Raw genomic sequence first — 72,089 nt, forward strand, 5'->3', positions numbered from 1 at the left:
TGTGGTGATGGGCTTGTCATGCCCTTTGCAGTCTTTAGGCCAGGATGCCGGTTATCCACTACTGTTAACTATGAACACATCTACAAGTTTGTTTCCAAATATTTTTGATAAACGCTATTGCAGTGAAAAACTAGATAAATCTTTCCTATGATAATTATTTCACTGACTAAAATGTGCTTCCCCATAATGGTGCTAATGTGTGACATCATCTGACACTTTCTATATCGGCCGGTCCTTTTATAAAATTTTCAGTGAGATAGGGGATCTTTCGCGCTGTAATTTCAGTCGATCTGGAAGGTAAAGTGATAGTAATTCTCACATTCACTTTAAATTGGATTTACAGAAAAACATAAGTAACAAAATACCACCTAGAAGCTAAGGCCCTGTTCAGACTATAGGTGCGCCGTACCAGGGCTCTGTGCCCGGTCACCAAAAAGGACGTTGTCCAAGGAGCAATAGCCTTCGCCTTCGTCAATTTAGCGTCCGCCTTTTGTTTACTGTATCGTGGGGAGGCATGAACTGGGCAAGAACGCAACGATTGAAAAACCGAAGCGAATGACGGCTCAACCGTCTTCGATTTTACTCCTGAATTCTTCAGCTTCCAAAGTTATATTCACACACTCCACATCGAACATACCAAAAATGAAAATCCCCCTTAGTTCTATTTCCATCCGAATGAAACGATCATAACGCGCATCCTAATAATTAAACGATCGGATTTTTATTCAAACTGCATTGAATGGAAATCTAATTGATCTAAATTCAATTGATCAAGCGCTTTTGAAACAAACTTAACCAACGATGTCTGTTGTTCGTTAGCTCTTTAACGAAAAAGATTTTACATTTCATTTGCTAATTCAGAAAAAGATAAATGAATCGAATAGTGAAACGGAAACATTTTATTTTCACGTACAGTACTGTGGAGCTCGAAACATCACCTTCCGCTCATGTAGTTTTCCTTTCATTTCCTACGAATCTAACAGAGTTTTATGTTAGCAGAGTAAATGCTGATTCGTTTTTATTTCGATGGGATTACACATTACTCACATTAATCATTACCTTGTACTGAAAGTGGCCTGTTTTCTAGCTATGGATCGACATATCGCCGCTGTAATACACCGTATCAAAAAAGATGGTGGCTGGTACAAATACCCATAATTCTTAGCGAACGAAAACACTAACAACGCTCATAAAAATGCACAGAAAAGTGCTAAAAACTTCAAACCTAGCATACAAAATGTGTTTAGCCCGTACAGGGACAAATTTTGGCAATTAAATGGTTGTATATATGCCTATTGTCTGTGTTAGGTTTCGGCAAGATATTGTGGTAAAATGTAGAGCCTTTTTGCCGTTGGTGAATTGCTCAGTTTTCCAATCATGCTTGCAGGTATAACATTATCGCGTTCAGGAACAGTTCTGTAACATACAGCAATAAGTTCCTCTATGCTGAAGATCGTACGGGGTCGTAGGAAGTATAAGACCATTTCTTGGAGTGAAGATGATTTCCGTCCAGCTCTTGTACTTCATTTCGTGAAAGTAAGTGTCCCGTTTAAAAAATGTTCAATGTTACTAGCTTCAAATCTGCAGCAATACAAAGCGTTAAACGTGAAATGTCTTCTTATTAATTAGTAAATTATACAGTGGAAAGTGTAGTCTTGCGAACTAAAACACCGTTGTTATAAAACATGTTGTAAAAAAATATGAAAAGAATCTTCGTACCACCCACCGCCGAAAATAAGATCTTAAGATATGGTTTCTCTCATGAAACTATTTATAAAGTGTCCGAATTACCTTAATTTCCAAATCAAAAATGACATTGCAATAACAATGTTCCCATATAAGATTATCCACAACATTCTTGCAACCAAAGTAAGTCTGTTTAGAGCCAAAATTTGTGACAAAAATATATGCCCTCAATGCTTAACTGGTACGTATACACTCCTTAGATCACATGTTCTCAAACTCATTCATAATTCATCAAGAGAAAACAAAGAAAATCACTACCGTGGCCGTGGTTTGGATATGTGATCCTAATTACCATAAAATTTTGCCAACTTTAGCCTTGAATTTCTCCAAGAATTATTGATCATTTGAGAAGCCATATCGAACACTCGAAAGTGTGTTTCATCAGACATCCAAACACCTCGAAGTCGTTTAAAAAAAATCTCAGCTGCGCCTCGTTTTTTGAACCTACTTCTCACGACGTAATGCTCTCCTTTGATAGTTTTCTTACACTTTTACGGGAAAAACTGACAATTCAAAAACAAATAGCTATCGGAAATAAGACTTTTTCTACCTTCCAAAATACCTTTAAGCACCTCCTTTAATACGCTCTTGTCACGTTTTTTCTTTTTGTTTCGTTTGTCTAAGTTATTGGCGTTGTTTCTTTTTTTGTAATTGTCAAGTGCTAGTTCAATCTTTTACTGTTAAAACTAGAAAGAAAAAAAAAGCATATCTTGTAACCTAGCTAGTCACTAACTGAAGAAATTGAATAAGTATTCGTAAATCGTTTATAATAATCGGTTGACAATTATGGTGTTCTTTGTAAATGTTTGTACTTGCATTAAAAAATTAAAAGACAAAAAATATGAAAAGAGACTGACCATTATTCACAAACACTATTCTTCAGCTGTTACCTTTAATTACGCTTGGGCCAATCACATTTCTCTACACAGATAGTTAATGAAATGTGTATCGCGCAAAATAGATTGCCATGAATTTCCGCCCGATAATTTGATTTTTAAACATGTCTGTCAATTGTTTATTTTCGATCGACCTACACAATATCATTCATGAAGTAAAGCTACGCTGATGACCGGCAATGTAACAACCGAATGAAACGATAAGGACGCTACAATTTTAAGGTAAATTTTAATAAATGCGCGTGAAGACGGGTATGTTTTAAGTCATTTTCTCAATTTTGTCGGTTAATTCTTGATTTTTTGAGACGAAAAAGATACCGGTGTACTTGACATCAAAACGACCGCGAAAACGTTGTCACCTATACTTTAAATTACTTTTTTTGAAAGAAGGAAAAATTTTGTTTGCGCAGATTTAAATTTGGATAAATGATTTCACTTAATGAAGACTGAAATGCGTTGGAAACAACCAGCATACGTCGTCTTCACAGCTTTCAGTTAATTCTTTTCTTTCTTCGCCGAAGGTGAGTGAATTATATTGTCCAAATTTGCAATTGAATGATCTTGAAACAGATAGGTCAATGGAAACCCTGAGCGTTTTAATATAATTTTCTTTTGATAAAAACAAAATGAATAAAGTTCATTCCAGTTGAGTAGTATTTGTATATTCAATGAACGTTTTCATTATTTCCAAGCTATGTAAATACTCAAAGGAAATAATCATCTTTGCCTTCAAAATTTCGTCCGCCGTTTCCATCTGTTTGAGAATATACTAAATTGAAGATTTAAGGGTCGAAGGCCTTTCGATTAAGCGCTTAATTCCGTATGTAAGCACTTAATGGATAGAAAATGTCATCAACAATCATTTTCAAAAGAATGGCATCACTGTATTGCCTAATATTGGACAATAGAAGTTTCTATGAACGATACAACTTACCAGTGACCCATTTGAGTTTAAGGATATAGGTTCTATTCAAAGAAAAAAATCAACAATCAAGTTGCTTTCATTGTATTTTTCTCTTGAGTTTTTCTTCGTCTTTTATTCTAACCGTTTCCTCTAAAAGATTAAACTGACGAGCTCAAAATTCAAAATGGCAGATTCAGATATTTTTGTACGGAAAACAGCTTATTGGCGAAAAGGCTCTTATAGTTCACCACTAAATTTTCCCTGAGTCTGATTGGTTTAAATTGCATGGCTATCATGTGATATGATAGTGTTCATTCCCGGTGATCTAGACTATCAGTGCATATCATGAAACCCGTCTGGCGAAAATGAACGGATGGATATTACTCGTCTTCTAATTCATTGTTTTAATTATGTTTTTATCATCTGCGTTATTCATTTGTCTTTTTCATTTAACCGTGTGCCTTTTAGTGGCTTTTGTGTGGAGGAAACATTAGTGGTGAACAATAAAAACAATAGTGTTTCTGTGTCGACAATATCGGTCTGATATTTGCCTCTTTGAAATTTGATGTTTTTAACTGAAAACTTGTAAACAAGTACTCGAGATTTCGCTTCTCAGATCAATATTTGTTTTAAAATACTATTTTACAAAGCTAAAAAGTAAAAAAAAAAAAGCCTAACATTTCTTTTAAGCAGTAAAAGCTTCACAGCGCATGTGAATCAATTAATTGACGCCTAGCGTTGTTAGTTTGCTCATGAATTAAACCTGTATTTTTTCTAAGTTAATTGCATGTATATAACAATCAACTGTTCTCGTTTTTTACGCTAAGAAACAGGTAAAATTGTCTGGTTTTTTTTTTATTCCTGGTGAGTGTTTTTTCTCAGGGCCGACGGCTGTTTTTCGAAGTGCCTCGATGAATTTTGGAAAATTTTGCCCTCTTTGTTTTAAACAATTAATCGCAATGAGTCCTCTTAGAATTAACTGTGACTAATTTTCACTTGAAAATACACGTGAAAATTAATACTTAATTGTACTCGGCCTTGAGAGATTACATACACATTAGTATGCATTCAAATTTATTTGTTATTAAAACGCAAATATAATTGGTCCAATCATATCTGCAACTCACTGGAATAGCATAAATAACTTTGATGTCATTCAGTTGTCAAGTAAAACAGTTAGGTTCCTCCGGCGCCAGGATTTAAATGTCGATGGCAAATTATGGAATAAATGTGATGGTATATTTTAAATCCTGGTAAATACTGATGAGGATGATGTTTTATTCAGTCAGCGACACAGGAGTTGAACCTGCGACCTTCTTATTACTAGTCCCGATGCTCTGCCACTGAGACTCGTGGTAGCTAGACTGTTAAACCAGGTTCATGTGACAAACATCCTGCCATGATACTGCTAGCGCTGGGATGTGATGTCGACGAGTTACACATGCGCAATGGAAGACTCCCAAGGGGTCCCTACAGCTGTTTGTACAGTTTGAATCCTGCCGGGAGAACTCGGACTTCCTTTTTCCGTGTATGAAATGAAATACCTCTATCATTTATTAACTAGAATTTTTAAAAACACATAACATGGCATTTCTTTTCAAATTTCATTATAGGACGCCTCGACTTCTTACTGTTTCTGATTCTTTAGAACATTTCAAATGTTTCTGTAACTAAATGGAAACCAAAGAAACCAAACACCTTTTCCATTTGTCAAATGTTGACCTTGAGATTAACATCTCCGTACCAAGGACATTCCTTTCTAACCCTGCACGTTATAAGTGGATCTCTTACCGTTTCAGCGGCTGACGTGTTTTTGTTAAACACACTGAGGAAAATTTAGCGTCTTTACGGATATTTAACTCTTTTCATACCAGGAGAACGTTCTCAACATACGGTGTATTTTAAAGTACCACCAAGTGACAGTGATCAGTCTAAGCCAGGTAATTACATAAGTAAGTATTAAAAACTAAAAGCAATTGAGATCGTCGTAAGCGACCAAACCTAAATACCAAGAAAGATGATGTACGCTTGAGAAACATCTCACATTTGGTGATTTGATAGGCAAGAGAAGCACGCGATCATAGATGAATGTTTTAGTGATTGAGAACAAAGACCATAGCATTTGGCCGGCATGCATTTGACTAATGCTAACATGTAGTTTCATTGGTTACCTGTCTTGTTGAATGTCATGGTTTCCTCAGTTCACTCATATGCGAAGACCGAACTCACAGCAGGAGAATTTTATAAAACTTAATTTTCATAAATTGAAAATGATAACGAACCGTACCACATAATCGAAAAGTGATGCTCAGCAACTTTTATTTAAGTGGTCAAATAAGCAATTTATATACATTCCAAAGTTACAAAAATGTCGCCGTAAACTCACTAAGATTAACTTATCTTAGAGAATGGAAGTGTAGTTACAAGAACTGATATCAGCCCAAGAGAGTAGTATATCCCCGGTACATGTCCTATTCCATGTCGTCGAATGCAATTGAGTTATTTCTGTATCATACACAGCATGCAGTTAATACTTAAGTTCAGCCATGAATATGTGCGTTGTTTATCAAAGGTGATCGCATGCGGTTTTGGCTAACAATTCAGTTTTAGCCATTAATAATTCCAGCCTTTTTTTAGGAAGGTCTAAAGAGTTTAAAGTGGAGCAGATTTCTGTCGTAAGAATTCAACATATTTAAAACAAATAGCAAAACCCAAACATAACTCAAAGTGTCTACAATTGTTTTAAAACGCACTCAACTTTTACGCGGTTGGTATTGTCAATCAATACCGCCTTGTACATTCTAAAGCTAAATATCTGAAGGTATGGTTCATGCAAATGTTAACTTGAGAGGAATTACTGCGGTAGACAAATTGCAAAATAATCTTCATCTTCATCTTCATTTTGTAATGATATATAATCTTGAATCATTTATTTGCTTTTTGTTTTGTTGTTGTTGTTGTTGTTGTTATTACAACCCCTACTGTACGTTTAAATAATTGTAAGTTTGTCAGAATAATTAACATTGTACAAGTGAGTTTTTAATAAGTTGCATCAGTGACAACGATTATCCTGGCTTAAGCTAAACTAACCTACGAGCACGAAGCTCTGGGCTAAAGCAAAGCTTGAAAGTTAAAATATACACGCCAATTTTCAGTAATTAAGAATTAGTGCAAAATCATTTTAACTGAAGTTCGCTGCTTTAGTGTTTACGAAACCAGTCGTTGAGTGTCACACTCCTTATGCCGACTGAACAAGTCTTCATTGGCTTTCAATTAATTTCTCGTTGCTTCCTTTGCGATGTTGATGATCTCTTTTGTAGCGAAGATACAGCTATCGCAAAAAGGCCTCGGGGCATTTTAAAGACATTAAAATGGTCTCAATTCAGTGCTACTATCGTAGGCAGAATTGCATTTTTGTAGATGTTAATCGCCCTGTATTTTCTTCCTATTTGCAAAGGAATAAAATTTTGTTTATCATATGCCTACAATAAACTCTGATTGAATGGAGATCGTGACATCACAAATCATTTCTTTCTAAACTTCAGTTTCATTTCAACAGCCCGATGTAAACGAAGAACTCGAAACTACTTAGCGCGTATAGCGCCCAGAGTAAGCGCTTTCAACTACCCCAGTTAAATGTTTATCCACATACCAGCTTAATAAACATTTTTGCCACACAGTTTCAATCTCATTTAACGGCGATTTTCACGGTTATTATACCAGGTCTAGAAATTATATCAGCAAATCCACTGCCAATAGAAAACGGGGCCACTGGTCGTCAATTAATTTTAGTTCAGAAATCTAGAACAAATTAGATCCCGCGATAAGGGAAGCAGAGTCACTGACTACTTTTAAACGTGGACTGTCAAAAGCCACGCATTTTATGATCCTTTTATAGTTCTACTTTTAACTCTTGTATATATATTTTTTTAATTTCGTGTTTCTATAATCAAGTAAGTAAGTAAGTAAGTAAAACCTTTATTTTGACACGATGAGTATTTAAGCTATGCAGCTTGTGGGGTCGTGATTAAGTTTTTATTTGTTCTTGATAATTTTTTAGAGGACCCTTCTATAATCCACTTTTGTGATGTTGGCATCATTAAAGATTACCCTCATCCTCATCACCCACTTCACCGTAAAACTGAAATTAGTCCGATAGACATGGACATATGTAATTACCGAACTCATAAGATAGGTTACTTAAATTAAAGGTATTATTGTACCAGATGCTCTAATACACACAATCCTTGATTGCCATGCAGGTTTGTCTTCTCGTTAATAAATTATAAACATTGACTTTAGGTTTCTCAAGGCTTGCATGCTTACATGACGGCCATATAATTTGTACCTGTGTCTACATTTTTGCAAGTTGTACTTCGTAGCGGAAGGAAAAATAAGGTTAGTACCTTTTTAGCACACGCAAGTGTTTTAGAAATATGCATTTCGAGGCGCGGTGCAAGGATGGTTTCGTCGATAAACCTATTAGGAGGGTCTTCTTATCTTCACTTGACAATCGAACTAATGAATCAGACAGTGTTTGTTTACATAAATATTCTTTTAAAAGGCCCTGTAACGATCGAAAAAACATGAAAAACCTTTTTCTGTTTTTTGTAATTAGCTGGACTTTTCGTCCTCGTGGAATCATTCAATCTGTATTCCTTTTACAGTTACCGTGCTTAATCTTTACAAAGCAGTTCGGCAGTTTGTGAAAGCTCTAAATAATACTTCACAATTTTTTGCCTTAGTAAAAGAAAACCATTGTATAAACGACTTCTTTGGATCCTATAGGTGAGTCCAAATGAAACAAAAACTGTAAGAGAAGTATTTTTCCAATTCCTGTGGAAAATTTGCCTTCAACGCGGCTTGAAAAAAGGAATGAGCACATAAAAGCATCTCTAAAATTTTATTAAAACAAAATAAACGAAATACCAGCTTATGAAGACATGGTATCAGGTTCGATCGTCGATGTTCTAATAAATACTGAGCAGATTCAGTGTTGCAGTAAGGAAAATAGAAAATTAAAACAGCACCGGAGGCTGACTTGATTCTGTCTCAATGTTGTAATAATAAGCATAATATTTTTAATAGCCCTTTTCACGGTTAACTCTGCTCATTTGAATTACAATGAAATCTAGCATGTATGTGAGGCAATTTCGGGCTATTTTGCCGTTTTAGCCCGAAATTGCCTCGCATCCACGTTGGATAACATTGTAATGCAAATGAGAAAATTAACCGTGAAAAGGGCTATTGTGATCCTGCAAAGCGAAAGGGAATTTTTAACTTTATGGTGATATGAAACTTTCCTTTTTTGTAATACTTCTGCGAAAATAGTGGACTTTTTATTTCAATGATCACCAAATGTCTGTTCGAGATTTGGACAATTTCTTTTTTTCAAAATGAAAACAAGCGATAGTAATGTTGAATGACGCCTCGATGACTCCATGTCATCATTTTCAAATTCGTGTGAGTCCAATTATGTGGGTAGTTATACAGTGAAAAACGTGCGAACGTTAAGTTGCATGTGATTAAAAACACAATGTAACATGCAGAACGCGTTAATTATGAGGTAGATAGTTTTGCTTAAATAGAGTCAGATTGAGTATTCAGTTTGGGTTTCTTGTCTTTTATCATGAGCATTTCGTAGACTAGACAATCCAGCCTTTCGCGGCATTTCTTTAGAATCCTAAATTTGTGTATGTCACGTAAGAGTTTCCAGATAGCAGAATGCATATGTTCATCAAAGCCTGAAAAAATTTTTAGCGTGGGTACCCTACATAATCTGCATCACACAGATCACATTTAAACGCACAGAGCAACGCATTGTTGATTAATGAGAGGTGTCAGTCTTGGCTTCTGTTACCTTGATCTCATCAGAAATTTTCTCGCTTTTGAACGCTGGGCGTAGCTCACTGTTGATTTTCGTTCCAAGATAGGAGAGCTATCTTTGTCTAATCTACGAAGTGCTCTTCACCAAAGACAAGAAACCCAAACTAAATCTGACTCTATTGAAGCTAAACTATTTACCTCACAATTAACACCCTCTGCATGACACATTGTACTTTTAATCACATACAACTCGCAAGCTTTTCCCCATATAACCAACCCGCACAATCGAACTTACACGAATTTGAAAATGATGACATGGAGTCATCGAAACGTCATTCAACATTGCTATCGCTTTTTTAAATTCCTTTTTAGCTGATAAAAGTACCCGGGGGCAGTAACAGACAGCTTAATTTTCTGTAGGAACTGAACTAAATTTGATTAATGACGCCAGTTGGAAAGAAATACATATTATATATTGCTGGCTAGTATATACCACACAAGTGAATAGTGCTTTTCTCGCGCGCTGATTGGCTAAATCGGAGAATCGGAGATGATTAGCCAAGTACTATTCACCTCCACTGAGCAGCCTAAGTGAACTGAACAAGATGGCTTCCCGTTTCGCCACGGTCTTTCAAGAGGAAATTATTTCGATAAACGAGGCGGCTGTTACAAGAAAAGAATACAAATATTCTAAGGCGAAAAATCAAATTTACCGTAAACTGTCGAGCTCTTTAAAAGTAAAAGATGAAACATCTAATGTTTTGCAGCATTGTTTCAAGACAAGTAAAAACACCTATTGAAGAATGACACCCGGCCAGTTAAACAAGTGCCTCCAGAAGTTCTACTTATCCGCAGGAAAGCGATACGGGAATTCACGTTTAAAACAAGAAATCGCTTACCTCGAAATTTTGGGGAAACTCAAGAAATTATATTTCCTTTAATCTTGTATTTTTATATCTTATTAAGGTTTTTTTCATTACTACTATTATAATGAAGATTCTTTGTGAGTCTTTTTTTTAATTCTTTTTTATTAAACACTTTATTGACAAACACAAGAAGAATCGCAAGTACGAAAAGAAGAAACGCATTGTACGAAAAAGAAAGATTAAACTGGAAGTATTATTAACAAAAGTACAGTTACTGGCTTAAAATACATTGAGCACTAAAGTCAAGTCAATAAGTGGTGTATACGAGAGCATAATCCTCTCGTTGTGGTATTACAAAATTATACATGATACTGCTACAATAGCTTGCCCCACACAGAAAAAATTTTAAGTAATTGATTATTTGGTAAGAAACCTTTTACAATAGAAATTAGAAAGATTCTTACTTTATCGACAACACTCTGTGCAATATGTGTCCTACTCCAAGGAGGGTGGTCATTCGTACTTCCCAAATGTTGATGTTGCATTGTATGTATTAAAAGTGAGAAGTGAGCATCGCAGTGAATTTTCCAATTTATGCAACTGGAAATTCGAAGCCTGAAAAAAATTCAGGCTTCAACGGGATTTGAACTGGTGACCTCCGCGTTACCGGTGCGATGCTCTACCAACTGAGCTATGAAGCCACACATTGGGAGCATGGTCAATTGTGGAGTCCCATTTTCCCGTGAGAGGAGTGAAATGAGTTAAAGTATATGGAATGGTTCATATATGAACTGCCGATGTAGATGAAATTTCCAGTTGCATAAATTAGAAAATTCACTGCGATGATCACTTCTCACGTTCATCTACATCCGCAGTTCATATATGAATCATTTCATATACTTTACATCATTGTGTGTATTATTGACAAACTTCTCCAGGTCTCTCTTGACAAGCTCTAGATTACCACTGGTGTTGTTTCGGTCTTCCGTACCCTACATCCTACTTATTTGTATCATAAGATATTTTTAATTCGTACTTCTTTTCTTCGCTGTCCTTGATAACCATGTCAGACTCTACATCAGCTTAATCCAGCGAAACTTGTCCACAGTTATTGGTGTAATATTTTACCTCCTTTATCTACTTTGCAATTATTTACGTCAGTTACGAAAACAGTTGTGTTTTAGTGTTCATGGTAAAATGCTGACCTCCGGAAGTTGTTGCCAATATCAGTGGGTTAATTAGGACCGTAAAAGTTTTGTCACAATATTAATTGAGATACTTGCTTTGTTATTTAAATTATAATTGGATTAATTAAAGACAGAAGCGCCAAAGCGAAAACTTTATAGCTTAAACCGTACATGTGCATCAGTAGGATTTGATGCTATAAACGGGTTCACTCCACGTTTTCTGTTCTGAGCAGGTGATTATTCTGTAGCATGTACTTTTACAAAATTGTCAGTAAAATGGAAGCACTTTTGAGTGCTCTTCACACTAGATCTAGAAAGTAACACGATTGTAATTATCACATACACTTTAATCCTTTAAGTGATTTTTAATTGTATTCCGGAAAAACAGTGTTAAATCAGATAGCCCATAGACGATGCGTAGACTAAGAGACTGGACTTTCAATGACGAAGGATTATGTCGTTTGTTTTTAATCGAGAGAAGTTAATAGTTGAAAACTAAAGTAGCATTCACCCATGAGTAGTTTGTGCTTTTGTCATGAAGGTGGTATTGCATACAGGGAATCTCAGCTCTTTCTTAGTTTTAATTGATACGAGTAGGAGTGATAGGTTGATCAATCGGTACTTGGTACTGACCTGCTATCTACTGAGTGATCGATTATTCTGTAATTATCTTTTCCATCACCATTGCAGACATAACATTATCACAGCGAGGCACAACAGTACAACAGACGACCGCCCTCCTGTGTGTTAATACTCCTGAGCCTTCATACAACCAATAGGTAACTAATCAGACCACATGTCATTTCTTGGAGAGAAGCTGAAGTTCGTTTACCTGGTCTTAACAAGTATTTCTTTGTTTGGAGGTAAGTTACTCGTTTAAACAAAAGTTGATTGCGATTAGCTGTATCTATACAGTAGCAACTGGCACTATATTACAAAAAGTGTTTTCAACAGCTCCATCAAAAATTATATAAATAACAACTGCAAGGAATATTCGAACTAAGTGAATCGGTCATATTTTCACATAGGATCACCGTAATAATCTGTTCTATGAAAGGAACAAAGTGTAAACGTGTAAAAGCAATATATAACCGGCGTTCTATGTGAAAATATGGTTCGCCGGCGAGGACTCGAATCTTGGTCTCCTGCATTCAATAAAACCTGGTACGTATATTTCTTCCCCTATTCGTTGAACGTGAAAAGTATAAAGGATCCTCTTGGAAGAGCTTTTTTTTTTTGCTAACTGTGGTTAAGCCATATTGTTTGCAACTGAGCGATGTTTGGTCTAATGCCCTCCTCTGGGTAATCAGTATACTGCAGCTTAACTTGCAAAATGGCTACAATTGCGAAACTTAACTGATACAACCCCATTTGGTGATTAACAAGCAATGTGATTATGGCCCTAAAATCACTACTTTTAACCATAGGCGATAACTTTTCTCGTGCTTGGAAGTTAAGCTGATTTTAGCTCATGAGCCAAATGAGGAATTTGGGAGAGTTTGAGGTTGTCAATACTCTACGGCTTATATAGAAACAAAACACTTTATTCCATACAGGAACGACTTGATTAACTCAGGAAAAACGCACTTGAGATAATTAAGAAATTTCGATAGAACCGGAAAATTCTTAATTAAGTTATTAAATGTCATTGATAGATTAAGTTATCTTAAGTGGGACGTTTGGAAATAATTTATGAAAATATTTTTGATATATTTTCAATCACTAGTTTTATGACATAAGGAAATTTGTGCCTTGTTGCCTGTGAGTTCATAGACAACAAGACATTGTGGAATAACGGTTTTTATTGTAATACACTCAACGTCAGGATGGAATACGAATTGCCCCGAGGAAAAAAAACATAAAAGAAGCAAATAAATAATTTCCATTTTTTCTTTGGAAAACGGGCACTTGCCAAGTAAGGTAGCGATGATATATTGCGTCATACAGGTTGGGAAGGAACCAATCAGATTTCTGAAAACCATGCAACAGTGATCCCATGGAAAGCCTAATACAATACGAGCTGTCTTCGAATTCCAAGCATTTTTGAGTAAAAATATTCCTTTAGATTTCCTTTGTATTTACCGCTATAATTCTGTGATATTTCAAAGTTATTCAAACATTTCTTGCCTTTAAAATGAGTGATGTTTCGAATGCAACTTTTCAATGAAATATTGACTGAAAAATACTCTGTGAAAATAGGTAATTGATTTCATTTTTGACATGCATTTGAATCCACCGTCAAATAAGTAATGATCGGTAATTTGATTTGTGCGAAGCAGTTGAAAATGATTAAGGCAATAATACCGTTTGAAAAAAATCATTATAACCACGCAGGCCAAGTACCGTACTCAATCACCGCAAGAAAGTGACCGAAGATTACTCTGAATAAGCAGAGCTGCCTCTGGTTTCCAAGAACACTATAGCTATATATGTAGCCTTATTTCGCTACTTAAAACGACACATTTGACCTTCTGACGCAATAGAAATTAGTTTTTCAACATGACGAAAGTTGAGGGAAATTGCACTAAAGAAAACGAAAGTTTATCTTCACACTGACTTTAATTCGAATTTCTAAGGCAACGAGTGAAGGCCTTTGGAGCAGATATTCCATCAAATCGAACCATTGGGGCCCCCTGAAAATCAGAAGCTGTACATCAGTGATCAAGTATACGTGCACTGCATGGTTTTCTATTGCTACTCAGTAGAACTTTCACCTTTATTTCAACAGTAGTTCGTTTTACTTTAACTAAATGAATGCTAATAACATATCATTCTCAAGGTTATTTTCGTTTTGACTCAAAATAAACTCTGAAATATACATCGTCCATTTTAAATATTTGTGTACATTAGTGTAGATACCGCTTTGAGATAAATATGAGATCTTTCTATCCAAATGAAGTAACAGAGGATATAGTACTGTATTTGCAACAACGAAAACCAAAGAATATTCAAAGATGGCACATTTTTTTTAGAAATTATCATTACAAGCGCTGCAATGTTGTAGATCAGGATAACCGTGGCTACTTAGGAAGTGGATTGTAACTTGAAAAAGTTGGGCCTGTGTTTTCAATTCAAGCTCTTGCCTTGTGGTCCCGCAAAACCATCGTTTTAGTGATCCGGAGGTATTGCTGGCACGAAGCAGATTAGTGAATTATAATTTTCACGATTAAATATTAACCAAACAAGGACTGAGCAAAATCCTTAAAAAAACCTTCAAGGTTGTCCAAAAGTGAGCTTAGTAATTGACACATAAAATAACGCATTGGTCAACACAGCTTTCTATTGACTTAGACCTTTCATTTAATTTTAAGCGACGTGAAATTAATGTGTTCAATTTATCTAAACCCAGGTTCTTTCAGGTGGTCTTCTTATTAACTCAATTTGTGTTTTTGTATTTTGTATTTTTTATTTACTCCACATGATCATATTAAAAAAGGTTGCAGTACGTAAGAAAGGAGTGGAGAAGGGCATTTTATAGTTAGCTAATTGTATGCCCTTTAACATTACGTTACAATATTTGTTAAGATAGAAAAGAAAAAAGAAAAAGGAAAACTAATTATAAGTAAAGGAGAAGAAAGACAGCCGGAAAACGTTTTACAAGGTCGTGTGGCAGTGAGTAATACAAAATAATACTGGAAGAGAGCTCGCTTGACTTTTCCTGTGTAACTGGTAGCTCTTCAAGTAGAGTAGCGAAAAAGAAATTCTTTCATCATTTATTGTTGTATTCAGTAAATTGCTTTACAGATAACGACGCCCAAACAAAACTAACCAATGTAATATTTCTAAAATTAGCCAACTTAAACGTTTTGTTGTCGACGCCAAGGTTATCTTTTTTTGTCCCTTACCGATACACGCTATCCGTTAGTTTAGATATTTGCCTCGTACTGTGTGATCAAGTATTGTGTTTATACTTGGTTTTTCCGTCAAAGTTGGGATTAATGAAATCAAGGAAGCGACCATCGTCATTCGAGGGCGTTTTTTTCAGTGAAAGATCTCATTCGGTTGTAATCTATGCCAATAAGACGGGTAGTCAGTGAAAACTCCCACGACCAGTTTTAAATGTCATTGTTACAAATATCATTAGTGCACCCTCTCTTGATGGGTGTTATTGGGTTTGGCGCCCGATTCTGAAATATTCAGTGATACTGACTGGTTTAGAACAAAAGGCTGCATGATATTTTATGGCAATAGGACTGAACGGAGTACAATTCAAGGAGTTATCAGGCGAGTAATTTTAATATTACAAGCACAATATGTCCTGAATTGTACGACACGAGGTCCGATTACCAATTCATCGTATCAAAAACAAAAGTCGAGGTTAGGAAGTCTGAGAGAACCTCTCTTTAGTGGAAATGTCGTCAATTTATTCAACCAGTCGTACAGTACGGAGAAAGCAAGAAAGAACCATTTAAATGCACTGGATTGGATACCTGTAATTGGGCAACCACGTGATCGTGCTCCAATTGCATAAAAAATAAGCGCGGGGAACCAATCAGAAACGAGAATTTAGTTACTGGTACGAAAAGTTGTAATAATGATGCCTAACAAGTAATGTAATGTCTGTCTAATGTTGTGTTTCTATAGGAACCCCTTAACAAACCCCAACTGTAACTACAACTAAACCGAACGTTTTATCTCTCCTTCCAACAAATGTTAAATACCAAACTGTAGACCTGGTGTTCCAACTAGTAATCCATGACGTCAAAAGATTTCACCCGATCATCACTCACTGAATATTTACAATTTTACAACTTCTAAATCCAAGGTAAATCAGGTAAATACCAGCTGAAACAATGTTAACACTTGTCACGACTTGTTCATGACTATGTCCCTCAAATAAGCCATTATTTTTTTTATACGGGAGACATATTAAACACCTGAAAGAATTTGGCCAAGCAAGGTTTCCCTCGGCTTATTTCACAGTTTGTCCGTATACCTTGAGAAAAGCTTGAGCTCAATTATGCGTCAATCAAAGCAATTCCGAGATGGACAAGATGGATTATATATATCGAGAAGAATGTTACCGCTATACTACCAAAATGGCCAGACATACTACCACGTGGATTTAAGTTTGTTTTCCCAAGTTTGTCCCAAATGGATACATGCAGGTGTGTCTCTGTATAAAAACAGCCATTTTTTTTTCCTTTTTTGACAGTGACTCTTACAAAAGCTGAAGCTACTTACTCAGCGGCTGGCAGCTTTCATCGATGGTCAGCTGCCAAAAGATACTGTAAGGACAAAGGGAAATTCCTGGCTGAAATAAAGGACGTGGATGAACTAAGGAAAGCAAGAGAAGCTTTTATACAGTACCAGGACCCTAAGTATTGGGTTGGCGTTAAATTCGACTCAAGCAAAAATGATTTCGTCTGGGCTGACGGAAGGCTGGCTCCTTCCAGTGACAATTTTAACTCGATTGTAAATAGAAATGAGCAACTATCCCATGGCTACACAAAACGGTGTATGTTTATAACTAATCAAGACACCCTGGTGGCTGATGACTGTAATCGACATTACAAGTACATGTGCCAATTTGGAGAAAATGACGATGTAGCTAAGATATCAAGTAAGCAGAACTGACTTTTATTATAATTGCAATATTTTTTAATAGGGGTGTGCCGGATTCTAAGTCAGATGCATTCGTTTGTTTTATTTTGTTTAATATGGACAATCTTAAAGCGAATGGTATACAACATTGTTTTCGTTTCAAGGTTTAATTCACTGGAGGAACTTTAGATTGTTTACCGTCCCCGGTCCCCCGTCGTCACCGTTTTTACGTGATCGTTGAGATCTAACGCTGTGATTGAATGACTTCCATCTTGCTTTGTTGCGTTCAGGGTAGAATGAGAGAGTGTCAAAACAACTAATACACCCCAACGGGGGCCCTTATGGTAGTCTTGCCACTCATCCCGGGTTGTTCCCAATATCAACAGCAAAGCAATATTGTTGGTCAGGTCTTTTGATCGAGGCGTATGATCTCGACTATCACACAGAAAAATGGGGTCTTGAGTACCTTTGAACAACTTCCTGCCCAGCGGCGAACGGTAATTGTCGCCAAAAGCTCTCCAAGAGAGTGGCATGGAGTGGTAAACTCAGCCTTACAGATTTTGGTTGAACTTCTTCAGAGGTACATAAAAGCACTATCAGAGTTTCTTCTCTCATTCAACTAATTTGTATCTTGTAAAACAACTAAAACGGGGCCGGGTTACATGTGAAGTGGCGCGTTGCCTGGCATCAAGCATGGATAGTTAAATGCAACAGATTAAGTGTCTTAGAAGTTGACGTACGTCAAGCTTGATGTGCTGACATACGTTTCTGGTTGCTGATGGTTTAAGAATTCCACTTCCAATTAACTATTATCTTTTAATCTGCACGTAGGTTCGTCGAAGTACTCTTCGCCGTCGTCGTTATCATCACCATTATCGCCATCACCATCATCATCGTTATTACTATCCACATCGTCATTTCCATCCACATTATCACCATCGCCATTGTCGTCGTCATCACCATTATCATCATCATCATCATCATCATCATCATCGTCATCTTTATCACTGTCATCAGTGTTATTGTCAACATCAACAAATGCAGCAAAATCCGAATCCTTAACAACAATGTTGATTACATCAACACATAGAAAATCCTCCTCATCAATTATAGCAACATCATCATCATCATCATTATCATCATCATCATCATTTTCGTACGTAGTGACCTCCACAACTGGTCTACATATTCCGCCGGAAGAAAATTTGGTAAGAGATTTTTTGACTAATTATCAGAAACTTAAAAATACCGCAAATAAAGATGATTCCCATTGGAATTGGAATACGAACAGGCAGTCTACGTTTGTGATATAGAATCAGATTTTTTGTTTCCTTTTTTTTTAGGTAAACGAGTACACGACTAAACTGAATGAGCTTAATGTTAGCGAGCCTTCATCTCTAAAGGTAACTTGTTAATTAAAATTTTGCTGTACTGCGGATACCATGCAAGTTAGCAAAAACAAACCTCAGTTTTTTCTTTCACCTACTTCAGTCCACACTTGCAACTTCGATAAATGGAAAATATTAATACAGATTCTAGCTATAGGTTACTGTTGTAACTAGTCTCCCACGCAGTCGTTTTTATGGGACTCGTATTACCTCCCTTAAACGACTGCGTGGGAGGTTATGTCGTCACCTGTCACAGCCGAAAATGCAAAAAAAATTGTAATTCTCTCACTTTAAAATGGACTAGCAAAGTGTGAAAAGAGCTATCATAAATCAACTCGATCACCAACCACTTTCAGTTTGGCATTGTTTTGCTTTTCCGACAGAATGCTGTAAATCTAACGTCATCATTGTTTCAAGACATGAATAAATTACAACACAGCCAATTGACCACCAACATACTTGTAAGCTGCTATAAGTTGGAGAAGTTCGCACTTCAATACGCTAAATATCACATGGCAAGCAAGAAGAACGACTCTCAGGCAGAAATATCCATTGAGGAGGAAGAAATAGGTGAGGTTTTATGATCTATAACTCACGTACGTACTGGCAAAGTTTCAAGAGAGATTGTTTCACCTCTTATTTTGAAGTGAAGCAACAAAATGAAATAAACAAATATTTCTAAATGAATAGTGACGTATACCTACCTCGAAGGCTAAGGTAATACTTAAAAACATAGGACGTGAAGATACATCAGCATTTCATTCGCTTCCATCATTTATCAACGAAGATGACTGTTTGTTTCAAAAATATTTTCCAAGCCTAGGAACTGTTTAACTTTCTCTGGCTAGCTAATTTACTTGAAAATATGACTTACCATTTCTTGGCGTTATATATCCTGGTAGTGACAGTTATTTGCCAACAGCTGTAAGTGAATCACCTAATCGGCGAATTTGCGACTTGTTCATTTCCAGCTCTCACTGCGATGAATATCCCTGCTGACCATAGCACAGATCTCATTTTCCCATCGGCAGCAGCATCTTTTGAACAAAGCTTTATTCAGGATGGGAAAAACGTCATTACTCTTCCCTCCAGTCTTTTTACCGCTCAAGGTAGCAGAGTTTGTTTGTTTGTTTGTTTGGTTTTTTTAATGTGTGTAATTGATTGAATTGATCCTGGTTTATTAATTGACCGAATCATTGCTAATCGACAGTCATAAGAACTGACTAACTCATTAACATTTGTATTCATTTGTCAGAAGTTGAGGCCAGGTTGAACAGACAATATACAGGAATTTGAATTTGTTCCTTGATTAATCTCGAAATTATATTTGAATTTATGACATGATGATTAAAGCAGGATTAAATTTTCGTAGAGTGTAAGTCCAGTACCACCTAATGTTTGCGAATTTCTCGTTTTACTCGTCAACGGTTTTGGTGCCATCTGTGTTTTGTATTATGTTTACAAAAGATGCTGAACTAAATTAAATTATTTGGCAAAACGTTTTGTGAGATTTTCATTCTGACGACCCTTCTCTGTACTTTGGAAGTTTCGTAAAGTTATATATTTTGGAATTCAGTGAGTGTCTAACTTCCACCCTCTTAGAAGACTAATAGAATCCTCTCTTGCCCCTAAGGTCACCTCAAGAGTGGATTCACTAAGGTCACCTTAGGAGCGGGTTCATACGCTGTGAAACTTACCAGAGCAGAGAATAAGAAACTTTATTTTTTTTTATTCCTTAACTTAATTTCTAATGGCCTATTTATTTAAGAACGCTACGGCGTGTGCATCCTGTACAATAACATCAAAGACCTGATGCCTGAAGAGACAAAGTCACCGGACAACAGGTTGGTAAATGAAAGTTCTCTGTTGTTGTTGTTGTTGTTGTTGTTGTTTGTTAGTTTTTAAAAGAGACCATGATTTGTAACATAATAAATTAGTGGCTTACCTTTAAAATATTTGGTCCAGACACTCGACAGTTGACTTTCTTGATCACTGTGCACTTCGTTTTCCTTGGTATGTTTCACTTCTATGTCAGTGGCATATCAGTGCCATATCAGTATTGATTCTTTGTTTTCACTGTTTTTCGTTGTAACTCCCCACCCTAAACATAGCCACACAGGACGAAAATTCCAACATGGGGGATGAATGCACGAGTTTAAGAAATTCACGTGACTTCAGCTGATACGTTTCTTGTTTTCCGATCCAGATTTTTCCTCGGTTTTGCTCAGATGTAACCATGATTTATCAAAAGTCACTCATAATTATGTTGGCATGATCGCAATAACCCGATGATAATCATCGGGTAAAGCATTGACAAGGGGGCGATTGGGACATGAAAAAGTCTGATTTGAAAGTAGAGTAAAATGTTACCGCCTTTAATATAAATGATTTAGCTGTATACACTGGCTTAGCTTATTTACATTCAACATCAACGAAGTGCTCCGAGGATCTGTAAAAGAGACATCTTATATTAGTTCCCTCCCCGTTCTCCGTAGTATAGTCAATAAAAAAAAAAAAATGAAAATATCGCGATTTATTTTTTTTTCTGCAGTGAGAATTAAATACAAAGGAGTTGATATTAAAGTCGTGTATGATTTCGATGTTATATATGCCCGAATTATGTTATAATTATACAGAATCTTAGAAAATGCTTTAACAAACTTGTCTTTCTTCCAATAATGTCTACACTAAAAGGAAGGACACAAGTGTTGGGTCTCGGATTATTTCCTGCTCTCTGTCACCAGAGGTCCAAGGTGTCTTTACTGAAAGAGTCACAATCAAACTTCAAGCTACGAAGGTACTACTGACGACTTAAACTATAAAATGTAATCTTGTACTAAAATAGGAAATATTTGAATTATAGTTTTTTTGTATGGACTTTCTCGACAAAGGAGAACCATTTAATGGCGAGAAAAATAGAAACGTCCTTTACGTCCACACTGAGCTCAGTTTTGGAAGACAACAAGAATAACAAGGTTATGTTTTCTATGTTTCCAAATGCCTCTCAGACGTTTCTGACTATTTCATGTACAAGTGATAGAACGGGTTCAGTTATCTCAAAGCCCACTTTAGCAGACATCTCCAGAGTGGCAACACAGGCAACAAAAAAGGTTCAACTTCAGCTTGAACTTTATATAAAAAAAGTATGATAAAAAAAGATAACATATTAGTACAGGACGGACCCACAAAGAGCTCTTACTAGCCTGGGTAGGTCAGTCTTAAATGGGCCAAAAAAATTAGTTGCCAAACAAAAAGGTGAATAAATTAACTAATTTATTAATGACAGAAGAAGCTAAATGCAAACGACAGTCACAGATACCAAGGAAAGGAGAGAAAGTAGAGCACATTACAAAGACTCCGAATGTTAAGTTTAAACGTTAGTAACTTCTTGACAGTTTTTAACCTTTGGATAATTTATTTTGGATAATTATATTTCCAGAGAGAAAGAAAAAATGCTTCCTCGAATATCATCCCTCAAACTCTTTATAGGGCGTTCAGACCTCTTCTGTGTGTTTCCGATAGCTGAGATGAGAACCACCAAAACGTATACCTCAAGTTGCTAGCCTGTTATTTCTGTTAAAGCTATTTGGAATTCCATGGAGGTGCTTATCAGTTGAGATCTAAATCCATTTACAATTTTATGTTTCATTTGAAGAGAAATGCTGCGGTTATGCCAAGCTGTGTATTCTGGGATTTTTCCCTCAGGTAACGCATTAATTTTGGTTGAAGTTGGTTGTCAACATTGTTGTGACGATTTTTGCGGTAAATAAAAACGAAGAGCTTTGCGTTAAGCAGCTTTCTACTTTATTGATTTTTTAACTCCCTTTTACCTTCAACATTAGGGTTATTTAATCCCATTCACCTTTAAAATTAAAGTGTATTTCTTATGTTTGTTTTGTCATTGGCTCATTCGATTCTTCTTTGGTCAGTTTTTCTACTTAATGAATGACATTTAACGCCGTCGCAATGACGTTTCGCCATATAACTGGCCCCAACTGATTCCGTCCATTGCTCCATGGCCCTAAAGAAATCCACTGCTAAAGAGAGCATTGTTAATACTGAAAATTTCCAAACGTCCCCAATAAAAGAACCGACTTTGTTTGACAGTTTAAAAGAAGAATATTTCAAAGATTTTAAATTATCCGTTTCATAACCCAATAAAACGAAACCCAGATTAGTGCTTGAACCATGCCAATTTTGTACCTTTCTAGCACGAAATTTAACGGAGCATGGTCTGCAGAGGGCTGTACTTTGGTTCAGTCAACAAAGGAACAGACCACGTGCAGCTGTAACCATTTGACAAATTTTGCTGTCTTAATGGAAGTAGGGGAGACAAAGGTAGAGCTTTTATTTTGGTGTTGATTTGCTGGATGCTAACTATTATAATACCCTCAGCTTATTTTTTGCTTGGTTGTTATTTCGATTATACCCATAAAAATACATCGACGGAAAGTGGGTAAAAGAAAGTAGGTATTTCTCATTTTCTACCATAACAAGTGCGCTGAATGATTCCAGCCGCCCGACATCTTTCAAAACTTCATTTTGTACTGCAAGTTTCAGTTTAGGTTTCTCTGGGTTTGTAGCGACGTTTCTTCAAATATGGAAAGCATTATGTTCTAGCAACCTATTCCTCTCGACTTTCGCGCATTCTCAATCCCACGGGTTAACGTTTTTGCACGGCTCTTAGAATGATTGCACCTTCATTTTCCGGAACTAACTTGTAACTCGAACTCTGTAGACTTTCGTCCACTGCAATTCGTATCTTTGCAGTTAGATACATTAGCTCATTGTTTATTTGCAGAAGCTACAGTACTGATGCATTGGAACCATTGCTGTAACTGATCTTTTTAGTTTGTCATGTCACTGAAGTTTTGTGTGGCTAATTTCGTGCTTTTGTTAGTATTTATTGAACTCGTCATAGTATTTAAGCTCCGAGTGGTTCAATTATGTGATAACTATGACTTATTCAAGTCGCAATTGTATTTTGCTAATTTTAGATTTCAGATAAGGACAAGTTTGCCATGGAGATAGTGACCTACATTGGAACTTCTCTTTCTCTCCTCGGCGAGATTATCACCATATTGGTTTATACCATTCTCATGTAAGTAGACACTGCCCTGTTGTTTATGGCGGCAGGTTACAGAATTGTCTCAATTTTTATTTTTATTTTCACCTTTTAAAAATTCCTAACCACTATAATTTCTGATTAAGATGAGACTCCCCTAGTTTGATTTGCGTCAGACTACGGCTGGTGAGATCGATGATGAGAAAAGCAGTCATAACCGCTGCAGTAGTCAGATCCCTCGATCATCAATGAATCGCTCGGAAGTGTACAGTTTTGCTTTGTTTCTTGGTTGTTTTTGTGTGGAGTACGTCATTTTCCCCAAATGAGAACATCGAAAGGAATCAGTGTTGATCAGTTATTATTGTAATTTTCTTAGTTTGTTAAAAGTACGGGTGCGACGTGGCCGAGTGGTTAGAGGCGCGGACTCGTAATCTGGAGGCCCCAAGTTCGAGTGCCATCTCTGATCACTAGCTGGATTTGTTTCGGGGTAGTCCCCTGTTCAAATCCTCGCTCGCGTTCTGTAAATAACTAGTAAGCCTCCCAAGCAGTTGAGATTTTCCAAGTTCGGAGTTTCTGTTCTGTTGAAAATATTTGTTTGATTACAAGGCCCCGCAAAAGCTTCTAGCTTTTAAAATCTAAACGGTGTGTATAAATAAATTTACCTTACTTTACTTTTTTACATTAGTTTTATTTTAAGGTTATTTGTTTGTTTATTTATTTTTTTTAATTATTACTTTTAAGGAATTTAAAATCTACTCAGTCTCATATTCGCTTGAATATGGTGGTCTGTCTTGCGGCTGCTCAGTTGGTGTTCATGACCGGCATCAGCGCAACTGAGGAAAAGGTAACTTTCAGTAAAGGTGTTTCCCCACGATTTTACACGTGCACATCCTCCTAAACTTGGGGGGAGAATACTTACTTCAGGGAAAAGTCGGCCAAGATACTTCAATCAAAGACTGAAAAATTGATTATACTTTGCCAAAAAGCGGGTTCGATTAAGATCGTTGTTACCAAAGTAACTCAGTGATGAAGTCTTGCATTTCATTTTCCGGCAAAAGTTTTTGCTGTATATTATGTCTCTGGCACAAAACTACGTCCAATGAAAATTTCGTCAAATTTGCTTCATTTCATTTCAGTTGGTCATTTTGTTCAAAGAGGTAGCATCTGCGTTCCGGTAGCCTTAACTAAAAGACTAGTTGATTAAAATTTCTTAATCCTTATATCTCAAGTTCAACTCATTCGTCACAAGCTCCGAAAAAAAAACATAACATAACATAACATAATTTTTTTTTTTATTCAGGAGGCTTCAACACAAATACAAAAACATTCTGAATAGGGAAATCGTGAGGTTATCCATGTAGAAAAACAATTTTTCTAACTAAAAACTCACAAAAATATTTTAAAATTTCTAGAACTAGAAAAAATCGATGGCTACTGATTCAATAAATATTCTAGTAAATTTTAATTCCACTCTTAAAAACAGACAATGATTCGGCATGTACAACATATCCTGGCAAGTCATTCCATTTACTTACAATGCGAATAAAGAAAGAACATTTGTAGCAATTACAAACCGCTCTTCTCAAGTAAGTTTTAAAAATGGCAATGGCATTCAACTATTTTAAGAGCGCAAAAAGAAATTAAAAATTTAGGGATTTTTCACATTCATCTATGAGAATCTTTTTCTTTATTGAAGCGGAGATTTCTAGTAAAGCTACCATGGAATTGATATTCAAATTTTGCAGGAATTATAAAAGTGCAACTAAAAATTATTGTGTCGCTTTGAAAATCCAAATGCTTCAGTTTATTTAGCACTTACTTTATTAGCGCAGAGTGTAGTGTACAGGAACTCATGGAGATTGTAACAATTGTCTCTGGCTGCAGATCGCCAAGATGAAAATGGATTGCAACTTCAGAAAAATCGGACGATATTTTCAATGAGTATTGGAAAAATCGCTAAAAAACTGATTATGGTTCAGTTGTTCCAACTTCGAGACCTGATAGCTGGATATTTTCCTGTTGTTGCGCTAAAAGCAATTTCACGTCACATGAACATCAAAACATAAACACAACTTTGTGTAGTTATCACCAAAACAAAGCAAAAGACCCGTGACGCTGCCCCCTTAATTAATAAATGTGGTCCGTTTTAGAAGTTTAGTCCCAGATGTTGAGAAAATTGGCGCTATGTGGAATATATGACTTCAATACTGTGTTGCCATGGTAACACAGAGTCAACCAAACCTACTTTTGGTAGTTAAATTAATCTTTGGAACATGAGTGAAATATCTTAACCTGCTTGTATCTCTCACAGTGAAGTATCATATGTTCAAATTCAGAATGGTGTGTGTGCCCATGAAAAATTGTGGTGCTATCTTAATTTCGTTGTCCTTTCTTGGTGAATTTTTTTTCCAAGACATTTGCCGATGAAGTTGGCTGAGAGAGCTTCTCTTTAAACAGGACTAAATTGATCTTACAAACATTTTGAAAACCTTGTAAGTTTATAGGCTTCACTGTTGGGGAAGGCACATCTTTTCTCTGTGTTACATAGGCAAACTTTTAACCGTCTGGACAATGTCCTTCAATTGACTAGTTTTGTGATTTCAACGTTTCTTTGTTCTAAACATAATTGGGTCCTTGAAGGAGGTATTACGGCCTTAGTCCGTCAACTTGAAATCGTTTCTTCAACATGTAACATTGCACACGAAAAACATTTTGCGCTGAATATGTCATGAACGAAAGTTCAAGAATTTGCAACATGCCATCTCAACATTATGCTGCGTAAATAATCAATATCATTAGCATTGTTAAATATAGGTTAATTACATAGCGTCTCGTTTCTTTTTATTTTTGCTTCCAGATATTATGCACAGCTGTTGCCATAACAATAAACTACTTTTATCTCGTTGCGTTTGGATGGATGGTCATGGAAGGAGTCATGTTATACTTAAAAGTCGTCAAAGTTTTCAACGTCACAACAACCACAAAATACTTCTATGGATTCGCATGGGGTAAGCAACGAAAAGCATTTTGTTAAAAGATTTATTTTTGTCATAGATAAATACACGCCATACTGTAAGTGCCAATGCAAGAGACAATTTCCATGGAACAATTTTTTTTCTCCTTCCTTAATCAATGGGTGTCTCTGAATCGTTTGAAGTTGGCATGGAGTTTATTCAAAAATTATACGACGATCTCACCGTTCACTCGTGAGCTATTTACAAATATAAACTGCTTCTCAATGTAATGATTTGATCTAGTGTTGGCATGAGATCACTGGGCAGGTGAGGCCAATCATATAAAATCCAACGTGGGAGCAAAGCGTTTCTTTTACATGACGAGCTCGAGCATTGACCAAGTTTGTCTTTAAAGCAAAGAACAATTTGGAAATATTCTGTAAGCAGTAAGCAGAAAAATAAATCCCCTCCCAGCGAGCACCCACCTGTTTTTAAAATTTGCCAAATTGCGTGGCTTTGTTAGGCGAAATGAATTACCTTAAGGAGCATGATGCCGTGAACAACTGTAGCTGATTGACCTCAACAGTCGTTGTGAGCCCAATATAAGATAAATAAAAATTCAAGTATTTGAGCAAACCTTTACAAGCATCCGTACAACTGAGCACGGGCCAAAATTGTGAAAGCACAAGAAAACGAGCATCCTTCGAAATTTTGCAAGGATACCTTTTTATGCCTCTGCTACTGAGAACCTAACGGTGATGTGAGACTGGGGCGACTACAATCCAATCAACTCTCGCATTGCAGACACGTGCACCTCGCTATTAAAGAAATGCAACACTTTGATCATGTGGTCAATTTTTATTGCTTTAGTCTCGTTTAACATCGGACAACTTGGACGTATTGAATCGCATATTAGATATATTCTTCTGGATGTCATTTTTGCCGACAAAAATGGGGACAGACAGAAAAAATATAACTATGGCATTCAATGCGTTCAAGGTGTCCGTATTGATCTTCAAAGCACTTCCTGTATTTACAGTAGTTTGGTGTTACTAAGTTGGTTTTATTACTTCAATGTTCTTGACAGACGTGCGCCTTCATGTAGACTCTGCAGTTAATATTCCTTCTTCTTTGGCTCGTAACATTATAATATAACGAAATTTTACAACTTGAAATTGGACTCTATACGGACACCAAACGAGGATGTCCGCTATACTGGGTCGCTATAACCAGAATTGACTGTATAAGGGACTTATGTTTGCAAAGTACTGATGAACGGTGGGGTGGGGTTGAAGGGCTTAGCTATAGTAGTGACGTTTTCCTTAATAAAAGGTTTCAGTTTATACTCAACAACAACAACAACAACAACAACAAAAGACAAAAGACAAAAGACAAACAGTGAAAGCCCAACACAGAGAAACGCTCGAGATGCTGATGGGAAGATGTAGCCTTACTCCACTTTCACCTTTTTTGCAGGATTTCCAACCCTCGTGGTGATATGCGCTGTTGCTACAAACATTTTGCTTCATGGAAATATGAACAATAGCATGCGGAAAGACGTGTAAGTATACATAATGAGATGCTAAGAAAAATACGTTTTCGTGGCGACGGCGGCGTGACAACCGAGTAGACCGCGAAAATTTAAATTGTTAAGATTCTGAAGAGTGTGGACGGCCAGCGCGACTTCGTCAAGTCCTTTGTTGTTCTTTGTGAGGTTCGTCGCTTTTCTGTCTCAGTATGGCCACGTTTGAAGAGTTCGGCCTACTCCCCATCCTCTTACACGACGCAGCTTATTAGCATTGAAGAATTCGTTCTCATGTATAACGTGTTTCCGTCGAAAAATCCCAGTTTTCCATACCACGAGTTCGCTCGCTTTGATAACAAAGTGGTTAGACAACATGAGTGAAGCAGACTATAAAGCAGAATTCAGGTTTGCAAGGAGAGATCTTCCTGTTCTGGCTGAGGCCTTACAGATTCCGCCATCATCTTTAAAACAAACCAGGCAAGCTAATAGCAGATGGAATGGAAGGCCTTTGTATGCTTCTAAGACGGCAAAATTAACCTGATATTTTTAAGTTCTTTGCCAGAGGGCAAAAGGCACGATGCAGGAATACTTGCAGAATCTAGACTCTTGCAGGAATTATGCATTTTCCACGGGTGGGGCCAACCTATGTGTATTTAAAATTCGGTCCATGCTTAGCGTGCGTATATCGAGTTATGGATGCACGCGTGGGATCTTAGGAGAGCACGAGAAAAACGTAAGAGTTGCTCGAGGCGTAGCCGAGAGAAACTGCAGCTTCAATTCTGCTGCTCCTCCTGCTCTTCTTGAATGATTTTCAACACGTTGCTGCTATTTAGTCAGTCTGCCGCTCCTGTTTTCTCATGTAGATCTTTTCTCTCAACACCTTGATCTGCTTTCTTTTGTAAGTATCCAAGGGCATCATCCGTTCTTTTTCTCCTTTTTTTAGTCGGAGTTACTCCATTAATTACTTTTCTCAACCCGTAACTTTTGAGTTTCGCCCATTGCCCCCATTGCTTTGAACCGCGTTTCCTCAGACAGGTAAATTACCTTCTCTTGTTGAAGAATTTGCCGTTTATGCTGAAAAATAAAATCAGGGTTAATTTTGTTTCCAAAAATGCACGTTGGGCCATGTTTTGAAATTCTAAGAAAAGAGTAAAAAGATCGCTTGAGTAATTTGACACATCATTAAATGTACTTATGCAATAACTCACAGGAACTGCGAATAAGTTTTGAATAAAAGAAAGAAATAACTTCATACTTGCTCATGTTATCGATCTCGTTTCAATTCTAATCTTTCTTCTTTACCTCGCCTCCAAAACGTCTTTATCTTAGGCTCGTTATTCGTTCAACCAGGAACGGTGCATTAACACTGAATAGCTAAGCTAAGGATTACACATCCTTCTCTTATTCCTTTATTTAACGTTTTAAGAGGCATTTTAAGTTATCTGACCGCATCAAACCATGGGCTTTTTAATGACACACCTTTTAATTGACCAATTCCGTCACCTCAAGTTTCTCATCATCATCAACATCATGAACAATTAGACGGCAATTCGGAGGTTTCTATTTGCCGATGGCCCTATTAGCCATCTGCGACTTACCTACCAAATTCGACAAAAAGTGAGGGCAAGCCGCCTAGTTACTGTTTTTGCACAACGCAGTGACCGACCTTGAGTAACCAATCAAATTACAAGTTTGCTCAATTGCCAACAACCGGGTTATACTAATCAGAATTGGAATCAGCTGACCTATTATTTTCTTCTTATAGTTGCTGGTTCTCGTTCTCTTCCGGGTTTGTATGGGTCTTTGTCGGACCGGTGCTTGCTGCATGCTTGGTAAGTAGAAAATTCGCTTATTTCTAATGTAACAGTTATCTTTCAGCCTGTGTCTATATATGTTTCCAATCTGAATAAGATATATTACTAACAGAAGCGTGCTGTGCGAGCTATGACCAACTCAAACTATCGAGCTCATTTCGCTCCCTTTATTTCCTCGACTGGGTGCATAAGATTTTTTTTAAGTAAACTCCTCTCACGTCGCGAAATTTATGTTTTGCTACCATTACCAGTTATTGCCTCGGAAGTTTCACGATCTGTTTGTAACTAATAGTCAAGTACATAGTTATGCATGACACTAGATCAGCAAGTAGTTATCGACCTCTTGTCTGTCGTACTAATCTCAAACAGTTCACAATTCTAGGTCCTAAAACTTGGAATTCCCTCCCAACACATAACACAGGTTCATCGAGCTTTCCTACCTTTAAGAAACGAATGTACAAGTTTTATTGAAGTAATTCTGATTTGCAGCACTATTTTTTCTAGCCCGATGCTTTCTTGAGTTCTCCTCGCCATATCTTAAATGCAAACAAAGAGTGAAATGGAATGGTTAAACGAGAGTACAGTACACTGCTTCAGATAAAATTATTTTGGTATTTTATTATCAAATTGTAATTAATGTTACATTGCGACGCTCAGAATTGTCGCATGGATATGGATTTGCATACGTAAGAGAGACTAACTATCCAATCAGAATTGACCTTTCCAGGAAACCAGCGAAGACCACAAATACCTTCAAAAGGTTCTCTGACATTTAGTTATCTAGTTCTGACGGGATAGTTGGATATTATGAAAAGTATGCGGATTAATTAAAAATGACGACTGCAGGGCAGCACAGTTTATTTTACATTGTTCTCTAACTCAAAAATTCGTTGTTTTCTTCTCAGGTGAACTTAGTTATTCTATCACGCATTCTTGTGGAGATGATGAGGCTTAAAGACATGTCGGGCATTACAGAGACGAGCACTACCAGGTTAAAATCCAAACATATGTTTGAAGTAGATTAGAACCCCAGCTATTTGGAGCCTTGGCTATCTTGAACGACCCGATATGTTGAACTTTTTACCTTTTCCCCTGGTTTGCATATTGGAAATTTGTTTTGTAGTCATTTATTACTGCTTATCTGTAACTCAGATATCCGCCGCTATCTCGAACAAATTAAAGCTTCCTAAATTAACTCTGATCTCTTTAATCGGGTCGTCCGGTTTTTCAATAGAGTTGATATAAAGGTAAATTGGCCACCGTAACTATTAGATGTTTCGACCGTTGGCCCTCCGCAGCCGTAGAAGGCCAGATATCTGGTCAGTTACTACGCTATGAAGAAGGGTTAACCTTTGAAACGACAGCTCTAGAATCTCAATGCGATGACCAATTTCATTATCAACTTAGCTGACAAAACCAAACATTCATTTTCACTCCCCCACCAACTCTTTCTTCAACTATACAAATTATGTTCACTCGATGACAAGAGAAAAAGAAAAACGGCGGAAACACTGTTAAATATTCATCAAACAAGTATCTCATGGTTTCCAACATCTACATGACCACCATTTCACTAAAGATCAATGTGTTTCCATTCGCTAATAATGTTCAAACCAAATGGAACTTGCATGCCTTTGTCATCTCCCGCGTTAAAGGTGCTGTCATGATACTCTTCAATTTTTCTACCAACTTGTCTTGCAATTTTGCTTTGATTCAAGTTGCACGAATCGTTGCCAAGTGTCGTGGCAATTTTTATTTTCATTTTTAAAAACGCTTGGTTTAGTTAGACCGGATTTTTTTGTTTTTGTTTATGTTTTTGCTTTTTTTTTTTGTCCTCTAGGAAGGGGGGGGGGGGGGATTTTGCCCCACATCCTCCATAACTTTGCAAGTATACAATAAAAGCATTGACAATGAGACTTGGGGAATAGAGAGCACGTCCCAACGTGTCTCCTTTGAGGTCCGCGACGCAAACTGATGACGTGGTTATTTGGTCAAGATTGCAAAATGGCGGACATCTTGGATTTCCAAAACTTCAGGAAAGCACCGAAGTTGAATGAATAGTAGTCAAAACCAATAAAGGAAACCTACGATGAGCTAAAAACATAAATGTTACTAGAAGAAAAGCGATTTACCATTACCATTTACGTTTTATTTAAAGAGAGATTTTAAATTCTATTTTGTGAAAAAAGCTGTTAAAAATTGATTGCCATGGTAACATCAAAGTCAAACTACACTAACCGACTACATCAATTCTTTTTCCGGATAAATTTCTGATAAAGCCCTGGAGTTTCGAGGCGTTTGCTCAAATATTCAAAAAAGCTATTCAGACCCCCCGGGTTCCCGGTCTAGATAGGGTTAATCTTCATTTGAGTCAAATGGCTGCTCACTATCATATTTAAAACCTCGGAATTTTTCTTAAATGCTCTTGTGTTTTTGTTCACCAGGCAGAGCCTAAAAGCATGTGCAGTCCTAGCACCCCTGTTGGGTTTCACTTGGATGTTTGGTGTTCTAACCGTTACGGATGTAGGACTGGTTTTCCAGTATATATTCACCGTCCTTAACTCCTTACAGGTGCATAAAGTAAAATTGTGTTGTGTTTTGTACCATGTACCTGTCTCGGAACTCAAATGTTGTTGCAGTAATGCTGTTGAGGCTGTTTTTTTTTTTTCTTTTTTATTCGGTTTAGAGATAACAGAATATAAAGAATGCAAAATTTAAAATGCCTCTTAATTGGTTTATTATATATATAGATTTGGAGAGGCAAGTAGTTAGTTTTGAAAATACCATATATGATACCAACCTGCTAACATTTCTACTTCGGCCGTGAATCGTGTGTCCTGGAAAAAGCTTTGCCATATACACAGGCAAACGATGGTGCTGCTGATGATGATGATGGTTTTCATTACCACTCAGTCTTCGGCTCCCTATGGAGAAGTGACTTTCACTGGCTAGTGTGATAAACGCAAGCCAGTCTTCCCATGGAGCAGCGTGTGTGCCTACAACAGGGTGTCTAAAATCTACTCACATTAATTCGAACCCAATCAATGAAAACATCTTGGTGTAGAGCGCTGTCGCAATTGGCGCTAATTGGTAACTATTTCTGGACAATTTCATCACTTCCCGATTTCACCAACTCCTACCTTTCTTTAGGGTTTCTTCATCTTCGTCTTTCACGTTGTACGAAGCAAAGAAGTCAGAGCTGCTCTGGACATAAGGAGGCAAAAATGGGAAACAACAAGGAGCGTCTCCATGACAGCTGAGAAGACTACATTGGGGAGAGGGCGATCAGAAGAAAGAAAAAAAGGAAAATCACACAGCGGGTTGATGACAATGAACAAAATAGGCCCGGAAACACAAGGCAGCCTAACCTTACCTGCAGTGATGTAACAAAGTGCTCTTGTACAAATGTAAATAAACAGTACATTGGATTACCTCTGTGATTCATTTAAATTTCCATCGACATCTCTGCCATTAAGAAACAGTGATATGGGCTAAAAAAAAGTTACGGCAAGAAAAGTGATTTTTCTTCTTTCCAAAAAGGATTTTCTATTTTCTGAAAAAAATAACTGCCAGTCAAAAATTGGTTGCCATGGTATCATCAAAGTCAATCAACACTGAAGAAGTCCTGAAGTTAAGGGCGTTTGTTTAAATATTTAAATAAGTTACAAGGTTCAATGTCGCCGCGGGCACAATAAGAACAAATGCAATGTCGCCTGTAGGATTGGAACTGATCGAGCGCGATGTTAAAACTATCGTGTGAGGGAAATATCCAGCAGACAAACACTTAAAATGAATTAAAATCAATTAACCGGAACAACAAACCATTTTACTGCCCACTCTACCCCCTCCCTCCCCCCCCTCCCCCACTTTAGACTTCTGACCCGTCCATTGCCATCTCTCAAAAAGGGCAGTCCATGGGCAGTGTGCTGGTGTATCAGTTGACGGAGCCCCACCCCCCACTGAAATGTGCCAGGGTGCCTGACATTGCATGGCCTTTCACCGTAAAAGAAACTGATATGTTGCAGAGCTTCCTGTATGTTCTGTTTCTGTGTGCTCCCGACATGTCACATGGTCGGGACAGATTGCGTCTGCCTTTAACCAGAAAAGATCTGGCCACCTTAAAACCAACTCAATTTAACTTTCAAAGCATCCGCGGTTCTCTAAACTGCCTGTCATCTTTCATGATTCCTCGTCAAGCCATCTTAAACGGTATAATTTTTGCATAGAGACTGGTGATAAATGAAGCTGCTGCATCAAAACATTACTTCATTGCTATTACAAATTATGCTTTCTCATTGGATCGTCATTGTTTTCCTAGAAGTACAACATGTTATTTTTTTTTTTATTTTAGAACTGAAATTGAGTCAACCGAATAAACCGAAATGTACCTTGTTCTCTTCAATCAATCGTAATTACTTTGAATGTGATATTCACGTTCGTATTTAAAGTGGCATATTGAATGTTGCATACTTGCAAAAAATTAAGATAGGTCACAGCGCAAAATTACGAGCTAAAAACAAATGTTTCGTGCACTTCCAATTCCAGTGTTCGGGCCCCCGACTTTTGATGGAAACTTTGATTTCATTCAGCTGATGCGTGTACCTTGGGTATGGCGTTGGTGGGCTACCCGTTAGCACGAGGCTAAACACCCTTTCGAACTTCCTTTTCTCCTCTGGCAATATGACAGTAGATCTCATACTTATCTTATACCAAAAAAGGCATATTTTCACTTTCAGGAAATTCCACTTACGACCCAAATGTTTCTGTTTGAATGACACACTCGATGTGTCACAAAACTGAAATCATGATAGCTCATCACGTCAAATTTCTAAATAGAAAGAAAATAGAAATGTTTCCTGTGCGCCAACCTGAATTGCACCTACAGAACCTAATGTCACGCTGCATTTTCACTTCCGGTGTACTGCACGCGCGACTTTTGATGCAATTTTGACTCATTCACTATGATTCGTACACCTTAGCCGACGTTTGTACTTTGATTCTGATACCTTGGATGGCGCCAATTTTGATTTTGATTAATTTTGTTCCAAAGGAGGTTTTCATTTACGCTATTACTTTTGACAGCTTCCCTATGTTGCCCTGCTCGCCACAGGGGATAAGAAAGCTCTCGTTCCTCCCCCCACCCCCTCCCCCCGGGCGCCGAGAGCTTGCTCGCAGGCTAAATAAATACTAATATTTCCTTTTCAGCCAACCAGTACTATCCTTCTGTGAGTTCGATTGAAATCGATTACCGATATTAATCAATAGCAATCGGTGATTGGTTTTGGTTGATATCGATTATTTCGATTGATTTCCGATAACGATTTTAGTCAATTGACTACACCTGGAATATAAATTTGCTTAACTTTGACTTTAAATAGGATACTCAATTACTAAGTTAGCAACTAGCATTTTAATGGATTTTTTGACTTTACCAAAAGGTGCTAAAAGGTAAATGGCAAAAAAAAAATGTAAGAGGAATAAGATCGGTACCCTTTGAAATAAGATCTGTCACCATATGCTGGTTCAGAAAAAAAATGAGTATCGGCGGTCATTTTTCCCAGTCGCACCGTATTTGACAGTCACGTACATGAAGAAGGTTTATAACTGTGATACTCCGGGCGTTCGAAAGGTAAGCTAAAATCATTATCAGCTATAGTGAGAGCTTCTCTACAGGTTACATTGTAATGACAAATTGTTATTATTGTTATTATTCTTCAAACGTGTTCTGATAGATAGAGCAGCTCGTTTGTGATTCACGTGTCTGGCGTGTCAGCTACAATAGTTTCGCGTGATGTGCTAGCCTCTTATTTTCTGATAGTCCTGCCTTTAAAGATTGTTGGAATAGCGTTTTGTGAGACCTGTTTATCTTTAAAGTCAGAAATATAGCCATAAGAACTTTTGGTTGAGAGCCATCTTCGGTGAAGTCAATAGTGTATGGGGCAGTTTAACAGATATGTGATGTAAACAAATCATTCATCCAAAGCCGCACGAATTGAAGACTGTCACCATCGGTACGAGAACCGATGCATCCAAACAGCTATAAATCGATATGGTATTATTGAATTTTCGACAAAACACGAACTACACATTTATTTTGAAATTTAAAACTCGAGCTATTCACCCACTCTTGTTCTAAAAATACAAATTACATGTAATGGGAAATTTAACCGGGAAGTTTTTCTTCGTTTTACGTCAGTTCCGGTTTTCGTCCTGAGGGCGGGTTCGATTCGCATGACGAGAAACTTGTCGAATTTGTAGGAAAATAAAGGAGATCGAACTCAGTTTTTTAAATGTCGTTTTGGGGTCCGATGGTATCCCTTTGTAAAAAAGGTGAAATGTAACTTGCGATGAGTCGCGCATTGCATCGGCCAGTGACGCGACCAAAGATAATGTAAGTGCGGTTACACTTGACCCCTTTGGCAAAGCTCCCCTTGGGACTGAAATATAGCTTGGGTTGGGTTCACTCTGGGTTTTAATCGATTTCATGCTTGCTACACGCAGATAAATTGCCCAAGGGCGGGAACGGTAAATTAACCCGATTTGACGTGAAACACTGATAAACGTGAACACGGATGATTATCCCTTTGTAAAATAGGTGAAATGTAACTTGCGATGAGTTGCGTCTTGACGCAACCAAAGATAATGTAAGTGCGGTTACACCTGACCTCTTTCGCAAAGCTCCCCTTGGGACTGAAATATAGCTTGGGTTGGGTTCACTCTGGGCTTTAATCGATTTCATGCTTGCTACACGCTGATAAATTGCCCAAGGGCGGGAACGGTAAACCTTAACCGATTTGACGGGAAACACTGATAAACGTGAACATGGATGACACGAATCATGAATTGTTTTCGGAAATTGTGCCACTTTTATTGCAACCTCCACCTCAATTATGTTTAGTAATTCTGCACTTTATTTTAATAAGAGAGCGTCGACGTCGACAACAAATATGCTTTTACCAGAGCTTGCAGTTTTTCGTTTTATATTTAAGAACACGTCGACTCGCCAACAAGACGACCTTGGGTGTTTCCGCGACCACAAAATTGGTTTCAGCAACTTCTAAACAATACTATTTCTGGACCACTTGTGGAAAGAGAACTTTCTCGTATCTCGATGTACTTTAATTTTGAACTCATCTGCCAGCTTGTAGGCCCAAACATGAAACCTTAAAACGCCAGGATGCGAGAGGCTATTCCGGTCGACAAGCGAGTAGCTGTTGATGGTTTGCTGTCTCAAAATTTGCTGAAACATATATGCGTTTGAACTGAGCAGCCAGGAACTTGATCCACATCAATACTGCAGAAAGAGAAAAACGTCGTAAATATTTAAACCCACCCAAACGCTTAAAAACAGTGATTGTGGTCGAGCTTGAAATAAAGTATCGGTACGATTTGGCGGCAAGACAGTGAGCACGTAAACAACACGTGATTTCTAGTGTTTGGTACATTTCGCTTTCTCGTGATTGGTTGAGCCGCTCTGGGTTTTTATTAAACCATGGAACTTGCCACTGGAACTGTCGTGGGGAATTCTTTTGTTCTTTTTGACGTATGCATGGAAATTTCCCGGAAGCAATTTCAGTCTAAGAAAAATAGGTTACATAAAAAGTTGTTTTCCCGTGTTCTCTGAGAAAATTATTATATAACTCATTACTGGTTTTAAATTTGAAAGCCTCGCTCACGTGGAATCACTGGATCAAAGATGGTTATAGCATTAGACTGTTCAAAGCCCTCTATGTTTACGTGGGAGTTTCGAGACCGAACTCCCACCATCTTGGTTTGTAAAGGCGAGCGCAACCTGGAGAGAGTGTCTAAACTACCGAGGGGAGCCCTAGTCAGGGTTCGTTGAGTGGGGGAGGAGAGCGAGAATTTTTTCCCCGTCGCCTCCCCACTCCCGCTCCCCTCAATAGCTTAGATACTCTCCCCAGGTTGCGCTCGCCTTTACAAGACCAAGATAGCGGGATTTCGATCAAAGCGTACGAGTCTTGAAAATCCCACGGAAAAATAGGGGCAGTGAACAGTCTAGTTATAGCTATTGAGACAAATGTCAACGGTAAAAACTGCCGTTGCTCACTCCATTTGTTAGTTGACTCTCACCTTCAAGTGTGGACACCCGTATCAACTGGTGTAAATTTTGCGCCCCTTCCGTCGCGCATGACTCGCGCTCCGCGCCCGCCTCGCGTGTGCCTCCGCTCTCCTGGAAAACGCCAAAAAATTAAAGAAAAGAAATAACGCTTGTTCTGCAGGCTTGTGTAAAATCGAAGTATTGTTACAAACTCTGACAGCCCAATTGAGATTTGGGCTTAGAGTATGTCACACAATTGTGAAATGCAATTCGGAGGAATGTTCTGCCGGGATAATAACAACTTGTAGAGGTACTCTGTTAAGATATTTATAATATACAAAGGTTTTTAAGGAGGAATTTTTTTTTTTTTTTGACAATATTTAGGAAACTTCCTCCTTTTTTCGAGCAGCAAAAGGTCACTACAGCCTCCCCTCCCCCCTTAGTCCAAAGCATCCGTGACTCACGCCGATGATGGTATTGCTTAATTTAACTGGGTCAGGACATCTGGGAGGTCGACTAGCAATAGAGTTATTTCAGTAGAGTTATGACTTAGAGTTAGAGTTAACGACTGCCAAAATCCTGAATTCGAGATTTTGGACGTCCAAAATCCTGAATTCAAGATTTTGTACTGCCAAAATCCTGAATTCAAGATTTTGTACCGCCAAAATCCTGAATTCAAGATTTTGGACTGCCAAAATGCTGAATTCAAGATTTTGGACGGCCGGCCAAAATCCTGAATTCGAGATTTTGGACGGCCAAAATCCTGAATTCAAGATTTTGTACTGCCAAAATGCTGAATTCAAGATTTTGGACTGCCAAAATGCTGAATTCAAGATTTTGGAAGGGAGGCCAAAATCCTGAATTCGAGATTTTGGAAGGCCAAAATGCTGAATTCAAGATTTTGGAAGGCCAAAATATTGAATTCAGGATTTTGGCAGTACAAAATCTTGAATTCAGGATTTTGTACGTCCAAAATCTTGAATTCAGGATTTTGGCAGTGCAAAATCTTGAATTCAGGATTTTGTACGTCCAAAATCTTGAATTCAGGATTTTGGCAGTACAAAATCGTGAATTCAGGATTTTGCAACTCTAACTCCACGCTATAACTCTATGAAGATAACTCTAATAGTAGCCGTCCCCGACATCTGGTAACTTTAATTTCAATTTACTTTCAAAGATGACCGCTCTAATTGAAAACCACTTACTTAAACATTTTATATGTGCAGATGCAGCCGGAGCTGATTATAGGAAGCCCTTAAATGCTTAAAAGCATCTTGAGGAAAAAAGAAGGCATTTGGAAAGCAAAAAAACAAAAGGAGTGCAACGGAGGCTGGCTAATTTATATCTAAAAACTTGAACCCGATTTATAAGATAGTTGAAAATCCCGATTATAATTAATATCTGTACTTTAATTTTCACTGATGTTCCCCCGCACAAAGTACAGATACTATAATCCTGAGGTTTTTGAGTTAGCCAGCCTCCGATGCAAATAATTCTGTCAACTGGTGTTGACTTATTAAATATGAATGTCTCTTAAATTTCAAGATAAAGTGGTCAAGAGATCGAATCTCTTCTGAGCTCATTCTTGCACCAAGAAAAAAAATCCTTCGTAAACAATGGTTCCATTTGTCGTGATCTGGCTGGTAATTTTTTTCGTTTTTCTTGAACCCTGAATTTTTTTTCCAACTAATTTTTGGCGTAAATTTCAATCTTGAAAATGACATCTGTTCATAGCTGGTGGCTTATAAATAGAAAAGCTTGTTGCACAAATTACGGAAATTGCGTATGTATAGACCCATCGGCGGCTACCAATTTCTTTTGTTTGTAAAAACAAAATTATTTAGGCGAAGCACGTCTCTTCGGCCTAAAAACAATTGACGCTTCGGTGTTTTATCTGTTCGAGCAACTTTGACTCAAATGATTGACCAATTGGAAAAACTCGAGGGCACCGCGGAAACTCGCATCACGTGATATAAAAACAGGGAAACTAAAATATATCTGATTAAGTATATCCTTGGAAATAATAACAAAGGATCGCTACTGCACTCGACCACGGTGCACCACAAGATGTGCTGCTAGTAGTTTCCATGAGTCATGATGATCGTGAAGTGCTAATATAATTGTGATATTTTTCCAAAGTTATTCTTGCAATACTCTTGTAATATCTTCTTTGGCAGGCTAGCAGGTGGCGAAAATTCCCAGCGGTGAATAAGACCTCATTTGAATTTAAATGAGCGTGTTTATCCACGCAATCTTAAAATCCTCGGAACTGTCAGTATAATTTGAGACTCCAAAAAATATAAAATAAAGTGTCGGTGTTCTATTTTCGTTTACTAAAAGAACTTTACTTTCAAGAAACAAAAAGGAGAGAAAAGCAAAGAAAACGTGTTTCAATAACCCGAGGCTCCATTGCTGCCTCGCCATACGTAGTGTGGTATCTAATTAATTATATTTTGTTTGTGTTCATCAGTCAGCTAATGCGCCAAGCCTTTTAACCCAACATCACTTGTTACGGATATGAAACTAGATCTGCTGACGGTACAACCGAATCCTATTTGACTGGGCAATACTTGTTAGTCTACCTTAATGGCATATTGACAGACCTAAAAATTTATGGATCAATTTTCTCAACTAGTGTTTCCTCTCAAGCCAGTCAGCATTTTGACAATGATGCAAGGCCGGAATGGTGTGTTCTGTCGCCGAATGTTGATGGTTCTCCTTTGTACTATACACGGTAAGTCTGTTTACAACAGTTTTAGAATCAAGAATCAAGAATTAATTTACAGCAAAATATTACAAAAAGATGGCGTGTAAACAGTGCGACAATCGTGTTGCGCCTAAACCGAAAAATTAAAATTGAACTGTAAATAACATATTCTTATGCGTCGATCAATTCATTGTGGAATATACTTATTTTCACTTTCAACGTTTTTATGTAAATTTCAAATTTATCTTACTTCAGTTCTTGGTTTGGATCCAACTGATCGAAAGCTCCTGGGAAAAATATTGTCACTTTTAAACTCACAATCAAAGCTCCTTTTTTCACAAGGAAAGTCTTCAAAATCAGAATATTTGTCGAAGTCATTCAATAAAAGCTAAATGATTTCAAAATACGGTTGTCCATTTCTTAGGCACATTTTCAATGTTGCAGCCTAATTTTTCCAAAATTCGGTGTCGCGTTTTGATCGGTAGAATTTTTCGCAGTAACCATTGATGACTGACTTTATGCCGCCCTCAATGCTATTTAACAGCAAATGAGAAACCATTTAGACCGACATATACTCGAACATGAACACATATAATTGAAGTTTGGTGTTTACCTTTTTATTAAAATTGAGAGCACTAAAAATAAAGGAAGGGAATTCAATTTATGTTGAGTTCACATGAAAATATAAGTTGCCGGGAATCGCAGTTTAAAGCCGTGCAAAGCAGAATGATATGTGACAATTTACAGTTAAAGGTTTTGAAGTCTCTTGTAACTTGATGAGCCCCAAAATATAATTTTTCTCCAAAAATGTTGTCATGGAAGCGTTAAATGTTGACGTCATGAATTCGAGGCAGCAGGCAGCAGCAGGCAGCAGCAGGCCCTGTGTCCCCAGACTGGGTCCTGTAGAGCTCCCGTTTGCCGGGAGGTGGCCAGCATTGATCCCCCTCTAGTTTGAAAGCCAGTTCAGTTTACCATGGAATTCAGTGAAAAAGAAGTCCAAAGAGTTTGATCTTTATGGCTTATATTTCACATAAGCTTATTAACGGATATAACTACCATTCGAGGTATTGACGAGGTTTGAGCCAACATTTTAATCCCCTTAATGTGGATCGTTTTAAGGCACACACCGTGATGTCTAGCATGGATAAATTTCCTTATGTCGCTGCTTTTGTACTTCATTTTATTTCCTTTGAGGAAGATAATAATTTTTCTACACATTTCAAGATGTTGGCCTTGGATTTGCAATAGTGGATTTTAGAACCGTTTACTGGCCGTTTTAAAATCCTTAAATTACTAACCGTTTGTCTGGCAACAAATTTAAAGCCAAAACGTCACTCAAATGGCCCTCGAAATAATCGTCCGGGCAGCAAATTTATAATAGTGATGGTAACGATAACTTCGGTTGGGGAGAAAGGCGTACTTTAAGACTTCATAGTGTGTTAGCTGAGTGCAGTATGTTAAATTTATCAATTTTATTTCACCGGTTACGTTGCTAAAGAACTTTGTTACTGTTCTTTTTCGATTAGGTGGTAAGAGCACAACGAAATATGAACCAATATCTTTCAATGATTCCCCAAAGAATTGGACCTCTGCACTGCAAGATTTCGTTGGCGAGGGCATACCTCCAGCTAGAATAGCAAGTGTTGATGAACTCTGCGACGCCCAAACGTATATCAGCCCCTCAGACAGCCAGTACGAATTCTGGACAGCCCTCAAACGAAGCAATGACGGGCAGTACAAATGGGGGCTTTCACTGAATGAGTCCGCCAACTTGAGGAATCGAGACATACTTTTCGACGAAACACAGCCGGGATACTGCTATGCCATCGACAAATTTGTAATGAAACTGAAGTCCAAGGATTGTAACAGCTTATTGCGCGGTGCTTTAACAACCTACGAAGACGCGGATGGTAAGAGAAGGCCCAGAGAGGTTCCTCTCGCCTGACTCCTTGCGCTGCGCGTGAGCGGACTCGATCTAACTCACGAAACATCATTCCCCAATTATTTGATTCGCGGCCACGATTCGACCAATTACAAATGTAAGCTTATCAGTACAAAACTATTTCGGTTTGTCAGTCGAATTAGTCATGACCGTGCCTAATACCGTTATGTATATGAAAAAACTGGAGACAGATGACCTTGCAAATAATCAAATATTGGAGCAACTACAGAATACGTATACAGGGCCACTTTGGTCCACACACAATAGAACGACACATTAAACACAATAGATGCTATTATCATGTAAATAAGTGGCCCTGTATTCTGTAATTTAGCCAATCAATTTCTTACGCTGGGGAGCACTTAGTTCAATCCATTTAATCATAAGTCCAAATGAACGAATCTATTCAAACAGTTCTGCAACATATCAATAAGAAATAAAATATATTGACGTCAGAAGAAAACCCGTCATGTATCATACATGTATCATGTATCACTCGCCCGCAAAACCACAAGGTGATGCCACCCCATCGGTATCAAGCAGCACTCCTGATTTTCTCGGGTATTGCGGGAAAGTCCTCGTTTAGGATCCGGAGATGTTAATATCTTAAGACATAAATACTGATCGCCTTTTAAAGTTGAGGAGTTCGCCGTCTTCGCTACTGCCCCGATTCCGTTGTTGAAAAGCCGATTAAAGATAATCCTCTATTAAAAGTTATCGGGGCTAATAGGTACTTATCTCGCCCGCTCAAAGTGCTTTTATGCAAGCTAATTTTAAGCTTAAGATAAGTAGATTAAGGCTTAGTTAAAAATCTTATTGAAAAATCTTTATCGATAAGTAATTAGACTGGAATCAAAATGCACACAGGGATTAATTTAATTTTTCCCTGAACAACTGGGCTTCGATTTTTCCCAAAATCTTTCTGATATATATTTTTTTGTGTGTGAAACCCAAAATGTGATTTCAAGATAATGTAGATACTATTAATTGGCTGTGCTCTTTTTTTGCGTCTGCAGGTGACTCAAGTTCGTATAATGATCGTTACTCAGATGAATGCAGGAATTACAAGGTAATCGCAAATGCAGTGTAGTGAATCAAGTTTTATTTTTGTGCCCTTGACTTCTTTTAAGCTTAGCATCGAATAGAATGCGATAGATACTATGCTCTTTATTCCCACGAATAAATTACGTTCCGCAGCATATGGAATCGTTTTTGAAAGTTATGTAATTTAAACATGTGTACCACGTCCCAACATTTCCTAGCATACTAAATCAAAGGACCTAAGCCGGTCCTAGGGGAACCTAGTAAGTATGTTTTACTTAGTACCAGTCGATGGTCAGTTGGTGTTAAATCCGCTTATTTTGGTGGGGGTGTTTGTTTGTTGTAACTCTTCCTTTTTTGCGTGTGTTTGTGTATGTTTTTTCTTTTTTTTTTGGGGGGGGGGGGGTGGGAGGTGGGGAGCTGTTGGTTGAAAATCTATTCAGAGAGCTCCAAATAAACTAGCAATGTATCAATGAAAAAATGAAATAGTGTTTGTCATTTTCTCACACAGATTTCTGAATGTGTGCGAGTCAGAACTGATTTTTCTCAATGGGAGGTAACAAGTCTTTTTATTATTATCATTATTATTATTATTATTATTATTATTATTATTATTATTATTATTATTATTATTATTATGCGCAGTAAAACTATCTGTATGCACAGTATAAGAAGCACCACAGGGCGCGTAGCGTAACCTGTGAGCCAAGCGAAACTTAAAATAGCACGTGAATAAATCAATAAAATATATATACATATATAAAAAATATAAAATATATAAAAATATATATAAAAGCCATATTATTATTATTATTATTATTATTATTATTATTATTATTATTATTGTTATTATTTTTTATTTTTTTTTTTTATTTTTTTTTTGTAGCTTTATTTATAAATGTTACGATCCCCATCGACTCTTTACATTCATAGGGTGCAACATGGTGATAATTATTAGATTTCTGTCGGAAAATGCGTCTGCCCTCGCAGGTTACTGGTTCAATGGATGGAAGATTGCCTCATCTTTGTAGATGATAGCGGATGGCCCGAGTCCTGGAATGTTAACCAAGCAAAAAACCGAAAGTTTTTCCTAGCTTCCCGCTGTTGTGTTGTCTGCTAAGGGACTGGGGACGAACGGAGGACCAGATGGTCTGGTGAATTAAACATGGCGTAGTCGCAAGGATAAATACCGTGGTCGAATTTCTGTTCATTCTCCTCGCCGTCTGCTTAAAAGGCGCAAATCTAAGCAGTCTTGCACTTTACGAGTGACCGTCCCTGTTCATCTTGGGCATTACCTACTGGATTTACTCTGTGGTAATTGTATTGAACTCAATGAAGCGGCCGAATTTATCTTTACTGCCCGCCATCGGTACAAACTTGAAGCCTTGCTCTCTCCGGTCGAGGACAACCTAGACACAGTTTACTCCCGCTATAGAAGATATGCCGCCCAAGCAAAGTCCTCAACCTTCTCATGAGACCTGTGCCAGTTCAACAACAATAAACATTTTAAGCCTTCAGTTTATTTCTTCTGAAATTTCACGAGTCCAACGCCTTTACGTCGCTACTTCTGTTCCAGACGGATTTCAAATTTGGAAGCAGCGAAGGAACTCTTCAGTGGTTATCACCGGTTTCTCTGAACTCTCACAAGAAACCCAACAAGCTCTCTTTTCGAATACCCTTAGTGAGAATCCTGTAAAAAAAATGAACCTGTTGGCCCTCCTTGATGTCAACTCCATCACTGAAGCTTTCCAGGCCCAGGTATGTGGGAGCACAAGTGTTTTTGTTCACGAATGAGTGTGATAATATAATTCAAGGGTCAAATGAATCTTTCCAGGAATTCTTCACTGATTTGATTTTTCTTCAATGATCTTCGAAAGTCTTTTGTGTATGAAAGACCTAACTCTTGGAAAAGTTGTACAACATGTTTTCCACTCAAATAAAATAGGTGCATCTACTCACAAACAGGGAAAGAGAACTAAAACCTCCAACAAGCAGAATCCACCTCACAATGAAACACAAGACGAAACTCCTAGAAGATGCAAATTTTGCATGAAATTACATATCTTCAGAAAGGAACTGTGCCCTGCTAAAGATTCCATTTGCAAGGTGAGGCCATTGGACTAACTCCCTCATGTGCCCTAGCATCTCTAAGCCTAGTGCAGGGTGATCCAGTGAAGAAAGCAAGCCAGATTCTCGCCCGATTCAAACCAAATTATCCAGTAATCCCTCCCTCAAGTGGATTTCTGCTCCTGGAGAATCTCAGATAAGTGCAACTGCATCTGTGAAGTCCATCAACGTTTCTCCTATTCCTAGTGTATAAAGTCACTGCTACGCCGATTTTATCATTGGAAACCACAACTGGAGCCAGCGCTGCATTATCGATCCTTATGCTAACATAAGCTTTGTTGGTTATGATTGGATTACTCGCTTTGAAAGTCCTGAATGAACCTATAATCTTGAGTGTGGCCCTGTTAAAACTGCGGGTGGCTATAAGCTTGACGTTCAAGCACTCGCCTTCTGAAGATTTCCTGGCTCCCACAGAATCCAGTTCTCTCAGCTAATCAGTAGTTCTACATCGTCCATGGTGAGGATAGGGTTGTACTTGGCACCCCTGCTTGCGGAGCTGTTGGAGTCATTGACGAACAGTAGCCCTTGTCTACACTGAAGGAAAGAGCACAGCTTTCTTCTTTAACTGTCAGGACAGCCCACGCTGACATTGGTCACGCTTCACCATAATGTCCCTTGCATGACTGCTCTTTCTCGGACGTCCATAGCCTAGGGCATCCACTTTCTGAAAACGAGCTAGTGTCTAATTTGAATTGGATCCACCACTCAGCAAATACAGTATGTTACCAAGACTACATTTCCTGAGCCTCCTCAGAGCAACCAATTGTCGACAACGATTATAAAACTAAATTAAATGTTTCTTCTCTCTTAGAAGAATATAAAGACATTTTTGATGAGACTGTTTTACCTGCAATGTCAGGTGAACCCTTTAGGTTCAACCTGAAACTTGATACTACCCTCTATGCTCAACTAAAAGCGCGGAAGGTTGTTATCCCTTATCTGGTTCAGCTAAAGAAGCAACCTAATGAGATGGAACAACTTGGAGTCTTCTCAGCATATATAGAGCCAAGTCCTTGGTGTCACCAAACGGTCATCTCCCCAAAGAAGGACACCGATGAACTCAGAATTTGCATTAACTTCACTCGTTTAAACCGTTTTATCCAACAGGAATATCATCTGAGTAATTCCCCCTTTTGGAGCTGTTACTAGTATCCCTCAAGGGGAACTAGTTGCATTCTTCTGCAAATGTGATGCTCGCCATGGTTACTGGCAAGTCTCACTTGCTACTGAATCTCGTCTCCTAACCTGCTTCATTACACCCTTTGCTCGATATGTGTGTAATAGAGCTGCATTCGGCATCAACAGCATCCCTGAGTGGTTCAACCGTCGTATGGATAAGTTCGTTGCTGACCTTAAAGGATTGAAGGAGGTTGTTGAAGATATTTTCATTAATGCCCCAACTTTCTCTATTTGGAGGAAGCGTAGCCGTGCCTTTCCTTGAACAATTCCGTCAGCAAAGTGTCACACTCAAGCAATCAAAGTCACAGCTTGTTGTCACTGAAGTAGATTTTGGTGGCTGTCGCCTCTCGACAACAGGAATCCAAACTAGTCCTGACCTTCTGAAATCCATCAGGGATTTTCCTCGGCCAAGGAACCTCACAGATCTTCGTTGGTGGTTCGGTTTGTAACAAAAAGTGAATTTCATCTTCAATGGTTTTACAGTTGCAAACATTACATACCCTTTCATTGCGGGGTATGTTGTCGTATCTTCCTGTTTCACACACACATTCTCCCAGCCCCCTTTCCTAGCCTCCTACGGCTCGTCACTTCACGTAATCCTCTTACGTAACAACTCATTGATAGCTGCTGATTTTATGCAATTACAGAGTTTGCCTTACCCGTGGTCGTGTCAAGAAGTTAGCGGAGAATCAATTGGCATCTGCCAGCTGGAGAGGAGTTCTTTAGACTGCTGTAAGACATACTGCGCCCCAGGAAACCGAACATACATAGCGCATCTTGGATCGGACTTACGTAAGTTAGCTCATTCTTCTAAAGTTGCTGCTTATGACTTAGGGCTGGTCGGTAACCTAGGAAGCCTACAGTTTTATAAGAGCGTACAATTATGCATACCATGTAATGAAAGAACGATGTTAACACTTAGCGTTAAATGAATTAATTGTGCAGTTGTACATGTGCTAAAGAACGTTATTCGTAGTAAAAACAAGCATAATTGGTAGCATCGTGTGAATGAAAGTCAAAAAGTGTCATTCCGTGCTTATGTTTTGTCATGTCCGCTTAACTTTCGTTGTTTTACTTTTCTTCACACAGAACGACGTTTGAAAACCAAGTTTATGTTTTACCTGTGCTTTTCAATGCTGTTTAACTCAGTTTTCGGGATTCTATTCAGCGACAGAGATACTAATCGCTGATACGAAGCGCATGAAAACAAAATGGCTTAAGTCAACTCTGCGGCCTTGTCGCTTTGTTTTTTGTTTTTGTTTGTTTATTGTTGTTGTAATACTTGTATAGTGGTTGTCCTTTTTCGTTAAACCGTTTGTTTAGAAGTGTATATAGGAGTTGGTTCTCCATCTCGCCCCCCTCCCCCTTCGCCCACCCCTACGGTCCAAACGAGCTTCATGCTATATCCGTCAGGACCAAAGCCCAAAGTCAAACGATTCTTCAGTACAGACGATCGACGCGTACACCGGATAAGGAAAAAAAATCGATCTTTTGCAGACAATCCTCTGCGGCACTCCTTCCAATGATTTGTAAGCAGTTATTTGTCTGTTCAAAATCAATAGATCATTACTTGTGAAAAGAAGGCTTCCTTAATCGGCAGAGATCACGTTACTTAATTTTATAATCCATTTTGCAATAACTTTGCACTTCCTAGCACTGCCTTATGAACATCGGCTCTCCGGTTCGATTAACCTTCCATCTGACTTAACTTTTGTCGTTCTAAAGGTACAAAAGTAAGGAAAGTGCCAAAGGGATTCCCTAGAGAAGTGGAGATCGGTTTTAACACCAGTGACAAAATAACTCTAACATCTAAGCTCTTCAATGATACAGGTTGGTAGCATGCTTTATCACTAACAAATCAGCTACTTACTAATGCGCATCAAGCGTTCAATAAAAGTCAGTCATTTTAGTTGAGGGTCTTTCTGTTCCAGAAGCAAAACCGGATGACTATTCAACTTTCTGTAACCTATGGTGTCATTGCAAATTAAAGCTTTTGTTTATTAAAGCCCATTACCTGAGGCTAGATAAGTTGCTAGTAGCGGGAGAGGTTATTGCATTTTTCGCAAAAAAGAAAGTTCTAGTACTGCATCCTTACCTTCAAGAACAAGGCTTGACAGATTCTTGTTAGGAAATAATGAGGGTTACTTTCTGAGATATCAACTCCAATAGAATAAGCGGAAAGCTTTCGCGCTAACTTCCTTCTGTTACTAAATCTGTTGCACGACAGCCGTTCAAGTTAGAAGTTAGTTTACTTAGCTTTAACAGTTCGAAATAGAAATAATAAATAAAAACTAGCTTTCACTTAATCTTATGGCAAGTACCAGCTCTTGGGCTCCTTCCACACTTATCCGAAAATGCGTCCTTTTTATCTGGTTCGTACGGTGGGAAGGGTTTTATCCAGTTTGGAGAGTCTTTTCAAAAAGATCCGTTCTCAATCTCGTACCCAGAGTCCTCAGGATATTTGGCTAGCGGTTGGTCGCCCGGAGAGAGTCTGGGGAACTGGAATTTTATAACCGCAGGATTTCTGTGGTAAAACAATGCAAGCCGTTACGAAGCAGCCAATCAAAAATTGGGGACCAACCTCTGGCCAAAGAACCTGAGGACTCTGGGTACGAAATTGATCCGTTTTCGGAGGTGGTAAGAACGCCGTTTTAGTGTGGACAGAATAGTTGAATGCCAAACTAAAGAGAAAAAGATGCGTTTCAACTTAAAGATTTAGTAATACATAAGCAAGTGAAAATTAACGATGGAAAAGAACGACGATTCGGAGTCGTCATGACACCATTTTCAAGTTGATCTTCATGTTAATTTTCATGTTAACTTTCACGTTAATCTTCAGCGAACTATTTCTGGCACTTACTATATTTAATCTCTTTGAAACTGAAAATGGTGTCATCGCATTCGTTAATTTTTAGTTGCTTATGTTTTCAAAGTAACTGGATAAGTGTTGACGGGACCTTAATTATAGTATGATTCTCATATATTTTGTTTTTTAGAGCGAATTGTTGCGGTTACACTGCTCCTAGGAACGGAACGAACTACGAGTTTGAGTGAGCAAAATATGTAAGATATGTTATTTACGTACTTTCAATTGACAATTTCTTGTTCTAAATTTGTGTAGTACTCGGCATCAACAAAGATTCATGTACTGTAAACTGGTTCATGTGTCTACATAGGCAGTCGAGAGCATGAAGTAAGCTTGAGAAAAAATATACACAACTTGTACATCAAACATGTTTTATTTTATTTATTATTTTATTTATTTTGCCACACCACAAATACAATGTAAACAAAAAAAAAATAGAAAAAAATAGATGTAACAATGGGGAGGAGACCAAAAGGAAACTATGAAGCTTATATCAATAACACAAACACTTCCAGAAGCTCCATAATTATAACACGCGATAAAATGTGATTATACATGACCTAGCCATGTGGTTCCGACGATGACCTTACCAACTTACCGACGTTGACGTGGCCAAGTGAATCGGGTGGGACACTAACTGAACCCGCTACAAAAAAGTATTATTATTAAATGCCCTTCCTGAACACAGCACAGCGACAGTACCAAGGCAATATCTATTACTAATCTGTATTTCCCTTTCTTTCTTTCTTTTTTGTTTATTTCACTGTCAGTGACACGCTGCTTACTGGTGTTATTGGAGTGGAACTTAGTCCCCCTAATAACAAGACGATTCCAAATTTGGTCATCATTACTTTTAGCCACGCCAAGGTGAGAGAATGTAATTGCGATCATGCGTACGGATCTGCAACCCACACCCATCATGCTCCTGGAGCCATCTGAACATGGAAGAGGGGCTTGAAGTTGTTATGGTGATGATACGAAAGTATTACATGATTATCTCTGATCAGAATTTCTTTTATTAAGATTCCAGAAGAAAAAGTTGAAAGAAAATGTGTCTTTTGGAAGGAGGACGCCAGGTAAATTAATTTAGTTGGGTTTAAGGTGGCTTCAAGGGGATTCACGCTTAGCTCTCAAGGCCACGTGAATTAAGGTCCATTGTAAGAAAGCTTCAACATAGGATTCCCCCCGTTGAAGTTCTGAACACACTTGAAGATGCAGTTTCACCAGAATGAGCCAATTATCGTTAGAAACAGGTAAGGGATCCGTTCAAAAATTCTAATGACAAATGTCGTGAATTGGTCATGTATGTATCTTTTTCAACGGCATTTATCATTAAATGCTGAATAAAAAAACCCGCGGACATAATTTGTCCCTGTCGTACGCGAATATCTTTATTAAATGGTTGTGACTTTATAATCTCATGGACTTATAAAACCGCATAATGTTTACTGATCATCTCCTTATCAGTTACTTTGTATTAATACATATATTATAATATTTTTCTGTTTTAGGACCTCAAATGGTTTATGGTCTCGTGAAGGCTGTTCTTTATTGAACGCCTCATCGCTTGAAAGTACAGTATGCAGTTGTAATCACCTGACAAACTTTGCTGTTTTGATGCAATTCAAGGAGGTTAAGGTGGGTTTCCTGGGCGATTATGGAAATAAAATTAAGTTCTTCTTCACATTCGAAGTCGTAAGATAGACTTGACAAGTCAAACTGGCGCCTGCTTTCAAGTTCTTTGTATAGTTTGAGACGCTATCATAAAAGTCGCAACCGTCATATCACCGTACCACTAAGGGAGGCGGCGTGTCCGAGCGGTTAAGGCACCGGACTTGTAATCCGGAGATTCCGAGTTGTTCTCGGCAGCCCCGAGTTCAACTCCTCGGCTGCGCTTGTAAATAGTCAACTCAGTGGTCTGCCTCCTGCCAGCTGGGATTTTAACCTGTTTTGTTCAATTTGGATTATCTGTTTCCCATCATTTGCGTGGACTGCCGAGTGAAAACTAGTTTGGTTTAGCTGCGCGCACCTCCACTTTGCACAAATATATATTTTTCAATTTCATTATAAGCGAACAGATAAACATCTACATAAGTAATGTAGTAATAAAAAATAAGGTAAAGTAAGTACCAGCAAATAATTCATAATTTAGTCCACGTTCTTGCTTCTTGCTGTTAGAGTGCTATTCTTCGATATACATGCATTTCGACATTAATTTGAAATGTTTTGTTTGATCAGATTTCCAAGGCAAACGAGCTTTCTTTGTTAATCATAACATACATAGGATGTGCGTTGTCTCTCACTGGTGAAGCTTTGGTTGTCTTTGTTTATGTTGTTTTTATGTAAGTATCACTGTTCTCTCATTAGCTTTTGTGCGGCTGAAATATTTAAACTTTACGCGTGGTTTTGGCTGGATGGACAATAAGAACCTGTATCAACACCTATTTTAGGATCACTTTAAAAGATAAAGGTGTATTGAAATCAAATAAACCCAAAGCTGACTGTTCGATTTTGCGTAAAATTATTCTTGTAACTGATACGGGGACTTTACTCCCGAAACACCCCAAGGGAACCAAATATTCAGTTTAGCTCTAAACTGAGACTTCTCAATGGTCCTGTACTGTAAACAACCATACTACCTTATGGCAAGGATGGCAATGAACTAGGTCAGCTTTTTTCAGGAATTTAAAAAGAACTGCAAATTGATTTCGGTTGTTCTCCCTTACGGGAGACAAATTGATTTCGGTTTTTCTCACTTTACGTCTTCCCGCCTTGAATATCTCAAATGATTTCTTCTGCGAAAAATGTACTTAATTTTAACCAAGAGAAATTTAAGGACGCTGACTACTTTTATTACTGCGCATACGTTCTGTGCATCTCGAGATACTCGGGTTTCCTATGGGTGGTGTCTACTAATATAGGGATATTTTTGCGCGGTTTAAAACTATACGGGGAAAGCAGAACTTAGAAAGTGCTCTTGGTATCCACTGAAAAGAAAATTGAGGGTAACCATGCATTTTTCGGAGATAATAAAGCTTAAAATTTAAAAAAACAAAAACAAAAACAAAACAAACAAACAAACAAAAAAGCCATACATTGCTTTGTATTTTACTACTTTTTAGAATAAATTTCTTTCTGGATCCCAGTAGTCCATACTAAGATCTGCTTTTCCCGCATAGTCATAAGCGGTGCAAAAATACTTCTGTATCACGGGACGCACCGTCCTTAATCTCAGCAAAATTTTGGGGACCGAAAAGGTATAAGAGAAACAAAAACTAACTGGGCAGGCGCACGGTGAAATATCATTAGCTCCCAAATGCATGTTGGAAGGTGGATATTGATAAAATTCGGAAGTAGGGGAGATAAGACAGGTTTAACAATATCCTGTTAACAATTATCTTGTTGGATTGCTTTATGTGCAGGAATTTCAAAGTACAAGGAATACAAATTCGAATTAATCTATCTGCTGCACTGTGTATCGCTCAACTGGTCTTCCTCTCAGGAATCAATGCGACAAATAGCAAGGTTAGCTTGTATTTGAGCACAGCCAAACAGCAGTAGCTAGCAAATTTTTTTTTCTGTTATTGCTAAAGGGTGATATTCAACTAAGTAAATGGTGTTAAAACGCTCGGGCCACATTCTCAACCAATTTCGACTGAGCTAAGGGAGTTACCAGATTCCGCGGCTTTGTTGCCGATCAATTCAATTAGTTTATTTGCATTTTCAATCATATTCATGATTTTGTTATTCGCGTAAATTGGTCTTAGTCTTTTCACCTAAAAAACATCATCTGATTTATCTGAAGGACAGAAAATGACCGGGTGTATGTTCCTTTCAATACCACCACTACGATGGTCATAAAATCGAGCGAATTTGCGCACACCGAGTGCGGTCTGGTACTTGCGCTCGCCGTCTGTTCCCTTTATTTTGTTTGTTTGTTTGTCTGTTTGCTTGTTTACTTCTTTCTGTCGTTGTTGTTTTATTTAATACACTAAGAGAGTCTTTATTTCGTATTTCTCTTTAGCTTGCATGCGTGGTAGTGGCGGTATTACTTCATTACTTCTACTTGGTATCGTTTGGGTGGATGCTGTTAGAAGGAGTATATCTCTACATCATGGTCGTTGAAGTTTTCAACACTGTTAACATGCGATACTTATATTTCTCTGCATGGGGTAAGTTTCCAAGTTGAAGTTGAATTGCCTCTGTTGTATTATACTTATACAAAATTCATCTGTTGAGAAGAAAACCTTTCAAAATCAACGGAAAATCGATCAGTTTGCTCTGTGAGAACAAGATAAGATAAGCATTAGACACTCGGGTTTTAGTAGTGTGGCGGGACTCATTAAGAAGTTTATTATCTCTCAGTTAGTACGCGCGCTGTGTGATTGGTCAATTTTGCGGGCCGTATATCACCGTACGGCCCGCTAAATTTCAATTAGTTTCCTTTCCCCGATTAGCCTCGAAGATATAATAAATATCTTAGTAACCTCGTTTTCTCGGTCTGTACTGTAAGTTACAGATCCTCGTTTTTTCCAACGGGGGAAAAAACTCGGTTTGGTTAGTATGAAGTATTGATAAACCTTTTGTTGTTGTTGTTGTTGTTGTTTAGTTTGGCTTTATTGTAGTAGTTGTGTGTTTGTTTGTTTGTTTGATTTCATTTGCGGTTTCAACTGCAAAAATATACTTCACAAGACACTCTGTGATTGGTAAGAAGACGCGCAACACTTTCTCAACCAATCAGAGCAGTTTTCAATGGAGCGTCGAGTTGAGCAAGGGAAAACTTAAAATGATCCTTCTATCTTTTTTACTTGGCAGGTTTTCCTATCATACCAGTGATCATTTCTCTCGTGATTAGCTCAAGAGATGGTGGAGTTTTACAAAACTACACGAACCAAAATTTGTAAGGAATTATGTAATTAATAATTACGCTTTCCGGTAGAGCTTTCAAGTTTTTAATCAAAAATGATTAATTTTTAACTTATTTCCAATTAATGTATAGTATTGTTTTTTAGACTAACAATAAAAGAATGATGTATGTGTGCTTTAATACAGTGTTTTAGTATTGTTTTAAATCGTAAAGATATTCTCAAAAGTCAATTTTGTCGGCGTGACTTAGATATCAGTGCTCCCTGCCAAATATGGCGGCCAGTTAACAAATCTGATCTATCAGTCCATCAAGTCAAGGGAGGAAAAGATATATCAATGTTATGGCTTTACTGCTCTATGATCCATGATGAGCGAACATTCGGACTTCCTGAGCAGTCCCAGTTCTGCTATCCGTACCGCTTCGTTGGACCGATTACAAGTGGTTTGAAAACCCGAGGTCAGAAAAAGTATTTAAGAATACTGCCTAGTTTGGGTTTTCTTTTAACTAACATTCCTTTTTTTTATTGTTTTTTTAAGCTGTTGGCTGTCATTCTCCAGACATTTAAGCTGGTCATTTATCATCCCGGTGTTGCTCGTAACAATTGTAAGTGAATTTGGTATGTCTAATGTTTATTTACAAAATAATTGGTTTTGTTTGGAGAAGAATTAGTCAAGTTTACACTATAAGATTAAATTGTTTTGCATTTATATTTATCTAACTCTATACTAATTGACCAACTAATTGACTGACTAGTTTGCTGCTGGTTGACTGACTAATTGGCTGACTGACTGGCCGCCAAATTCTGCCTGCCTGGTAGTGTGGTTGGGTGAATGACAGACTGACCGACTGATCGACCGACTGACTGACTGACTGACTGACTGACTGACTGACTGACTGACAGACTGATCAACAGATAGCTTGCTGGCTGACTGGTAGGAGAGACTGGTTTATTAATTGTAAACCAAAGAGGAGAATTATTACATATATATGTATATTTTTAATTTGTTTAGGTCAACGTTGTGATACTCGTGGCAGTGCTAAGAGAAATCAGAAACTTGAAAGAGCCTAACCCATCAAAAGTGAAGTCCTTTATGTACGTTTTACCGATGAGAGGAAGGTGTCCAGTCAAACTTGTTGTTATGCATGCGTCTGTTTACATTTGTTATAGAAAACAATAGAGTAATGATTGATTTCAAGTTGAAGGAATTGCCGAAAAGGTTATCAGGAAATGACGCATGGATTCCGATGTTATCATCCGTTCAAAGGATTATCAGTTACAATTTTCGTTTATCTTGAAACGTTTTAAGGGTATGTACGGTGCTACTTTGTCTTTTCCCATTGCCTCAGTGACCATAACCATAGTTACCTACCATCACGCCAAGATAGTTTTGGCGACTAAGATACTGGCAATGATAATTTTAATTCACATAAAAAATGTTACTTAGATTGTGAAGCGAAAAAGGAATGTCTTTACCATCAACACAGCACCGATCTGAAATGGTAGACATAGAACCTTTATGCCAGTTAAGGGTCAGCTAACTTAATACATTTGTACTTAATAAAAGGACACTGCTAAGCTTTTTGCTAAAACAGATTAAGGACCCTGTATTTATTTCCACAATCTACTTACCACAGTTTTATGTAAAATGTCTTTTGTTTAGGAAAATCTTAAAGGCATGCATCATTCTATCCCCTCTGCTGGGATTGACTTGGGTGTTTGGTTTGTTGGCAGTCACGGACGCGGGATTGGCGTTTCAGTACATCTTTACCATTCTTAACTCCACACAGGTTTGTATATTGGCCTGCTGACTCCTGTCAGTCATTTCACGGTTAAAACCGAGTAAAGTGACAGATATTTTAAAGTCGTCGTACAGCTACACAAAAAATGTGATAGTTCAATACAGCGTAATTGTAGGCAACACAACTTAACTAAAACGTTTTTACAATAACTGTCAAAATTCCCGCGCGCTGATTGGCTCGTAGCTATTGTCTATAAGAGTACAGAAATAAAAATGACGTCAGATGTAACGCGCGCGCTTTCTCAACGAAAAAGAAAGCTAATTCGGCTCGTACTTTTTTCCTGTTATTGTAAAAAACAAATCGACGGCAGTTTTCTATGGTCTATACTCTTATATACCATAAATGACGCCATAAAATGTTCAAAACTTGACAGGGAAACCACTCGCCTTTCGGCTTGTGGTTCCACTTGAGTTTTGAACATTTGACGTCATATTATGGTCTATGAGAGTATAGACCATAGAAACTGCCGTCGATTTGTTAAATAGGAATTCAAAGTCGTTTCCTGTTAGATCATTAAAACTATTCAATTATCATGTCTTTTCTTTTACAGGGTATGCTAATATTTCTCTTGCACGTTGTAAGAAACAGTGATGTTCGAGCGGAGATTCACCACAAGCTTCTGAAGTGGAGGTTTGAAAGATTTACTCCAACCAATTCTGCCAATCGTGTTCATGAAAACACCTCGAATTCTACCAGTAATCGAAACCATCAGTACAGCCATGAAGAGTCTAGAAAGGGGCTTGAGAACATCCCGACTGCAGAACTCCAGGTGGTTCCCGCTCGAAGCCTGTCACCGAAAATCGACTGAGCCTGCGTGTTTTTGTAAGGATGACTGGATGTTGCCCTCGCGTCTTGCACATACTGAGTTCAGTGTCACAGGAATTATCGTACTGTTTCCCAATGGTCGTCTAGAGTAAAAACTACAAGATTTTCGTTGTGAGGGATCAGATGCTCTATGCATTTGCTAACTATAACTAGATTTTCCTTGAAAAGAAGACCAGGAAGTTACGCTCTCGGTTTCTAAACTAAACAGGTTTTGCTGTTGAATAGAAATATAAATTAGTAAATGCTCAAAGGTGTACACATTTTTTTAATGTATTTCAGTTCAACACAAAAAGTGGAAGGTCTGTATAAAATCTTTAAAAAAGTGTAAACAATTAAATAATAAAAAGAATCAAAATGCAGCACAAGATTCTTCCGTATTTTGTTTCCAAGTTAAAAGTTTTTGTCAAAATTGTGAAATGAAACAATCCACCTACAAAGTAAAGATTTTGATTCCTTGTCTAGTGGTAGAGTTTAAGCTCGTAACCTTCTTCTGCGTACATGCTTTTTTTAAGTAGTGTTAATACCGTTGGAACAAAAACACTAGGGCAAACGTCGAATCTAAGTCGCGCCGAATTTATTAAAAATAGATTCGGCAAAGAGTCGACTTAACTCCGGTGTGGTAGCAAACGTCGAACCTGCGTAGACCCTAATTCACAAGTTGCACTTCGTGAAACACGAAAATAAGCACGTGTCCCCGTGCTATCAGGGACATTACGAAAACACCACGGCGACGACGACGACAACGCCACAACACAAAAGGCTTATTAATGACCAAAACAATCGCTCTGCACGTGCGTTTTACATTTTGGTACATTTCTTTGTCGTCCTCTGCAAAACAAAAACGTGAAATGACCAAATTCAAGGTTTTGTGGAGAACGTGAACCAACGGGATTGAATTTTTCATTCTCTTCCTTAACTTGAACGGTACTCCTACCAATTTGGTTCCTGGGTACTGGGTAGTTTGTCGTTTGTGTACAAGTTGAATGAGTTAAAATAATCGCGAAGTACCACAAATGAAATAAAGTTATACTTTCAAATGACGTTTTCGTTGGCGTCACCGTGTTGCATTCTTAAGGTCCCTATTCACTCGATGCGCGGCTAGTTATTGCTAGGACTTGCTAGCGAAATGCCGAAATACAGTGCTCGTCGGGCTTTTCTTTGGCAATTAATTGCGAAAAATAGAAAGAGAAGACTCAAACACTGAGCATTTATTGCAAATAGGCAATTCGCATTTCAATCATTTATATTTAGTGTTCATGAAACACGAAAAACACATTTCCATCACGCTGTGCGATGTCAGCAATGACTTTCGATAGCTCGCCATTTCTGGTTGCGAAATTGTATTTGTACAGCGCATGCTCGTCAGGGGGGAAATAGCGTTTGGCAGATGGGGGAGTCGGTATTTTTGTGACTTTTGCGCAGTCCATCACATTTGAATCAATTATTTTGTAATTTGCATGATTTATGAATTGAGTTTAGCGCGTGTTTAGAACGGCGTTTGCTGTAACGGCGAACCACTGTCGCGTTATCCGACTTGGCAAGTCGAACTTATGCTGGAGTCGAACCAATTAATTTGAGTCGAACTTAATTGCGGCAAACGTCGCACCATTCATGCGCCTATTTCAAAATTAATAGGTTCGACGAATTAAGTTCGACTAAGATTCGACGTTTGCCCCAGGCCTAAAATACACAAGTTGGACCATTTGACAAGAAATGTGAGAAAACGCCTCTCACGGTTTCAAGCTCGTCATAATTAAGTTATGTATAACATTAAATTTATTTTGAAGAAATCTGGGAAACTGTGCTCTCAGCCTTGTGACTATAAATTCAACAAAGTTTTGTCTACTGTAATTTAAACAACATGATAATGTTTTTTTTTAGGATTTCTTTTCGCAAATGCTTAAGTTGCGTAAATAACTGAGAAGGTCTTTCTTCTACTTAATCTTTCACCCGCAGTTCAAATATTTTTCATTTATTGATATTTGTTTATTCATCCTTCACGGGTATATTTCGAACTCACAATATGACCAGCTCCCAGCTGGCGTAATAGATCAATTGGTAGAGCACTGCACCGGCATCGCAGAAGTCATGGGTGCGAATCCCGTTCAACCCTGGATTGTTTTCGGGCTTTCTTTTCGCAACTGCTCAAAGTGCTACTGCAAATCTTTTTTACGAAATGTTTGGGCTTCAAGATAATATTCAGACCTTAAACTACAAGAAAAATTACAATTCATACCAACCTGACAAAGCTGCTGCCCGAAAGTACGTAAAGGGCATCCACCATTACAAATTTTGTGCAGCGGCTTTCTGTCGTGACGTCATCTCATCATCTTGGCGGCATCGAAAAGCGAGAAAAAGCAGTCAAAATGTTCAAGTTCGTCCCCTACTTCTACCAAATATGGCTCTGATTTCATTTCTAACGCGAGTGGTAGTTTTGAGGGAAATGGGGATAATTCTCAGCTGAGTGAAGTGAAGAGATAATATGACGTCACTTTCTACTCGACCCAACTCTCCGTGTGGTTCGCGGACATTTTTGAATTGAGTAATTCGGCTAACCGAATTTGTAAATTACGCTCGAAATGATCGAGTTTGCCGTTGAAATTACAATTTAAAATTTGGCATGGGTAGTACTTTCCTCCTATACTTTCGAATGCTGAAGATAAAAGGAAAAGTAAAACTCTAATCACTGTAGCACTTGAAGTTGCGTAAATAACTGCAAGGGTCTTTCCTCCGGTTTAATGATATAACTGTATTTATAATTGAGGGCGAGTTCTCATGGTCACCCAACAAGAACAGTTAAGCGCAACACTTAAAATGTTCTCTTGTGTTTCCAGATCATTTTGTGCCCTTTTAAACTTCGTAGTTGAGTAAGCTCATTCAGTTTTATCCTTTAGCTAAACATTCCAGTTGCAGAAAGTTAAGAAACGTTTAAATGAATGGAATCTTACTCCCTGGAGTCACCGAGGTCTTGTCGGCTTTACGAAGACGCAGACCTTTTTCCGCATTTTTAGCAACATTTCCTCTCCGTGTGTCTCGTCTGACATTTAAGTTATGTCTTGTGTGATAGTCAATCACTTTGCGGGACTGACTTTTTGAAAAAAAAAAAAAAAAGGTTGAATAAAGGCTTTTGCCCTCCCTCAAGTGTTGTTTGCTCTATTATCTCTGAAAGAAATCGGAGGCTTCCTGTTTAGCCTTGTTAGTTTATTGCTTTTAAGAAAGCGTCTTATCGTTAAAAACGAAGGTTCATCCGGCGCAAATCATGTAAATCATGCAGTCCCACAATGCTAATGCACCCGTGTTTGTTAGGCGGGAAGTTGCACAGCGAGATGCGTTTAAAAAACAACAGAATACAAAAGAACATAAAATACAAAGTCAATATTTATATGTATTCGTTGGATATGTCGACAAACGTGGAAAGAAGAGAAAGAGAGAGAGAAAGAAAATAAAAAAGCGGAAAGTTCAACGTGAAAAAGGGCGACGGATAGCAAGTTATAGAGCAGGCCAGCCGGAAAAGTAAATTTAACGAAGTCTCATATTTGCCTATATCACCCGTTCTTGATCAGTTATGGTATCTTTCAGAACTCTAGAATAGCTTAACATAGACACTTTAATCGCTTACGATACCACCAATATTCGAGGAGAGGTTAATTTTTGAAAAACTTGTTTCATGGCCGTGTTTTTTCATTCGCACCGCAGAGCTCTCATGTGTTTTTAAACACACCCAAGTTTCAAAGCTCTGAAATAATTCAACCAAACTCCAAAGAGTATTTTTTCTGTATTCTCCTTTTCTTAACGTTTATTTAGAGACTAGAATTATTACTATAGGAGCAGAATTGACGTAGTTTTTAATTTCGAAACATTTTCCCCCGGGCCCGCGCTAACTTGCTGTTGCCAAAAAATATTGTCAGGACGTGTTATTCGACGGCCGTTTACAAATCATTTGTTAACGAAAATGCTTTCTTCCAGGCGAAAGTCGATAATTTCTCTTTAATTATGTTACGTGATTCAAGCTTTACACAGATACTTTAAACGTTTCGATACCACCTATATTCGCAGAGAAATTATTTTTTGAACACGCACAAGTTTTTTAAAACGCTCAAATATTTCGGGCCACAACCAAGCGTTAAAATATTAAAAAAAATTTGTAAAGGCCAGAAATATATTAGTAGGAGCAATATTGACTGAGTTACGATTTTTCAAACATTTTTATCCGGGCGCCAAATATGTCAGGGAACCCTGTTAAGCAATGACGACGGCAGCAACAACACTGCAAATAAACAAACGAACAAAAACAATCGCTCCGCACGTGTATTTTAAATTTTTATACATTTCTTTGCCGTCCTCCGGAAAACAACATCGTGAAATGGCCTAATTCAATATTTGCAAATATGCTTTAATCGTTTTGATAGGACAAATATTCCTGGCGAAACTAATTTTTGAACATTTTGTTTCGGGGCAGTTTCGTTCGGCTCTCATTCATTTGTAAAACACACTTTTAAAAGATCTCTGCCAAGCAACAAAGAGTGATTTCCCTGTGTTCTCCTTTTCTTGGTGTTTATTTTGATTTCAGTAGGAGCAGCATTGACTGAGTTGTAAATTTTACACATGTATGTAATGAAGAGAGAATACAAGTTTAAATCAGGAGTAAACTATAAACAATGATAAAACTTACTGTCAGGAATCAATTAATTGTTCACCTGCGCTCTGAAGCTTCCTACGCTTGAAAATCCGCGAAAATAGATCGATAAAAAAAGCAAAGGTTGATACAAAGAAGGAACTTACGGAGTAATTTCTTTCGCTGAATTTGACCTGCTCCTTTCTCCCATCAAAAAGACACTGTTATACTCGGTTATTGTTCGTTGTATAAGAAGTAGCGAGGTGAAAGCACTTAGTCGTCATGACTGATTTCAGTTTCCCAGCCAAACAAATATCAATCCGATGCAAGATTCTAGCTTTTGCACAAATAATCTGTTGCTGTTTCTTGTAAGAGACACGAAACTTAACCTTTAGGAATTTCCTTTCAAGCTAAAGCACTTGATTTCAATGTATTTTTGGTACAAACATGTTCAAGGCTTAAAGGGTCGAACAACAAAGAACCTCATAGAACTCGTTGTTTTTGGACACAAAATGAATAAACCAACAAAATGTAGAACTGGCGTGCTCAGCTAATGAGGAGTGAGTATTTTCTATGGTCAGCGCTAAATTGCTTTTAGGTTGAATTTAGAAAATACAAAGAAGAGGCATCTCGTGAGGCTAGCCGTGAAGAACTTGGCAGAGTGTGAAAAGCTGTGTAAATACAAGCGATAATTTACACAGTCGTATGGAGTCATTTTCAATTTTCGTGGAGAATTTTCATTAAAAAAATTATCCATCAAACTATAATCTTGTAATGTTCCTCAAAACAAAAAGCAATGTTTAAATCCTTTTTTTCTTTCCAAATACTGGTTCACCTATAGAGGAGTGCTATTGAACGTTTCAAAATTATTGAATGGGAATAATTTTTTCTCTCAGAAAGCTAGTAAAACAGACCAAAACGTCATCCCATGAAAGATTTCAACAAAAATTAAACTTCGCTTCTAAGTTCTATGTGTTTACACAGCTTCTATCGTCCCTCCAAACTTACTCTAGTACCATCAAAATTGGAAAAAAATGAAATAGTTCGGAGCAGAAAAAACGAAATTTCATTTTCTTCAGTTGTTCTTTTGAGCTGTGTCTTAGACTGTCACACAGTTGGCAATGTGATGAAGGGCATAAAAATAATCATTTTGTGCCCGTTTTGAATCTAATGTGTATTTTTAGCAAAGATGACGGCGACGTTGACGAGAAAATCAAAAAAGCATGCAATGGGTTTTAACAACCAAAACAACACACTCTGCACGTGGAATACACTTTTGGTACATCTTTCTAGCCGTTACTACACGACTAGGACATGATGTTTCCTGATGGCAAGTTTTATGGAGGACGTAAACACACGACGACGAATTTTTCCACCTGTTGTCATCTTGGGTACGGTCTCCAGGAATTCAAATCCAGGATATTTCACCTACATTTGACATCTAAAGCGAGTTAGAAAGTCGCGACGACATTTGACACAACACGAATTCATTTAAGAGTGACGTTTACGCTGCCGTCGCCGTCGTCGTTGCTAAAGCTCCCTTTACACTCAATCAAATGGCATCATACCTTATGAATCCAGTCACTAAGCCTTGACCGTGGTCAAACTTAAGAAAAAAAAGAAAGAAAGAAAAAGTTCGTCGAAGATAAAATATTAATTTGAGAACTCAACGCTGGTATCTTTTTTGGGAGTCTGTGAGTTTATTCACTCATTTTACGATAAACTGAAAATGGTTTAGGAACGTGCAACACTAGGAGTATTTTTTGCCGGATGGTAACTCATTCAAACAGACACGCAACGTTAACACCGATCAGTCTACACACATTTCACATTAAAAAAATCGAAACATTAACTTTTAATTAACGGACTTTTCCTATGTTTTTACGTTTGACGGCTCGGTCAAAGGTAAACCAATAGACAAAAACACACGTATAAACCAATAATATATTATGTCTGAAGCGGCTTTTGGAAATATATGTTTTCTACAAGTATGATCATGAATTGATGAACACCAACCGGCCAAGTGACGATAACACATAAGAATCAATGTGAAGATGACGAAATGAGCTCAAAGGATAATGCAAAATGGCAGATATTCAACAGCTGTAGCGGCGAGAACCAAGTAAGAACAAATATAAAAGGAAACGGCTTTTGACCTTATATTGATCAAGTCCTTTGCCAACCATGTCAGGGGCAGGGGCAGAGTCAGGGGCAATCACTAAATATACAGTTTAAATTCTGAGGTGACATCAGTCTACCCCAAAGGCTAACCGTTCATGGTGGTTCAGGTGCTGCGACCAATTCTTCATGAAAACCAAAATTGTTACATCAGTGCATATCACGGACACAAACGTAGCCATAAAAATTACATTTTATCATGGTCCCTGATTTTGAAATTTTATATGGAGTTAGGTCAGTATTGTATTTGTATGGTAGTTTATGGGTGTCACTGATTAGAAGCCTTGTGATGATGCTAGAAGATTAGCACACTAATTAAGTTGTTGTTTGATTGCATTTTCTTGAAAATCTTTTAAAAACTGTTTAACCATAGTCCTTGTTTAACAAAAGCCGTGTTTTTTTATTATTCTTTAAATTTCCTTCCCTACGTAGGTGGATGCCATTCTTTGTTTCTTGCACTGCAATTCAGTCAGAAAAGCCCTACTCAGGTTATTCACACAAGCGCTTTATTCCTCTGCTCCGTAATATATTCAAAGGTGAAACTCGATGGTGAAACACTGCTATAGACGATGATACTTTTCATCCCAGCCAAAAAAATATTTCGGATCATTCGCGGTTACAATGTGTCGCTTAAACAGCAAGAGCTAGTCCACGATTCCCTGTTTGACTGTACTACATTGAAAATGAAGGGAGAGCTATTCGCACTTTGACTCGATTGTTTAGCTATTTCATTCTCCACTTCGATATGAGTTGTTAGTCTGTTTGTGATTTGGCTAGAACGTTTCATTTCCACTTTTCTATTCCAGTAAAGAAAGTTGAACAGTTTGTACTTGTGCTGTTCCACTGTTTAATTGTCTGTTTAAACCCACGTGACGCTCTGTACAAAGTTACCCGTGCTGCGACCATTACTTCAACTGTTACATATCATGAAGACAAACTTAACCATAAAAATTACATTTTATCATTGTCTCTGTTCTTGCGCTTTATCATAACATACTATTTTGAAATTTTATGCGGAGATAGCTCAGTATTGTACTTGTATCGTCGTTTATGGGTGTCCTTTATTAGCAAGCCTTGTGGTGGTGCTAAAAGATTGACACACTAATAAATTGTTGATTGACTGCATAATTGTTTTAAAAACTGTTTAAGCATAGTTCTTGTATAGCAACAATTGTTTTTTTTTTATTCTTTAACTTTCCTTTCTAGCGTAAGTGGATGTCATTTCTTGTTTCTTCCACTGCAATTCGGTCAGAAAAGCCCTACTCAGGTTATTCACTCAAGCGCTTTATTCCTCTGCTCCGTAATATATTCAAAGGTGAAACTCGATGGTGAAACAGGCTGTACTTCTCATCCTATTTGCCTACTTTTGGTAAGAGTTATTGGTGATTTTATCTCAATTGAGGAAATAAAGAAAACTGGTTTTGTCTCTCCATAAAGTTACGACAGAAAAAATTTGCAAGAATGGAAAAGGCTGTGTAAACACCAATTTGAAGCGAGTCTTTTACACAGCCATCCATAGAATCCTTCGAAATGGTATATGGTTCTTGGGTAATTTGAAGGTGTTTATTTCATGTAATGTTTTGAAAACATTGCTTAGAACTCTCTTCATGAAAACATGTTCAACTTAAGAGATTAATTTATTGTGACCATTTTCGAAATGATAGAAAAAGCAATTTGGTTTATTTTTTTTTTGGTTTCAGTTATTTAAACAGGCCAAACTAAACAACATCCCGTGAATGATGTCAATGAATATTAAATATCGCTTTGCCTCCCGTTTACAATTTTCTCGTTTTCTCAAATTTTGTCAAGTTTCCCTCCGACTGTAACCTGTTTTGTTGCTTGAATTTGAATGAAATCATAATAAAATTGTAATGATGAGTATTTTTGGCTCTACCCGACTGAGCAAAATATCGACTTAAGATCGGTCACTGAACAAGGAGATAAAATTTACATTAACTAAAATACGGTTCAGTCTTATTTGCTAAAGAACATTTTTTTTTCCAAGTCGTGATAAGGGTTTGAAAGGTCGATCATATTGCATGGCCAGGTCGAAAATATATAATATATGTTTTCCGCAATTTTAAATTAGCTATCAGTAAATATTAATACTGAACTAAACAATTTTCGCAAGTATCAGTGCTTTTCTGCGCCGTTCTCGATCCTTTTTTTTTTTTTTCATGAGGTATTTGGAACATTCCCCAGCATTTTTGTAAACTGGATGTGAAGATTTCATCTTAGTCGTTTGAGAACTTGAGAATATATATCATAAGTTTAAATTAATTTGGGGGTAGCAGGGAGCTTGACAGGGGTGAACATAGTTTTTTCCTATGTGGTAAAAAAAATCAAATGAAATGAAATGAAACAAGTCTCGCAATGCTTTCGATAAAAACACTTAACACTTAATTTTTGAAATAAGGAAGTGAAGCGGACTGATCGTTTTGCCAATTCAGTTAAGGTAAACAGCTTTATTATATAAACACCAATGAAAAACAAGATGAGCTTTCGCGTGGAAACATAATATCTTCACACGTGACAATAACATGTTATCTATCACACGAGAAAGATCAAGGTTGCTATGGTTACATAACAAATCGCGCCTTATGTGATATTATAATAATCACAATTAACACCAACCTAGTTACTTAAAGATAAAATACAACATAAGGACACAAAGATGATGAAATCAGCTGAAAGGACATTGAAGAAAAACAAAAGTTCAAGAACTGTACGTTTGCAAGCGAATTTAAAGCAAAAGTTACAAGAAACGTTATGTTTACCTCTTTAGTTTGTTGCCCCACGTGATCCCAAGGTATTACTCGCACAGACCTCCCCGGGGCATGACCCAGTTTGTAATAAATAAAATGCAAAATTGTTCTATAGCATTTCTGTGCCAATGGCTAATTCGAAAATGAAAGGTGCGATTGTCTTATCATAACGCAATACTATTGAGTCGTCTTGTACGACTTCAAGATTTAAGGAAAATTGTTTTCGTCTTTGCATAAAGATAAACGAGAGGAAGTTTGCCCGAGTGAGAAAAGCTGAGTAAACTTGTCGCCGTCAGTGTTCACACAGCTGAATGGAGGCGGAGTCTTTCCTATTTATTAATTACAGCTAAGTTAAGGCATATTTTTGGAAAAAAAATTATCAAGACGTTTTTCATAAAAGACGTTAACTCATCGATCCACTATTTTGTTTTTTTAAGATAATAGGATAATAAAATTTTACCTATGCACACCAACACGTGTTCCTATGTATGAACGACGTCGACAGAAAAAAAAAATAAAGCTTAATTTCGCTTCGTGTTTACACAGCTTTCTTTCCTCTAGTATCACCTACAATCTATGCTATGGTCCCTTAAGTTTAAGAGAAATCATCAAATAATTGTGATCAACAAAATAATTATTTTTCTTTATGCCTAGGAAAATGTCCACAGAAATAAGCTAAACAAAATAATAATACTTTGAAAATACAACGAAATGGAGCAAATAAAATTTGTTTACTAAACTAAGGTTAAGAATAAATTGTGCTTAAAATATAACGCGTTTTAGCCAAACATTATTAGCAATATGTACGAAATAATTATCATATCTGTTAATTGCTTTTTCACAAGGCGTATTTACTTTACTTCGTGTCAAGCGTTTATCTTCTAGAATTTGCTTTATTTTCAACACTTTGCGTTCAATGCTTATCCACCCCAATTTTAACCGGTTAGGCGTGAAGCCTGTGACAGCGTGCAGGGTGCTTTTGAATAATGTGGTACGAATTGAGGTAATCGGCAGCATTCATTAACAAAGCAACATGCTATTAACTTTCCTGAATCAGCTGTACGAAGTGTTACGTAATCATCGTTACATGTTTAACAGCCAATAGGAGATCTACCAGTCAGCATGGCCCACACTCTTGATTCTTTCAAACGTCGATCTCATTTATTAAAAGTCAGTTGGTCTTTACAGAGAGTTGGGGATCGACTTCACACCAGGTAAGCTCAAGACAAAAATACACGAATAACAGCTAACTTCATGCTAACCCTAAGAATTGTCATATTTTTTATAGGTTTGACTAGGTTTTGGTCATTTTTTTTTTATAGGTTTGACCTTAATTTGTTCCGTAGAGTAAGAACACCAACGTTGGTTCCTTTGCTTTCAAAGCAAAGTAACCAACGTTGGTGTTCTTACTTAACGGAATATATACAGCTGTTTCGACAAAGGTTGTCCAAAAAAAGCGTGAGAGCGTACGCGAAACTGCGGAAAGGAAGTTTCAATAAAAGCTCTGAATCCATATTGCCCGCCATCTCAAGTCTTAGCTGTACGGTCGAGGCATTATGGATTCTGAGCTTTTATCGAATTATTGGGTATTTCCCAGACTCCAGTTCCGCAGCGTACGCTTTCACCCTTTTTTTTTTTTTGGACAACCTTTGTCGAAACAGTTGTATAATGATAAGGTGAGTTAACGAACAGTTTGAGGCCCAAATCAAATCTTCCTCTAAATCTTTCGGTCATTTTGAACTAAGGTACACAAAGGCACATCAGAAGACTTGCTTAACGTTGCAGATATTGTTTTGTCTTATGTCCCGCAAACTTACTGAGTTTCAAAGCTTGGCAGCTGTAGTTCCTCAGTTCTAAGTAGGACGCGTGGTTTCTCGCTCCATGCTCACGCCCCACCCCAACCTGTCGATCCAGTCGCTGCATAATTTTTCGCGTGTTGATCTCGTTTACTCATTCAAGCATTGAATTTTCTGCCGTATGTTATCTCTTCTTATGGCAAGAGTTATATAAATGTTATGTGAAGGTAAACTTAAGTTGTTCGAGTGTGTAATAGATTTTTTATTAATTTGCTTTCACTCTTTGTTTTCTTTGATCTGACATCGAAGAGGGAGATTGTACATATAATTGTTGTGAAAAGGCGGTGGGGGGGAGGGGGGGCTAGTTAGGGAGTAAACAAAGCAAACATTACAATAATATTACATCATCATGACCAATTTTAAACCGTTCTAATTCCGCTTGAATTTATCGGTTTTTAACAAAAAGATTTTGTACGTGCGTATCACGTGCGGTACGTATTAAATCACGTGCAACAAAATTTAGCTTTCAGATCTAAGATATGCATTAGCCAAGATGTCGTCAACTGTAAGACAAAAGTGAGTGAACTGAGATGCCACATTTCTTCGATATACATGTGTTCTGTTGTAAAATGTTAATTAGTTTAACTTTTGATAGGCTTGTATTGTTATTTCATTTTAGGTTTTTAATCATCCTTAAATTATAGAGGCCCTTTCTACTTAACTACGTTTTAGCTCGGGAATATCCTCTAAAAACGTGTCTCTTAGCATTTTCGTTATAATTATCGTCATTGCTATTGTGGATTCTCTTTGAATTGAATTACGCTATTGTACGTTCTCATTTAGTCTTTATGCCCATAATGGCTCTGGGGAACCTTCTCGATTAGTTCTATTGGCTATTTCGGTGTCCTAAACTTTACACTTTTTTTAGTAACAACTACTTCGTCATCCGCATCGTTGGTTGGGGCATAGCACTGGATAAAGGTGACTTTGCCAACCTTAGTGTAGAACCTAGCTGTGATAATCCTGGATGATATTGGGTTCTAACCTGTGAGAGACTTGGCAGCTTGCGGCGTCAGCATGAATCCAACTCTCTCCATATGGGGAGCATTTGCACTGTCATGGCCAGATTAGAGGACGGTCTGTCCAGTCGGCAGTGGTATACACCCAGGCTGGAGCCACCTTGTCTCGCAGAGGCTCAAGATTGACAGGTTGTATGCGGTCATCTCAGCAGCAATCTGCGCACTCTTGCCTGCTTCGTACATAGTCCTGACGTCCCATGTGCCGAACAGTGTGGTTGCCTTTGGAGTAAGTAGGGGTTGTCGGCATCAAGGCTTCCTTTCGGCTTTTCCTGTAATGCGTCATGCGGGTCCCCGAGGAGACCCCTTCTCCTCCAAGGATAGATGTGACTTTGCGCGTATTTCCTACGGTTTCTGTAATCGCTTTGTATCCACTTTGTGGGTGATTGGTCCACCAAGTCTCACCAGAGCCCCATTGGCTAGGCTTTTCAGGGTTCTGAGCAGGCTTTCATGGCTATCGTAGCGGCCCGGAGCAACCAGTCCCCCGCCATACTTCACCCTGCACAGCAATTCCCTACTTACCTGTTCCCAGTTACCACGACGTGGGCGAAGGGTTGGACATTTGGTAGTCATCTGTAAATGTTCGTTTGAGTTAAAATAAATTTACTTAAAAATTGACTTGATTTGTAATTTATGTAATAAGCAATCTCCTATCTTTCTTTCGCAGAATACTTTGGAGTAAATATCTCAAGACAACATGCAGCCTAGCGTTTTGCTGCTTCTTGCTGGTGTTGCTGCGGCGACTAACATACCTGATGCCTACAAATATGTGGGTGTCGGTTATCGGCTGTTGGGGGGTAACCCTGATGGTAATGCAGCAGGAGGCGGTAGAGACCCAGGAATCCTTTCGACCAGAAGTATCTTAGAACTGACGTACAACAACCAAAACACCTTCAATTTCAAAACACATGCGAATGCATTGGAAACCGAGACGAAAAGTGTGGTATATGGCACCAAGAGTTATAAGAAGGAACTTGAGGTTGATGTGAAGGCCGAAAGTAAGTACTGAACTAGTACCTGGGATTATGAAAACAGTGTTGGGGTACGAGGCGTGCGCAGTAATAATCACGTAGTCGTCAATCAACATCTAATGAGGAGCGGCGGTGATAAAGATGAAAAGGTTCAAAATGCATTGCAAGCACGTTTTTAGGGTCATTTCGTTTTCACATTTTACCAACAAGTAAGTATTTCTAAGTCTTAAAATATGAATGAAAAATATGGTAATATTAATACTAGTGAGCTTAATTTAGATGAAATTAACTCAGCCCACTTTGACGAATATAACACGTTTGTTTGTTTTTTATCCTTTTATCTGTAGCAAGTAAAGATACATGGTTTTGGGAGTTCGCCTTCTCTATAAGCACTAGTAAGTGAAAGAGAAACATTTTATATATTTCATGCCTCTTCTTAACTAACATTGAAAGATAATTATCCGGTGAATAGGACTGAAGATATAGAAAGACTGAAGATAGAAAGTGGATATAGAGAGGGGGGGATAAAAGAGGAAAGTGCCTGTGTTAGGGACGTATCCAAAACGTGATATTATTCTATATGAATAGCTCATGCTTTTTACGGTTGTTTACTTAGTGACCTGGCCTTTGAGTTGAGGCGAGGCTAGAGTCGACCTTTTCTATACAAACCTCAGTTCAGATGTAAATGCAAACTAGTTAGCATAAGAACTGCTGTTATTTTGGTATGAAAAATCTAAGGGTTTGTATCAGAATAGAATTAACTGCAGCCGCACTTTCCACTCAAAGACAGTTTCTCGAAAGTCCCGGTAAGTTGCCGGGCCCGATAGGTGTATTTTTAAATGTTTTTTCGCCGATTACACAGTGATTACAGACATGGTACTTGGCCAATGTTTTCATAGAATTATAAAATTTTAAAATTTAGTGTTCAAAGCCACGAAAATTGGCTACCAATATCACTTATCGGGCCCGATAAGTTACCAGGACTTTGATCTTGACTTTGTTTTTGTGACGTGGATCTCTCCCTTGTGAGGCACGATTTAAAACGGGACTGTACAAAACCCTTCCCGCAAACCCACTAAGTAATACAAGACTAAGTAATAGAACAAATTTAATTAATTTAGTATACATAAACGCTTAGTAAACACAATAAACGGTAACGTAAAAAAAAACTTTCTTAACCTAATTAATTATCTTAAACTAAATTACTTATTTCAGTTCAGTTCAGTCCTTCCTTGTTCTTGAAGTCTTCTCCAGGCACAAACAAATTGCTACTTCAACCACTCGCATAAACAAACCGCACCAACAACCGTTCACACAAACCTCTGCTTCTTCTCTTCTGGCGCCTTTTCTCTTCTTTGTTCCCGTCTTGTTTGACTCCGCCGCACTCAGTTTTAATTTCTATGCACACGCCTTGAAATCTTGTTCACTCGCCGCCGCTGACAAAAGGGTTTATGTCAAGGAAAACACGGCCGGCTCCTGCCAATGGCACTTGACAGTGACTTGAAGCAACGTTTTTGCTTCTCCTTACTTCTTCTTACTTCTCTGTCCTTTTTCTCCTTC

The 72,089-nt window shown here is 37.8% G+C and overlaps 2 protein-coding genes across 6 annotated transcripts; both read left to right on the plus strand.

The window, feature by feature from the left end:
* The first annotated feature begins 12,145 nt into the window (after positions 1-12,145).
* LOC146450347 (adhesion G-protein coupled receptor D1-like) lies at positions 12,146-33,116 on the plus strand. The gene is made up of 18 exons (XM_085100505.1): positions 12,146-12,288; positions 16,581-16,988; positions 17,801-18,177; positions 18,313-18,372; positions 18,741-18,927; positions 19,329-19,466; positions 20,126-20,201; positions 21,052-21,154; positions 22,013-22,062; positions 22,569-22,695; positions 23,355-23,458; positions 24,164-24,266; positions 26,280-26,430; positions 27,853-27,937; positions 29,667-29,733; positions 30,621-30,706; positions 32,160-32,286; positions 32,866-33,116. Exons 1-18 carry the CDS (start codon positions 12,222-12,224, stop codon positions 33,100-33,102), a joined length of 2,553 nt encoding a protein of 850 aa, XP_084956631.1. The 5' UTR covers positions 12,146-12,221; the 3' UTR covers positions 33,103-33,116.
* A 2,138-nt stretch (positions 33,117-35,254) lies between these two features.
* On the plus strand, positions 35,255-57,495 carry LOC146450348 (adhesion G-protein coupled receptor D1-like). 5 transcript variants are annotated; one of them, XM_085100410.1, is made up of 19 exons: positions 35,255-35,344; positions 40,410-40,508; positions 42,008-42,391; positions 43,440-43,492; positions 43,976-44,020; positions 47,418-47,562; positions 48,496-48,600; positions 49,767-49,833; positions 50,407-50,503; positions 50,660-50,712; positions 51,148-51,274; positions 51,875-51,978; positions 53,059-53,161; positions 53,661-53,808; positions 54,452-54,536; positions 55,040-55,106; positions 55,514-55,620; positions 56,165-56,291; positions 56,854-57,250. In XM_085100410.1, the coding sequence occupies exons 2-19, from the start codon at positions 40,442-40,444 to the stop codon at positions 57,109-57,111; spliced, it is 2,142 nt and encodes a 713-aa protein (XP_084956536.1). In that variant the 5' UTR covers positions 35,255-35,344; positions 40,410-40,441; the 3' UTR covers positions 57,112-57,250. The 5 variants fall into 5 exon arrangements, with proteins under 5 accessions (XP_084956536.1, XP_084956539.1, XP_084956534.1 ...); XM_085100413.1 differs by lacking the exon at positions 48,496-48,600 and having other exon boundaries at positions 56,854-57,495; XM_085100408.1 differs by lacking the exon at positions 35,255-35,344 and having other exon boundaries at positions 40,261-40,508.
* The last annotated feature ends 14,594 nt before the right edge of the window (positions 57,496-72,089 follow it).

This window comes from Pavona decussata, unplaced genomic scaffold (assembly GCF_977016875.1).
Source record: "Pavona decussata unplaced genomic scaffold, jaPavDecu1.1 SCAFFOLD_468, whole genome shotgun sequence".
Lineage (NCBI taxonomy): Eukaryota > Metazoa > Cnidaria > Anthozoa > Scleractinia > Agariciidae > Pavona > Pavona decussata.

Excerpts from the sequence above, each read along its gene's own strand:
- LOC146450347 (XM_085100505.1), top strand. The coding sequence starts at position 12,222 with ATGTCATTTCTTGGAGAGAAGCTGAAGTTCGTTTACCTGGTCTTAACA. Across the intron at positions 18,928-19,328 it reads CATTGAGGAGGAAGAAATAG|CTCTCACTGCGATGAATATC; the intron begins GTGAGGTTTTAT and ends GTTCATTTCCAG. Across the intron at positions 32,287-32,865 it reads CCGTCCTTAACTCCTTACAG|GGTTTCTTCATCTTCGTCTT; the intron begins GTGCATAAAGTA and ends ACCTTTCTTTAG.
- LOC146450348 (XM_085100408.1), top strand. The coding sequence starts at position 40,388 with ATGGATCAATTTTCTCAACTAGTGTTTCCTCTCAAGCCAGTCAGCATT. Across the intron at positions 50,504-50,659 it reads TTACTTTTAGCCACGCCAAG|ATTCCAGAAGAAAAAGTTGA; the intron begins GTGAGAGAATGT and ends TCTTTTATTAAG. Across the intron at positions 55,107-55,513 it reads CGGTGTTGCTCGTAACAATT|GTCAACGTTGTGATACTCGT; the intron begins GTAAGTGAATTT and ends TAATTTGTTTAG.